Consider the following 71,688-nt stretch of genomic DNA (forward strand, 5'->3'; position numbering starts at 1 on the left):
CAAACATATGATTGTGTCCTTTTAGGAATGGTTACACACAAACATAAAACCGTTGGCCCTACTCCTAAGACATCCCAATCTTTTCTTCTTCGTCCCAATCTTTTCTTCTTCGTCTCTTTCTCTCTGTCCAAACATATGATTGTGTCCTTTTAGGAATGGTTACACACAAACATAAAACCGTTGGCCCTACTCCTAAGACATCCCAATCTTTTCTTCTTCGTCTCTTTCTCTCTGTCCAAACATATGATTGTGTCCTTTCTTTTCCATTAGGAAAAAAATACTAGAAGTGCTAAAACTTATATACAGCACTTATTTTAGCGCCAAAAATTTTTGCCGGCTCACTTAAGTGGCAAATTGGAAGAAAAACGATCACTTAAATGCCGACGGCGAGAAACTCCGGTCAAATTAATACGTGGCTTTTATAATTAAAATTTTAATTTGAGTTGGATTTTTTTATAAAAAAAATAAGTCTACGTGACATTTCCATGTGCATATTTCGATTTTTTAAATAGTTTTTGTAATTTTTTTTTCTTTTTTTCCTTCTTTTCTTTTCTTTCTTCCTCTTCTACCTTTGGCCGGTGACCGGCCGCCTGGCCTCACTTGGACGAGGCTGCCGTCGCTTGCCACAGGCGAGGCCCAGTCGACCCTCACTTGGGCGAGGGCAGGCGAGCCCCGGCGAGGGTTGGCCTTGCCTTGCCTCGCTAGATCCGGCGAGGCTGCTGTGGCTTGGGCAAGGGCTGGCCTCGCCGGATCTGGCGAGGGGAGCCCTCACCGGGGCTCGCCCTTGCCCAGGCAAGGCGAAGTTGACCCTCGTCGGGGCTCGCCCATCCTCACTCAGGCGAGGGTAAGCCGGGCCTCACTTGTGGCGGGCGACGGCGGCCTCATTCGAGCGAGGCCAGGTAGCCGGCCATGGCCGGTGGCCGGTCACCGGCCAAAGGTAGAAAAATAAGTTAAAAAAGAAAAGAAGGAAAAAAAGAAAAAAAATTAGAAAAATATTTAAAAAATTGAAAAAATATTAAAATATTATAAAAATTTGTCCCTGTCAGCCCCGACGTGTCACACCCCACGAAGCATGAGCATCCCGCTTATAGGTCGAAATGGTAGTGCGACGCTCCCAGAACATGTCGCCGACCCAAAACCCAACACAGAGATCAAGCCACAAGCGAAAGCACGATATATAAATAAATATATATCACCCAGACAAAATAAACACGAGCCAAGGATAACCGCACACGAGTGATCAGCAAATAAAAATAACTATATTCTTTTATAACCATATATAAGCTTATACAAAATCCATTTACAAAGAGCCAAAACCAAAAACGAGTAGCGGCCAAGACGAACAAAAAGGATCAGTGGCCGGGGTACTAAACTGAGCTAAGATGGGCTTCAGTCAAAAAGATATAGCCCATGCGAAAGTATAATACCTAATGTACATATTTCCGTCCCCCACTGGGTGTACAGACATCGTCTTCTCAATGAAGTGGGGAATCCCAAAACGCATGAGCGACTCCGCCATCTTTACTGCCGGGGGTCTGAAATATCGATTTTCCAACAACCGTGAGATAAAACTCAGCAAGTACAAAACCCATAATCCTAAACTAGGCTAACGTGCACCTCCGGATAGGTAAATCGACACAATGAACTCATGAACCAGTAAATCATTATAAATTTGCTCGGGCTCACAGCCCAATTCATTATCTCAGCCCTGCAAGTTAGGCATTTGAATTCAATGTGAATCATGCACAATTATAACGACCCGAAGGCCCACAATTGAATATAGCGACCCGTAGGCCCGACCCGAATGCCCACAATTTAATAAAACGACCCGTGGCCCGACCCGGCGCCAACAAGTTTGTTAAATCGACCCGCAGCCCGACCCGGGCCAACAGCTTGATAAATCGACCCGTGGCCCGACCCAGGCCACAGTTGATAAATCGACCCATAGGCCCGACCCGAAGGCCAATAGTCTGATAAATCGATAGGCATTTATAATGATGCATTCAATCCAGTTATTTAACAACACGATATGCATTTCACATGCCCGGGAATTCATGCCAATTACCAAAGCCAAATTATCAAATACTAATGTCCATCAATTCAACGAATTGGACACACTCTCGATAAATCCAATTAATTCCCATTCTAATTCAATCAATTCGGCACTCATTCCTCTCGATCATTCCAAGGCAATTTAATACGCCGAAGGTCCGCTTTGGACACAACGATTTCATTAGACAACCTCACCATCACGGGTTTCTCCAATAGGGTTTATACAAGCTCTCAATAGTCACCCAATTGTCTAACACCAAGTCATTAATCAATGGACTAAATAAGTCCCAACTTAGGCAAATTGCACAATCTCGGTTCTGTGTGAACAGTACCAGAACAGGGTACTATTTAGATACTAAACCACACTTAAACAATCTCATTAGGGCCTAATCACCTACCCTAACCATCCAACCACCAAATACATTTAATTAAGCCTTAACTAAGCCCAATTAAGCCCCTAAATTGCCTAATTTCCAACCTTTAATCCATGAATCCAATTGGTGCAACACTCGGGCAATTTAAGCATTTTTGATCGGTGAACAGGTTCCGGGCAGCGAGCTATTTAGGCCCTAATCCACCGTAAACCCACATCATTAAGCACTAATTAGGTCCCCTAATCACCCCACACAACATTAGACCTAATTAGGCCCTAATTAAGCTTAATTAACCTTCTAAATTACCCTCTAAAATGCACAATTAGACTAATTAAGGGTTTATGGGCTTATACTTGCCTAATATTAACTCGGGACGACGGGAACGAGCGGTCGATCACCGGCACGCAGTAAAAATCGACGGCGGCGTTCCGGGGGCAAGCCAGCGGTCACGGGGGCGACGGTGGTGACGAGTAGTGGCTGGTCTTCTCTGTTTGGGCTGAAACGGCTGCTGTGGGTGGCTGACCAGAGGAGAGGGAGGTTGACGGTGGCTGAGGCAGTGGCTGGCTCGGCGGTGGCGGCTCCGGCACGGCGGTCCGGCGGTGATAACGTCCAAGGAAGAAATGGCGAGAAAGAAGGGGAAATGGGGGGAAATGTCTCGGCTGATCAGAAATGGGAGAGAAAGAGAGGTCAAATATGGGTCAAATTGGTGTGAATGGGATCCAAGTGTTAACATCTAAGCCAATTGGACAACTTTGCCCCTAATCTAATGGCCCATATTTGATCTAATCCAATAATTTAGGGACCCATTGGTCATTTGTCCTTAACCATGGCTGACCAGACCTGGTTTAATTCCATTTAACCTTGGTTAACCCTCAAAATTGATTAAAATTCGGAATTAGCCAAAATGGCCCTAGGGGCATTTTCGTAATTTTTCGATCCCGAACCGAAATTCCAATTTTTGTCTATACCGGTCCTATATATGCATGGCCAGCATAATATGGTGTCGGATCCTTAAAAAAAATCATTCTTTAAGCCCTCGAAAATTAGTCCGGAAATTTTGAGGGGTAAAACCGTAAATTCTCATTTTTCTCCCACCAAACGGCGTCGGATTAATTCCGATCCTTCACGGAACTTTCTCGCCATAAAATACCGGTTCTAAAAACCCAACTTGCGCCCCGATCGGCCCATCACGACCCCATGAACAATAGATCACAGCCACTGTTATTTTCTAATTTCCAATAATTAATGCCCGAATTAAATCCTAAGGCCCGCCATAAAATTTTCACTACCAAATCATACAATTCCGCACCTAACTTTATACAAATTTCGCCCAAAATCGCCCGTCGATACCCGAAGTCCAAAATTGTATTTAGAGCGCAACTTACTAAAATCAAACGAGTATTAACATACACTTCATTAGTCCCGGTAACGGGTCAAAATTCAGGATGTTACACGACGTGCCACGATTGACTGGGAAATTAATAAAATATGGTCACGTTAGATTTCCGGCGATCCAAATAGGAGTTGACACTTAAGTAATCATTTCTTTAAAAAAGTAGTACTTAAGTGATTCGAAAAAAACTTTTGTCACTAAAATGAGCGCCGTACATAAGTTTTGGCACTTTGAGTGTTCTTTTCCCCTTTTCCCTCTCAATTATTCTAGCAAACCTAGTGTCAATGAGAGAAGGGGGGATAAAAAGAGAGGAGGGTGGAGGCTTTTAGGTGATCTTGGTTTGCTAGAAACTGTCTAGCGTCCAACTTCCCAAAATTACCTTGAAAAATCAAAGGGAAAAAGCTACACATTTTTTAAACGGGAAAATTATTTAAAAAATCCTAAATATATTTTGTGGCAATCAATTTAGTTTAAAACTTTTCACCTAAACTTTTTGATGACTAACCATTTGGGCCAGAAATAGATGATATGGACGGTTTTTACAAATTTTTTAAAACTTTTTAAATTTTTTATTTGTTTCCTTTTTTCTTTTTCTTTTTTCCCTATTTCCCTCCATCAATTAAAAAGACTTGCAAAAATCATTCATGTCAACACTGGCCATAGGCCATAGGTCTAGGACGGCAAGCATTCGCGTCAACGATTTTTAGCCAAAATTGGCCGAAGGATTAGATTGACAAATCGTCAAAATGTTTAACACTAAATTTGTCAAATTGAAAAGTTAAGGAGCAAATTGACCGCCATACAATATGTTTCTGATTTTTTGGACAATTATCCCTCTCTAAGACCTTAGGACAGTTATAGTTACTACTGCTATTTAGAATTTGTTTGTTTTGCGGAAAACATTTTCCAAGAAAACACTTTTATCATTTTCCAGCATTTGGATAGCTTTGGAAAATGAGTTAACGGAAAATGTTTTCCGAGTTAACGGAAAAGGTTTCCTTACCAAAGCTTAAATTTAGGAAAATGATTTCCCCTTTGAAAGAACCAGAAAACGTTTTACGAAGTATAACTAGCTATCGGCACCTGGACTCAAAATTCTACGCTTGGGCACGAAAACCTCAATGTTGGTTCTTGAGTCCCGACATTCAGGATCAGATCTCGGTGGCCGAGCTCGAGACCTTGGTGTCTAAGGCCCGGGCCCCCAGTGCCCACACCCGGGTCCATCGAGGTTGAGCCCGAACCCCTAGTGCTCGTACCCAATGCTCCGATACCCAACTCGGGTCTATAAAGGCCGTGCTTAGGTCCCTGATGCTTGAGCTTTAGTATCGATCCTCCGGCTCGAGTCCACAAAGGCCGTGCGTAGGTCCTCGGCGCTTAGGCTCAAGTCCTTAGTTAATGAAACGTTTGTTCTTATAAAAATATATATATATATTTTTAAAATTATTTTTTTATTTTTTTAAAAAATAGAATTATTTTTTCTTTTCTTTTCTTTTCTTTTTTCTTTCTCTTTCTCTTTCTTTCTTTTTCTTTTTCTTTCTTTTATTCCTTTTTCTTTTTCTTCTTTCATGGCCAATCGCCGGCCATGGCGACGGCTGGTGAGCTCGCCCTAGGCCGGCGAGGTTGCGGCCTCTAGCGACAAACCTCGAACTTGCTCGAGGCCATCGAGCCTCAAGCTCACCCTAGGCTAGCAGCCCAGAGACCGCCAAGATGCAGACCAGCGAGCTCAAGGCTTAGTCGATCCAGGTGAGCCCGAGCTCCACCGAGGTTGGTGAGCTCGCGGCTCGCTAGGGTTCGGCCGAGGCCGGCGAGCTCGCGACTCGCCAGATCCAGGCAAGGCTGGCGAGCTCGAGCTCGCCTGTGGCCATCGCAGAGTGAGCCTTGAGCTCACTGGTGGTCGTCACCGGCCGGTCGCGGTGGAGGGAGGAGGAAAAAGAAAAGGAAAAAAAAGAAAATAGAAAAAGAAAAGAGAAAAAAATAAAAAAAAAATTAATTCCAAATTTTTTCAAAAAAAGAAAATAAAAAATAAAAAGAGAAATAAAATAATTAAAAATTCGATTTTTTTAAAATAAAAATATTAAAAATGTTAATTTTTTTTTGCCTGAAATAAAATCATTAGATTGAAATCATTTTCCAATGAAATCCAAACATTAGAAAACGATTACATCGTGTATCACCAAACAAAAGAAAATAAAGCGTATTCCTGAAAAATGATTTTCGGGAAAATATTTTCCTTTATCATTAAGTTTTTCGCGAAACAAACGCACCCTATCTGGGCTTCCATTCAAAGCTTATAAAACTTCTCATTCCGACCTTAAATATGCCACTGAAGAAACTACTATGCATGTCCATGGCCAAGAAAAAGGCCACAACTCGGTTAAAATGTCATTTGAGTTCACGAGGAATAAATTAGTTTTTGATATAAATTAGCGATCCAAACTTCCACAGTTGTGCACAATAGTCTAGAACTTTAGCATAGAAGTTTGCCACGCTTGTTTGACATTCACTGATCAAGTCATCAACGTGCATAGATGTGAGACCACATTTTAGCATAAGTAATTCGACACGAAATGTTGATAAAAATGTTAAGTAAGAGTATTACCAATGTATTGAAGTAGCTAAAGAGAAGGTCCTATTTTTAAAAAATAAAAAAAAGGAAAAATAAAAAATCAATGAGCAACACCTTGACCATTGAAATTTTACGGGAAAAGTACCAAAGTAATAAATCTATTATCTTCGTACCAATTCAGTTATAAACCTTTCAATTGGACTAATTTAGTCATAAGCTTTTTCACATTAACACCAATCCAATCCATCCAGCTAATTTAAGCAGAAAATTGCTGACGTGGACGTCGACCTTTCAATATGGTACGGTTAGTAATGACGTGGATAATTTTTTAAATTTTTTTTAATTTCTTATGATTTTTTTTGCTTTTGTTTTTTCTTTCCTTTCCTTTCCTTTTTTTCGGCGAGGTCTAGGCAAGGGCGCAGGGGCCCTCGCCTATGGTCGGTTGGTAAACTCGTCGGCCCAAAGTGTAATAAAAAAGAAAAGAAAAATTAATAAATATTAAAAAATTTAAAAAATATTAAAAATTTGTCTACGTCAGCGCCGACTATGTTTGCATAGGATGCCTAGCATTTGCATATGCAATTTTCGGCCTAAATTAGCCGGATGGACTAAATTGGTATCAACATGAAAATGTTTATAACTAAGTTAGTCCAATTGAAAAGTTTATGACTGAATTGTACAAATACAATAGGTTTATGACCTTTTTGGTACTTTTCCCGAAATTTTACGGTTGACAAAACATTCACCAAAGTTCGAACTCTCCCCCTAAAGAGAAAATTGTCTAAAAAATCATAAAACTATTGCACTTTTGCCAATTCAGTTCTAAACCTTTCAATTTTGCCAATTAAGTCCTTAATCTTTTGACATTTTGCCAATTAAGTCCATCCGACCAATTTTTTAAATAATATTATAATAGTTTTTCAATTTTTATTATTTTTTCCTTTCTTCTTCCTTCTTTTGCTGGTGACCAGCCACTGGCCATGCCCGGGCGGGCTGGCCTCGCCTGGGCGAAGGTCAATGTCCCTTGCCATAGGTGAGGCCCGGCGAGGCGAGGGTGAGCCCTGGCGAAGGCTACGCACTCCCGATTTTGGCGAGGGTCGTTGGCGACCCCGCCAGCCATGCCGACACCCCCACCGAATAGGGGCGACGGCCACAGGTGGGAGGATTGGCTTGGTTTTTTTTAGCTCTTTTTTTTCTTTTAAAATTTTTTAAATCTAATTTAAATAAATTTAAAGTTAAAATTTGTCTTTGGAAGATATTGTCCTTCACCGGCTTAGATCATGCTCTTTTTTGAAATTGCCACGGTCATTTGAGGTTCTTTTTTGAAATAAGATCCGCTTTAGGCTCTTATTCATGAAAATGAGGGCGCTTCATATTCTTATTTGATATTTTCCCCGTACTTAAAGTTGGAAAAATGAATTTCTCAACTTAGAAAAGGAAAAATATTTTCTTGAAAGAAAGATTTCCCCTCTGTCAAAATCGAGCACGCCCCGCTACCCCGTCAAAGTTGGACCCCGCCTCCCCCCCGTGAACAGCCCACGTGTGTGTCGGCTCGCCCAAAATCACCGGAAATTTCGCGGAGTGGCGCACGTGGGAAGCGGGGACTCCACCCCCCCCCCCCCCCCTCGGGGGGCAACGGTCGCGTGGGCCGAGCTCACGCGAGACCAATTCATGCGGACCGTCGGATCATTCGCTATGTCAATTCAAATCCGCCCGATCCGATGTTCGCCGTTCCTCCCGGGTTGGGAAAAAAAAAAAACACCAGGAATTAATAGGAGAAGAAGAAGTAAATGTTGACTTGAAGTTCTCACAAAATATATAAAAAAAATAAAAAAAAAACAACATTTGCGACCGGCAAGAAACAAACAAGAAAGCGGGAAACTTCAAATTAAGGGGAGGGGACAATTGGTTCACACGTTCCTTGGTCGGCCTCGACCTTCGCGTACCTTTCGCCCTTCCGTTTTTGGTTCGTCTCGCGAGTTCCTAGGGTTTCTCCGCCACCGCCGATGGAGGAGGTTAGGGCAAGCTCCGCCTGGGTGGCCAGCCGCGCCTCCCACGTCGTCGTCGACTCCTCAGGTTCCCTCCCCCTCCCCTCCCTTTGACTCCGCCCCCTTCGTTTGTTCTTTCTTCCTTTTTTTTTCGGGTTTTTATTTTGGGGGCTACGTGTGTGTGTGTGTGCATGCATGCGACAACCTGGGCCGGTGGGCGCTTGCGCAGGGATCGAGAGGGTGGTGGAGACCATCGGGGACTCGATTCCGAAGGTGGAGTGGGATTTCGAAGGGATTCACTACTTCGACGGTGGCCCTCTCACCGTTCAGTACCTCTTCGTCGTGGATGCTCTCAACTTCTGCTTCTGGCCTGGTAAATACTGGTTTGTTTGTTTTTTCTATTTTTTTCCTATTGTTTTGTGCGGATGTTTCGTCTGGGTAGTGTTCTTGGTGTTTGCTACGATTTCCGGGAGATTTTTTTCCGGATGTCGTGCGGGTGGTCCTGAAGGAATGTGGGGGTGGATGTTGCGGTGTAGCCCTGTTCTTTTTTTTTTTTTGACTGGCTCTGTTTCGGCCTTCAGGGTCGTTCGGTTAGCGTTGTGGGCTCGTTTCGATAGCCCGACTGCCGGCATTGCCCGGTGAATTGCGTTTGCTAATCGGGGCTTTTTTTATTAGTAGGAATTGGTAACTGGTTAAGAGAAATGGAAAAAGAGATTGAAGGAAAAACGGCTTGAATATGTATTGGTGACTTAAAACAAGTTCACATATTGAAGAAAATAATGTCTTTTTTTTGCATACTACGAGAGCGACATTACAGTTGACTTATTTTTTAGTTATAATTCGTGAATAAGTTTTCCCTGAATGATTGACGTGGTCGTCACAGGTTTGAGCAATGGGAGCCTCTTTTAAAATTCAGGAGAATGCCTCCTTATTTCATTATTTTGGTCAAAACTCGTATGGCAGGAAGGGAAGCTCCTGGCTTGGATGTACTATGATGTGCTTCTTTTATAACAATTTCCAGAGTGTTCGATACACAATAGGCTTTTGCTTCTATTGGGGTTACATTAATGATTTTATGTTGCAAAGAAGTAGGTATGGAGAAATGTCGAAATTTGTGCGATATACTCAAAGATTTATAGCTCTCCGGTAACATTATTTCTTTTGAGCACCTAAACATCTGAGGAAGCTTGTTGCTGATTAATCAACAAGCTTCTTGAAAAAGCACCTGTAGGAGTCGCTGTTTTTGCCATTTTAGAGTTGCCTTGCGGACATATTCCGTAGCAGATTAACTTCTCCTTTCTTTTCTCTGTTATTTAGAGAAACTGTGTGTTGACCCTCTCTTGGCACTGTGAGGATTGATCTGAACTCTGAATGAAATGATGTTTTGCATCTTATTCTTTTAGTGCGTTAAGATCCAAAGACCAACGAATATATCGAAAGATGAAAGGATACATATATCTTGAACTGAAAATAGTGAAAATAGAATAATGGAACAAATATCTCCTTGAGAGCAAGGGAAATGGAAGCAGAGTATAGAGCACCTTGCAGAAATATGCATATTTGCTTAGTGGTTGCATGTGGACTGTAACATTTTATTTACACTCAGGAAGAGTGCTGATAGTTTTAATCATACATGGCATTTTGCACATTAAAAGGGCATGTATTTTGTTCTTAATAACTTGTAAATTGCCAAAACTTTTGCTAAATTTGCAGGAGAGGACAATTTAGTTACATTACTAGATCAAATAACTTGATGGTGGTGTGGATTATTGAATAGGAAATGGCATGATTTTTCAACCTTTATTAACATCTCGTCTCACTTGTTCATGTGTAATAGACAAGGATTTGAGTTATGATCATCTGGCTTTGGGGCTGAAGGAAGCTCTGGAAAAAGACAAATCTGCATTTGATGCTGATCGCCTACAAAAGTACACTGGTACTTTGATTTCCTCTTTTTCTAGTTCCAGTGCTTCCCATCATACCATGATCCATAACATTGCCATTTATATGTATTTGTATATTGTTCATGTGATTTTACAAGAAGATATTTGATCCTATTGGTGTTGATACGCTATGAATTGATTTATTTAGCCATTGTGCATTGATTTGCTGTATTTTGTAACGTCTCATTTCATGGGTGGTTCTCTCCACTATAGGTTTTACAATAGGTTGGTGAATCCAATCCAATTAGCAAAACAATAATTAGTAGATTCTGGTAGTAGCGGTTGCGAGCTGTTAGGTTTCCTCCTAATTATAACTGTTCGCTTGAAGGAAAGCAAAGGTTCATCTTTGAAGCAATCTATAAACACTTCAGCACGGGCAAAGTCAAATAACAAGATAAATTGTGGGCAAGATAATCCTCGAATTTTTATATATCTTTGATTTGTTGTTTTTTTCACATAACTTGTATTAATTGAACTGAACTTTGGGAATTTGTACTGAATTTTGTGATCAAAATTAAAATTATTGCTTTAAACTTCAACTCCTCAATAGGCTTTCTAGCTTTGCTCATTCCTCATGGTTAAACATTATGTGCTATGATAGGATGAGAATCCTAGGACTCATATTTACTCCAGTGTATATTTGTATATGCCTAGCAGCCGGGCAGATTTTCTCTGCTTAAGATAGTTTCGGCTGCATCTTCTCTAGAGGAGACTTATAATTGATTAATTATGCATGAGACGAGATTTTAGTACATATCATGGCAATTCCATTTATGCAGGCTTGTTCTAACTAATAATCAATTGATGAAATGGTTCACTGACTTAGGTCCCCAGTTACGTGAGTTGTTGAAGTGGCCCAGGCCCCTACCTTTGGAGGACGAGCGGCTTCGTTTACTGCGTGAGGTATACTTGATTTGAAATGATTGGAGTATTATATTCAGCTCGATTTGTGTCTTGTTCTTATTTGTTTGTTTATCAATTTGGATTTTATATCTACTTTTGATGGTAGAATTTCATGTATATGATATCTTGAAGTTTCATCTTGTAGGTTGGACATGAATTAGAAAGAAGCTTTAATGGTAAAGCGTCGAATCTTGTGAAGTCATGTGGGAAATCAGCAGGAAAGCTTGTAGCTCTTGTTGCCCGTCACTTTCCTGGTAAAAAGATTGTATTGTTCTATCAGTTGGCTATTCTTCTAGACTCTACTGAAACTATGAATGTGTACTTTTTAAATGATATTTTGCGAAAGGGAAACATTTGTTTTATAATATCATTCAATGCAAATGTCAAAGCTAACCATATTACTTTGCTAGGATTTCGAGACCATTCAGTGTATAAAGGCCACCAAGTTTTCTTGTATAAGAGAGCTCAGATATTTGCAGCGGATCTATGGGGTGCATTCAAGGGCCAGGGATATGGTGAATTTCATGATATTGGTTCGATTACTATCTTTGCAGACTACATTGTTCCAGCTGTGCTTCGACAGCTAGGAGTCCTAAAATATGATTCTGCCCTGACAAGCACCATTGAGGCTAACAATGAAATAGTTTCTGGCACTGAGGAGGAAGTCGAGTTGCGAGCTTGTTCTATATATGCTGTGGAGAAAATGAGAGAGCTAATCAGTAGAAAATTGGGAAAACAGGTAATCACTTCATTCAGCTTTATGTTTTTACCCTTTCAGCTTTTATTCAACTACGGCATTTTGTGAATGAAATTAATATTTTCTGAATCATTCTATGGTTAGATGATTGTCTAGTAAGTTTTACTATTTAACAATTTGGATTACTTCTATTAATTTAGATCAGATGATTATTAAGTGATGAGAAATGTATCTGGTGTATCAAGGCAATGTTGACCACTTTCATGCGTCGATATCAATTTACGAACATAATAGTTGTTGAACTTTCATTTAAAGAGACAGAGGTTGAGCGGCCAAATTTAAGAGCAATTGTTAACATCTACAATTGGACCACGAGATGATTGGCATTGTCTTCATGGCACAGGCTTGGCTGCTGCTGGTGTAGAAATTGATTCAACTGACAATTTTTTCCGTATATACTAGAATTTGTGAATATGTTGTCCAGCGGCTAAGTGAAGTTTTGCTAAGCTACCTGGAAGATAAAGAAGTGCACTAGCGTTAATTCAATTAATAGTCCACGTTCTTTATTTTTTTCTCTAGAAGATCAGGACTGTTTACATGCAACTAACAATAAAGAAAACATTCCTTTTCTAGAGCACCTTTTCAACTCATCTTTTATATTTCCTTAGCGGAAGGTGTCTTCTCTCAGGTTCTAAGCGTGGAGTTAGATCTTTGGCTTTGGTCTTGCGGTGTCCAGAGCCCATCACTCCGGCACCATCGAACACTTTCGATATACTATTGATCGGATCTCAACAGCCTTCCTGCTCTTGCATATTTAGCTACGGCTCCTTAGATATTTTGTTTGATACCTGCCAAGGTTGCTTAGTGTTTGCTTTTTCCTCTCCTTAATCTATTGGAGGAAAGGTCTCTCGTTTAAATTTTGCATAGCTTATAGGTTTTAACCTGTTCTAACTGATGTAAGATATGGCTTACAGGTTTTTGTGCATACCCTGTGTGATACTTTTGGCGTTGTTTAGAGGAATCCAAGCTATAGTATCATCTTTGGGCTTTCGTTGCATTGTTATACGAAGGAAAAAACATTAATTGATCTCTCTTTTGACCCAAAAAGAACAAAAACACGAAAACAAAAATCAATTGATTTCTCCTCCGACTATCTATTAGAGTGGAATTTTTCTTTCTTGCGAGCTATGTGCATTATCATTAGGAAGAAATATGAGTGAACCAATGAGGCATGCTTGGTCCTAGGAGAGGGTTTTTGGGTTATTATTGCTGATGATATGATGGAGCAGCAGATGTATCTATATCGGATTGTGTATTTGATTGGCCTTTCTCAGTAAGCAGCTCACCCATTATTCAACCAAGGTACAGAGGTTGTCCAGAAGTAGCATATTCTTTGCTGTCACAGTTCTACTTATACTTAGTAAATATGGAATAGGAAGAGGTGCAAGCACATATGGTTTGCCCAAGCATTGTAATTTTGGCCACCTAAGCAACGACTACATAGTGGCACTAAGGTTCTTTGTAATAGGTAGATTCCCATCATAAGTGCACTTCAGGACATCTGGCTTCCTGACTAGCCGAGGCCCAACTGGAATTTTGTTCTTTGGACGAATATCCTGCAATAAATACACTTTCTTAGGCGGTATACCATCTGGACTTTCTGAAAGCGATCCGAATCTGTATATGGAATGATAGGCAAGAAAAAACTAATGGAAGATAGACTTTATGCAATGTTTCGCGATATTAGTTGCGGTGGACTAAAGCGAAGCAAAGAACCAGGAAATCGAGTGTACTTTGATGGATGAAACGGTGGTGGAAGATGGAAAGGAATATACATCCAGCCATCAAAGTTATTTGGTAGTTTACACGATCTAATATGTACCAGTGGAGTAGCATGTTTCATCTACTTTCTATTTGTTGCCTCATTCGCCATCTTATGAGTGAACTATCCGTAGATTCTAGTTGAATGCGGTCTTTATCAGAATGCATTGAGTTCATCATTGAGGATGAGGGGGAGCTTAGTTTGTGATAGAAGTACCTGATCAAAGATGGATGTGGGGATTGCAAGTGTTGCTAAAGCATTAGGGGAATCCACAATTCCAGATATCCTTCCTTCACATGGGCAGCAGGATAGTAGAAGATACATCTGTGAGGGATATGTGATTCTGTCAGTCACGCTGGAGAGACAGTAAAAGATTACTGTAATTTGAGGGGTTGGGAGTCTTTGTTTTCTGTTCTTTTTGGTATTGATCTGATTCACCATGGATTACTTGATCATAGCCGTTGAATGATGTGGACCCGAAGTGGGACCCATCGCAAGATTCAACCGGTCCCCGGTGGATCGGACCCACGCGAGAATTTTCAGCATCCGTGTTTGATAGCGATTTTAGGTTTTTGTAAGAAATGTGCAAACCTGCTCCTTGGAGTAGCCGAATTTGGAGAGGTAGTCAATCGCGTTGAGCACGGCCCGCTTGTATGCGACGCTGGCATCGAGGTAATGCTGCCTCCCGCTCTCATCGACACTGATCCCCTCAAACACCAGCCATTCCGAAAATCTTGGCTCCACCGGTCCTATCTCGAAGATTGGGTTTACATGGAGAAGGGTCGGTCCCATTGGTGTCAGGTACTCTTTCATCCCTCCCCTGATGATTTCGCATCTAATTGACAGTAAAGCCAAGGATACCGTTTAGCACCCAAAAGTAAGGAAGACTTAACTTTAATGTGTTGCGTGATGAATGAGAGTACATTTGGATCGAAAAAAGGTTAGTCTAAGTCTGAAAAAAGAGTCACAGGTGATGCTCTGTAAATCATGAGCCTGCAGACATCAGTCCTTGCCATGAGCATTATGATTGGATCTTGAGCATTTACTACCGAAGCTATACAAGTTTCTACTTGCCAATGTCTCAAATTCCATGTGATTAACACAAATTTCTTTAGAAGTAAATAAAGTTTCAACTGTTTCAAGTTAAAAGAGTACTTTGTTACTTCTCAGATTTTTCTTCTTGACCATTGCTAGGGGTGCTATTTTACGCTATTAAATCAATAGTCATTGCTTCTGTTGAACTGTAATGTTGTGTAATGCAAAGAGATGAGAAATGATCCGTACTTGAGCTCTAAAAAGCCACTCATCTCGATAGCTCCGCAGAAGGAGACCTCACCATCACCCTGAGAGAAGTGCATATCGCCAGTGCTGAGGTTTGCTCCTTCCACAAAAACTGGGAGATATACCTTTGAACCACTACTTAAATTTTTGATGTCGCAGTTTCCCCCATTTTCTCTTCCCGGAATTGTTCTTGCCGCTTCCCTCGCGATCCTTTCCCATTCAGGAGTGCCTCCTTGAATCTATAGGATGGTTGATATCGGGACTGATATTAAGTTTTTTTTTTTGGACGGAGGGACTGATATTCAGTTTAAGCAGTTGGTAAATGACTATTTTGCGGATTACATTACCCTATGCATGCTTTAATAAGAACGGCTTTCTATTGATTGCATCGATTGCTACGAGTTAGTTAATTGTATCGTACCTTGCCGAGGACGCAGCCTTTGGTTGATGGCAAGTTTGCTAGTGGCCTTGAATGCAAAACCTCACATAGCTTGAGTGTCTGCAGTCCATTTTCTTCAACCTCTCTTTCCCTGTCGTTCCATATGTTCAGGAGTTCCTTAGATGGTGCAGTTCCAATAATTCCAGGGTGAGTCAACCCTGGAAACCTCACACCTAATATCCATGTAGGAAATTGTCATTCCCCAGGCAAATTGACAACGATACATTCAACATGTTACTTTGCACTAGGCATTAGGTTTGAAAGAGTTAAATCATGTAGAATTAGGATATATACCCGGTATTTGGGGTGAGTATGCATAGATTCCTTCGAAATACCATATAGCTTTGGTTGCACATGGGAAATGATCTGTCAGAAACCCGCCTCCATTTTCTCTGTCGAATGTTGCTGTGAAACCCCATTCATCGCCCGGTAGAGGACCCAGGTTGCATATCTCGACAGCGAGAAGATCACCCGGCTTCGCCGGAACTCCATCTGTATCCAGAACTCTGATCGGTCCACTCAGGTAATGAACCTGGATTGAAGTAAATGACCAGAATCAACAACTCTACTGAGGTATTCACAAGACTTAAAAGTTCCCCCCAGAAAGTCTCTCATAGCACACAGTCTCGACTCTTTTTTAATTTTCAGGTGTCTTTTTATTGCTTCACCTGATTTTGAAAGCAAAGAGTTGGCAATTGTTCTTTAGCTTTCTTAGGATTGGCCGGCACTTACTGTAGTCAGATCTATGGATTTCACGTCGAGTGCGGAGTCATCGTCTTTTATAGCCCCTCCAGTCCAGTCTACCATCTCTATCCTAAAGAGCTCGCCGCTCGTAACCTCCGCGGCAGCAGGTATTTTGGGGTGCCAGCGGTTGTGGAGAGGCAGTTTTTGGTCCCATGGCTTCTTTGTCAAGTCTATTGGCACTACTAGTCTTGGTGTTCGAGGAGCCATTCATGGGGGTGTGGATGAAAAGTTGCAGAGAGTGAAGTATTTGAGAAGCGATGATTGGGGACTTTGTGTACCAAATGAAGTTTGTGATTCATTGCGACAGAGGAGCTTTGACTTCTCCCTCTAAGATTGGCAGATGACAAAATTGGAGTGACCCCGTTTCAGATGGTCCACAGGGAAAAGTCACCACAGGGTGAAATGGACCCCCTTCATTTTGTCATCATACAAAAAAATAATGCAAAGAATCTCAATTGGGTCAAAGTAGTATATTAGCAAACGGGTCCGACCCGTGCTTAAAAAAAAACAGAGTATGCGTGGCAGTAATTTCCTCAATACAGTAGTAACTATATTGGTGTATGTAGTAAACTACTCTGTGATTTTCGTTAATAACATGGTAACTTTGTGAGCAGATACAGTAAACCACACTGGAGATTCTACTGCAAGAATGGCCATGGTATTGCTTTTTTTAAGAAATTTTATGAGCAGACGGCAAAGAATGTCCGATACACTGAGTGCATTGATACTCACAAAGGAAGCATCATAATGCTTGATGCCCTCGGCGGAGTATTCCTGCGTAATACCGCCGCCGCAGGCATCCACCATCTCGACCCTGAAGAATTCGCCGGCCCGTACTTCGGCGACCGGTGGGATCTCGGGGTGCCACCGGTTGTGTAAGGGAAACATCTGGTCATGTGGCGTCTTCTTCAGGTCTATTGGGATAACCAGCCTTGGACCATGTTGGCCCATTTTTCCTTATTGTCCGCTGGGGAAGCTAGATAAGCTTTATGGAAGTATCTAACCATCAATTTATAGACGTGATTAAGGTAATGAACTAATGATGATTGCTGGTTAATTTGTAGCCATCAGGATGATTAAACAAGCTAACATCCGGAGTCGGCAGCTTAATTATATTTACGGATTCTTAAGCTTTCATCTCGATGGAGCTTTCGGCCGTCCGGCCAATAATTGTGAGGAGTTTTAGTCACAGACAATTGATTTGGTTAGGCTAACTACGTCGTCTTCTATTCACAACGGGTTGAAAATGCTTCTAATCTTTTCTTAATTGAGTTTTCTCTATTGGCTATCCTTCTCTTTCAATGTTTGTCGTTGGTTCTCCTTCTATTGAATATACATTCAATCGTGATCTTCTTCTTTTATCTCCATGTGAGAATTGGATGTAGCATATGGAGTTTCTTGTGCTAATTGTCACCCAATTAGCTAAGCCTTGTTTCTTCAGGGATGTTAAGGAAATGTTCTTATTACACTCAGTTTAATCTACTTAATAAATAATGTTTCGATCTCGAGAATATCGATAATACGAGAAAAATAATAATGCAGACCTTGACCTTTCAGCTGTTGATCAATTGAGTCATTGTCGTTTAATTTTGGTCTCAGTTAAGTCCTTAACGTTTTTATAAAGATTTAATTGGCTTCCCTCTAAGATAATAGTGACCATAATAGATCGATTACGTCACGTCAACATAGCTATATACTACACCTTCTTCGGCTCCGATGGTCCCGAGGAAAAGTCACCACAGGACTGAAATGGACCCATCACTTTGTCATTATCCAGCAGAACTAACATTCCAAGCTTCTCAATCGTGTCAAATTAGTAATATTCACCAAGTACTCCAAGCTCTCTCCTGAAAACCCCAACAAGAAGAAGAGTTTTCTGAGCTTGGGATGCCTCTAACGAATGATCCACTCGGAATCAGATTGAAAAAGGAAGAAGAAAGAGTTTCCTAACTCCAGAATGAATTAATATTGATCTTATGAAAGCCTCGTTTTAATGATAGGCTGGAAATCAAAAATTCAATCGGACAAGAAAATAAGCAAGAGACGCGATGGGAAAACTAATAGCGAATTCCGAGAACTCACGATGGACATGTCGGCATGCTTGATGTCGTCGATGGTATATTCGTGCGTGATCCCGCCGCCGCTGAAGTCCACCATCTCCACCCTGAAGACCTTGCCGGTCCGCACTTCTGCGACCGGCGGGATGTCCGGGTGCCACCGGTTGTGAAGGGGAAGCGCCTGCTCGTGGGGCTTCTTCTTCACGTCTACGGGGATGACCAGCCTCGGACCATGTTGAGCCATTCCCGTCTTCTCTCCCAATTCAAGAATTGAATGAGTCCACTTGGGGAGCGAAAACCTTATGGAAATGTGGGTATTTCTTGGTACTCAGGAAATGGCACAAGGACTCAAAAAGAGTTGCTTTTAGATATGTAGACTTCGGTGGAAGATATTGAGGGACATTATCGACACCTCCAATGGTTTGATTTTTCTTTCTCTACTAGTGGAAGGACCACTCTATACCGATGGAGATTGGGATGTTGGGAGATCAATTTTGGGGTCACTCTTCACGGGCGAACATCCATGACCTTCTATTCGAATGATACCTACTATGACTTGATATGATTAGACAACAACGACGCCAACAACAACAACCATAACAATGAGCTAGGGCTTTTCATTTCTTCTACACTCATCTTTATATATTGGTATTGGGTGGCCCAGCACTATGTGCTATAAAGGATTGTGATGTTAAAATGGTCTTAGCTCCGATGCCAATTGATGAAAAAGGGAAGCGCGAGGCGAAGATAGGTTTAGAAATCACACAGAAAGGGAAGAGAATCGGATAGCAAGAAAGGGGGAAAGGAAGTAGCGAAAGTTGGAGGAGAAATAGAGAAACGCCAATTCATGTGGTAAAGAAGAAAGGCCAAATACAAAATATTCATTAATCAAATCATCAAGTATAAGTTGTCTCGGCTTTTTCTTAAAAGCAAACCCTAATAAAACACTAGGAAAATAACTCTAAATAAAGAACTTTAGTAGAAACATATATCCTTAATCATAGACAATGTCAAAACAACTAAATTAAACAAAGAAACAAATTGATAAATTGACGGTTGGAGAAACCCGTCCTACGTTAGATCGTTCGCTTTATTCTCTTCTATCGCCTTGAACTTGAGTGATATTCGATCGTCCCACAAAACGTCGGGTTCTCAATTCGTCTGCAACATAGACCCAAAAACATAAGAAGCATTCAAGTCCTTAGGATAGTTTGATCTCAAAACTCGTGGGCTTTTCCATTTTGAACAGAAAAATTTAATTGATAATATGCTCGGTGATATGTAATCAAATGTCTTTTCAGTATTACTTTTTGCATCGTGGCTCTCCATGATTCTCTCCAGAGAAAAGGATAGCCAAAGCCAAGATGCTCGGCGACATGTACTCGATAAGACTTTCATCATCTCTCCGTCGCTAATGTCGATTTCACTTGGTTGTCTGTATTCGATTCAACATCGTACACATATGCTGCTGATGGGAACCACCATCCTGAATAATTGCAAGTTCATCTTGAGATGACAAGAGCTTTAGTGCTTTTGAAAACTGAATGACAGCCTTTTTGCTTGACCAATCGGATGAAACTCGCCACGATCACATTCGTTCCCAAACCTCAGCCTTTTTGCGACAGAAAGATGCTGCTATCTAATCTCTGATGTACTCCCACTGGTGGGACATGCATGTCGGAGTCTTAGGATTATGCCGACAATTGTGCTTACAATGTGCTAGCTCGGAAGTTTTTGTGATACAAACATTACTTTGTTATACCAATTTGAGATTTTTGATAATATTAGCCTTTAATTATATCATATTAGGTGATGTTGCTCTTGATTGTACTTGTTTAGTGAATTGTTTTTTGTTGGCAATTTGTCACTGTGGTTGCAGTTTACCTACCAACTTTAGTAATAATGGAAAATGATGTCTGTTTCACCCTTTCCTCATAGCCATAGTAATGATTCTAACCTTTTCTATAGAGAATTTGAAAAACTGTCCTAACTTTTATGCACAAATCAAATACCCTCCATAGTTTTGGAAAGCCTACAAAAACCATCCTCGCTTTTGCAATTTCATTTCTTGCATCTTACATCAGTTGTGATTTTAATCTACTCTCTAAATTATGTCATTTTTTCCAACTTTACCCCCCGGCTCGCCACTTGAAAAACTATCTACCATGAAAATCCATCTATCCAAAACACTAATCCTACCCAACGACTACAACTTCGCCCCTATCCTTCCTACGCCGCACACGATTGTCGCGTTGCCAAACCCCCACCACGCCGCCTCAACTATCTCCTTCTATCCCGCCTTGAGCTCAAGTGTCCATTGCCGCCCAAATTGCATTGTCCAGAAGTAATATATTTCTTGCTTTCACATGTCTACTTATACTTCGAAATGTAGAACAGGAAGAGGTGCAAGCACATATGTTTTCCTCAACTATTGTGATTTTGGCCACCTGAACGAGGACTACATAGTGGCACTAAGGTTCTTTGTTATAGGTAGATTCCCATCATAAGTGCACTTTAGGACATCTGGCTTCCTGACTAGCCGAGGCCCCACTGGGATCTTGTTCTTTGGACGAATATCCTGCAATAGATACACTTCTTTAGACGGTATGCTATCCGGACTTTTTGAAAGTGATCTGGATCTGCTTACAGGTCGATAGGCAAGAAAAAACTCATGGAAGATAGACTTCGTGCAATGTTTGGCGGTATTAGTTATGGTGGACTAAAGCGTAAAAAAGAACAAGGAAATCGAATATAGTTTGATGGATGAAAAGGTGGTGGAAGATGGAAAAGAATATACATCTACCCATCAAAATTATTTAGCATGTTCCATCTAGTTTCTATTTGTTGCGTCATTCGCCGCTTTATGAGCGAACTATCCGTAGATTCTAGTTGAATGCGGTCTTTTATCAGAACACGTTGAGTTCATCATCGAGGATGAGGAGGAGCTTAGTTTGTGACAGAAGTACCTGATCAAAGATGGACGTGGGGATTGCAAGTGTTGCTACAGCATTAGGGGAATCCACAATTCCAGATATCCTGCCTTCACATGGGCAGCAGGATAGTAGAAGGTACATCTGTCAGGACATGTGATTCTGTTAGTCACACTAGAGAGACTACATAAGATTACTTAAATTTGAGGAATGAGTTTCTGCTGGGAGCCTTTCTTTTTGTTCTTTTCTGTATCGATCCGATTCACCATGGATCACATGGTCACAGCCGTGGAATGATGTGGAACCCACCGCAAGATTTAACCGGCCCCTGATCGGACCCCAAGCAAGAATTTTCTGCATCTGTGTTGAGTAGTGATTTAGGTTTCTATGAGAGATGTGCAAACCTGCTCCTTGGAGTAGCCGAATTTAGAGAGGTAGTCAATGGCGTTTAGTACTGCCCGCTTGTATGCGACGGTGGCGTCAAGGTAATGCTGCCTCCCGCTCTCATCAACGCTGATCCCCTCAAACACCAGCCATTCCGAAAATCTCGGCTCCACCGGTCCTATCTCGAAGATTGGGTTCACATGGAGGGGAGTCGGTCCCATTGGTGTCAGGTACTCTTTCATCCCTCCCCTGATGATTTCACATCTAATTGACAAAGAAGCCCAGAATACCGTTTAGCAACCAAAAGTAAGGAAGACTTAACATTAATGCGTCGCATGATGAATGAGAGTAAATTTGGAAAGAAAAAGGTTAGTCGAAGTCGAGAAATAAAATCTCATAGGTTATAGATGCTCTATAAATCATGAGCCTGCAGATATCAGTCCTTGCCATGAGCATTGTGGTCGGATCTTGAGCATATATTACTGAAGCTCTGCGGTTTCTGGTTGCCAATGTCTCAAATTCCATGTGACTAACACATATTTCTTTAGAAGTAAGCGGAATTTCAACTGTTCAAGAGTACTTTGTTACTTCTCGGTTAGTTTATGAATTTTGCTTCTTGACAATTGGTAGGGGTGCTATTTTAAGCTTTTAAATCAATAGTCACTGCTTCTATTGAACTATAATGTTATGCAATGCGAAGAGATGAGAAATGGAACGTACTTGAGCTCTAAGAAGCCACTCATCTCGATTGCCCCGCAGAAGGAGACCTCACCATCACCCTGAGAGAAGTGCATATCGCCAGTGCTGAGGTTTGCTCCTTCCACAAAAACTGGGAGATATATCTTTGAACCCCTGCTTAGATTTTTGATGTCGCAGTTTCCCCCATTTTCTCTTCCCGGAGTCGTTCTTGCAGCTTCCCTCGCGATCCTTTCCCATTCAGGAGTGCCTCGTTGTATCTAAAGGATGGTTGATATCGGGACTGATATTCAGTTTAAGCAGTCGGTAAATGACCATTTTGCGGATTACATTACCTTGTGCATGCTTTAATATGAACGGCTTTCTATTGCTTGCTTCGATTGCTACAAGCTAGTTAATTGTATCGTACCTTGCCGAGGACGCAGCCTTTGGTTGATGGTAAGCTTGCTAGTGGCCTCATATGCAAAACCTCACATAGCTTTAGTGTCTGCAGTCCATTTTCTTCAACCTCTCTTTCCCTGTCGTTCCATATGTTCAGGAGTTCCTTAGATGGTGCAGTTCCAATTAATCCAGGGTGAGTCAAACCTGGAAACCTCACACCTAAGATTCATGTAGAAAATTGTCATTCCCCAGGCAAACCAATACAGTAATTTCAACATGTTACTATGCTTCAGGCATTAGGTTTGGAAGAGATAAAGCATGTAGAATTAGGACATATACCTGGTATTTGGGGTGAGTATGCATAGATTCCTTCGAAATACCAGATAGCTTTGGTTGCACATGGGAAATGATCTGTCAGAAACCCGCCTCCATGTTCTCTGTCGAATGTTGCTGTGAAACCCCATTCATCACCTGGCAGAGGACCCAGGTTGCATATCTCGACAGCGAGAAGATCGCCTGGCTTCGCCGGAACTCCATCTGTATCCAGAACCCTGATCGGTCCACTCAGGTAGTGACCCTGGATCAGAAGTAAACAACCAGAATCAACAACTCTACTGAGGTATTCACTTACAACAGGCTTAGAAGCTCCCTACAGAGAGTCTCTCATAGCTGGTAGTCTTTAGCCTTGCTTAATTTTTGAGTTGACTTTTGATTGCTTCACCTGATGTGTAAGCAAGAGTTGGCAACTCTTATTTTAGCTCGCTTCGCATTGGATGGCACTTACTGAGGTCAGATCAATGGATTTCACAGTCCAGTTGACCATCCCTATCCTAAAGAGCTCACCGCCCGTAACCACCATGGCCGGCGGGTCTTTCGGGGTGCCAGCAGTTGTGGAGAGGCAGTTTTCGGTCCCATGGCTTCTTTGTTCAAGTGTATTGGCACTACTGATCTCGGTGTTGGAGGAGCCATTCATGGGTGTGAATGAAAAATTGCAGAGAGCTTACAAATGAAATTTGTGGTTCATCAGGACAAAGGAGGTTTGACTTCTCCAAGATTGGTGGAAATCGTGAATTCAATTAGACCAGAAGACAAGTGAGAGACGTGACGGGGGAGAATCAATAGCAAACTGGAGAACTCACGATGGACAGGTTGGCATGCTTGATGTCCTCGGCGGTGTACTCTTGTGTGATCCCGCCGCCGCTCCAGTCCACCATCTCCACCCGGAAGACCTCGCCGGTCCGTACCTCGGTGACCGGCGGGATCTCCGGGTGCCACCGGCTGTGGAGGGGAAGCGCCTGCTCGTGGGGCTTCTTCTTCACATCTATGGGGATGACCAGCCTCGGACCATGTTGAGCCATTCCTGTCTTCTCTCCCAATTCAAGAATTGAATGAGTCCACTCGGGGAGCCAAAACCTTATGGAAGTGTGGGTATTTCTTGGTACTCAGGAGATGGCACAGGGGCTCAAAAAGAGTTGCTTTTAGATATGCAGACTTAGGTGGATGATTTTGAGGGACATTATTGACACCTCCAATGGTTTGATTTTTCTTTCTCTACTAGTGGAAGGACCACTCTATACCGATGGAGATTGTGATGGGAAAATAGTTGTTGGGAGATCAATTTTGTTGTTATTCTTCATCGAGCGAACATCCATGACCTTCCATTCGAATGATTACCTTGCTCTATTGAGCCAGGACCTACTATCACTTGATATCATTAGACAATGACGGCGCCAACAACAACATCCATAACAATGAGCTAAGGCTTTTCATTTCTACTACACTCATCTTTATGTATTGGTATTTGGTGGCCAATCACCAAGTGCTACAGAGGATTGTGATGATAAATTGGTCTAGCTCCAATGCCAAATGACGAAGAACGGAAGTGCGTGGCGAAGATAGGTTTAGAAATCACACAGAAAGGGAAGAGAATCGGATAGCAAGAAAGGGGGAAAGGAAGTGGTGAAAGTTGGAGGAGAAATAAAGAAACGCCAATTCATGTGGGAATGAAGACAGGCCAAATACAAAATATTCATTAATCAAATCATCAAGTGCAAGTTATCTCGGCTATTTCTTAAAAGCAAACCCTAATAAAACACTAGGAAAATAACTCTAAATAAGGAACTTTAGTAGAAATATATATTCTTAATCATAGACAATGTCAAAATAACTACATTAAACGAAGAAACAAATCGATAAATTGGTGGTCGGAGAAACCTGTCTTATGTCAGATCATTCGCTTTGTTCTCATCTTATAGAATATCGCCTTAAACTCAGGTGATATTAGATCGTCCCACAAAACGTCGGGTTCTCAATTCGTCTGCAACATAGACCCAAAAACATCAGAAGCATTCAAGTCTTTAGGATAATTTGATCTCAAAACTCGTGGGCTTTTCCATTTCAGATTGAACAGAAAAATTTAATTGATAAGATGCTCGGTGATATGTAATCAAATATCTTTTCAATGATACTTTTTGCATTGTGACTCTGGATGATTGCTTCAAAGAAAAGGATAGCCAAAGCGAAGATGCTCGGCGATACGTACACGATAAGACTTTCATCATCTCTCTGTCGCTAATGTCGATTCACTTGGTTGTCTGTATTCGATTCAACATCGGACACATGTGCTGCTGATGGCAACCACCATCCTGAATAATTGCAAGTTCATCTTGAGATGCCAAAAGCTTTTAGTGCTTTTGGAATCTAAGTGACGGCTGTTTTGCTTGACCAATCGGATGAAACTCGCCATGATCACATTCGTTCACAAACCTTAGCCTTTTTGCGATGGAAAGATGCTGCTGTCTAATCCCTAATTTGTGTTGAGCATCAGATACGCGGCAACAACTTGATTTGATGGAAGAAATTTTTGAAGGTGAAACAATTGCAACTCACGCAAAGAAAAGAAGACGATAGATAGAATTTTCTAACTCAATATATTTCACTCAGATTTCACTCTTATAAAAAATTACAAGACTCCCCTATTTAAAGAAAAGTTACGTGACCCTTATCTTTCCTAAAATATAACTAGAAAGAATATCTCACAATATCTTATCTTATCTCTTAATATCTAACCATATCTCTTAATCTCTCATCATATATCTGAAAAAACAATTATTTCACCTAAAAACACGAAAAATCAAAATATGGAAATACGAACAGACTCAAAAAAAGAAACAAGTACCAACAAATTTGGTTTAATTTCTAACACTCTCCCTTAAACCAAATTCTCTTCCATCGATCATTCCAAGCAGGCTCTTGAACTTTTGAAAAGCATCGATCTTGAGAGGTTTAGTAAAAAAATCTGCTACTTAATCTCTGGTCTTCACATGCGATACTTCAACTTCATTCTCTTTAACCTGTTCTCGGATGAAGTGGTATCGAACATCAATATGTTTACTTCGTTCATGAAAAATTGGATTTTCGCCAAAGCAATAGCCGAAACATTATCAACAAAAATCTCCATTGCTTTCTTCTGCTCCATAAAAATATTTTTGAGTAGTCTTCTCAACCATATTGCATGACAAACACATGAAGATGCAGCTACATATTCAGCTTCACATGTCGACAGAGTAACACTTGATTGCTTCTTTGATGACCACGTGAAAGCAGTGTCGCACAAGAAAAATACAAATCCCGTGGTGCTTTTTCGATCGTCGATATCTCCACCATAATCACTATTCGAATAAGCTCTAAGTTTGAAAGATTTAGAGCAATAATAGTGTAAGCCATGAGAAATAGTACCTTTGATGTACCGAAGTATTCTCTTTGCAGCTTTAAGATGAGATGATTTCGGCTTCTCCATGTATCGACTCACAATTCCAACACTATACATAATATCCGGTCTCGTGCATGTCAAGTATCTCAAACTCCCAATCAAGCTTCTATAATATGTCGAATCAACATCGGCACCATCATCAAACTTCGAAAGCTTGGTTCCGCACTCCATTGGTGTATTGACAGGCATACAGTTGTTCATGTTGAATTTTTCAAGGATATTTTCTGCATATCCTTTTTGAGAAATAAAAATCCCATCGGTACTTTGCTCCACTTCGATACCAAGGAAATGATTCATGAGACCATTATCGGTCATCTCAAATTCTTTCACCATCGATGCCTTAAAAGCATCAATCATTGCCGAATTATTTCCTGTAAAAACAAAATCATCAACATATAAACAGGCGAGTAGAATATCACCTTTTTCTTACTTCAAATAGAGTGCATGCTCGTATGGACATTGAGAGAATTCATTCGCCTTGAAATATGCATCAATTCTGGAATTCCATGCTCTCGATGCTTCTTTAAGCCCATATAGAGCTTTCTTCAACCTCAGCACTTTGTCTTCATGACCTTTCACAACAAACCCCTTGGGTTGTTCGACATAAATTTCTTCTTCAAGGATGCCATTCAAGAATGCTGATTTGACATCCATTTGATAAATCCGCCAATTATTTTGAGCAGCAATGGCAAAAACTTCATCATAGTTGATTTCGGCTTTTTGCTTGTACCCCTTCTTGACTAATCTAGCTTTGTATCTTGTCACTTCACCTTTCTCATTCTTCTTGGCCTTGTACACCCATTTAACACCAATCGATTTCTTGTCCTTCGGAAGATCAACAAGCTCCCATATTTGATTTTTCTCGATGGCTTCAATTTCTTCGTTCATGGCTTTTTTCCACTTTTCTTCTTTGACCGCATCATCATAAGCAAGTGGTTCATAATCTGCAAGAAGACATATAAGATGAAGCTCTTCGGTAGCTTTGTAAATTTCAGACAATCTTCTCGATCTTGGCACTAGCGGTTCATCGACACTATTTGAAGAGGATGGTATTGATGAACTTGAAGAAGATGTTGGAGAAGAAGGTGAAGGTTGATCCTTCAACTCCGTTTGATCGGAATCACCACGAACATTCGCTTCTTCTTTTAGATTTTCTTCCCACATTCCATCTTCATCGAACTTGACATCTCTACTTACATACACTTTCAAAGTGTTAGGGTCAAATAATCGATAGGCTTTGGATGATGAGTCATACTCAATAAAGATGAGCTTTTTGCTCTTGTCTTCAAGTTTCGATCTTTTTTGGTCCGGGACATGAGCATAGGCAATGCTCCCGAAAATTCTCAAGTGCGAAACACTTGGTGTTCTCCTGGTCCATGCCTCTTGTGGAGTTACGCCTTCAAGTCCATATGTGGGACATCTATTTTGAAGATAGACGGCACACGAAACAGCTTCAGCCCAAAGTTCCTTTGACAAATTTTTGCTCTTCAACATGCTTCGAACCATATCAAGAATGGTTCTATTTTTTCGTTCAGCCGCACCGTTTTGTTGAGGAGAATACGGGGCTGTCAAGAAACGCCGAATACCATGATTTTCACAGAATTTGTTGAATATAGCTGAGGTGAATTCTCCACCATGATCAGTCCTCAAAGCCTTGATAAAATAGCCGCTTTCCTTTTTAGCCAGGTTCTTGAATTATTTGAAAGTATCAAACACTTCTATCTTTTCTTTCAAAAAATACACCCAAGTTTTCCGAGTAAAATCATCATTAAAAGTAACAAAATATCGATGATTACCATATGAGTGAGGATTGATCGGGCCACACAAATCAGAATGAATCAACTCAAGCGGCTTCTTCGCTCGATAAGTCGCCTCCTTCGGAAAGCTAGTTTTAGAATGCTTGCCGATAACACACCCTTCACATAATTGATCGGGATGATCAATATGTGGTAAGCCATAAACCATCTTCTTGCGAGAAAGCAAATTGAGTCCGCCAAAATTGAGATGGCCGAACCTCAAATGCCACAACCATGAAGGATCATCTACGCACGCCTTTAGACATCGAGACATCTCACTCTTTATATTAAGAATAAACATCATGTTCTTTGACATCTTCACATTTGCAATCAGTTTATTATTTCGATCTCTCAACATAAGATTAAGATATCTCATATGAACAGTATAACCTTTCTCCAGAAGTTGTCCCAAACTCAAGATATTGCTTGACATTTTTGGAACATAATAAACATTGGTAATAAACTGACGTGCACCATTCTTTAAGCGAATCAAAATTGTACCTTTCCCTTCAACAAGAATTTTAGAGTTATCACCGAATGAGATAGTCCCTTTAATTGTCTCATCTAACTCGGCAAACATCTCCTTTCTCCCGCACATGTGATTGCTTGCGCCGGTATCCAAATACCACGTATCGCTTTGACCTTCTTCATATTCTTTGAATGCCAATAAGAGAACTTGATCAGCATCATTCACCAAGTTCGCCTTTTCGTCTGCTCTGCTACTTTCTTTATTCCAGCAGTTAGAAGCATAATGGTCAAGTTTATTGCAATGATAACATCGGATTTTAGATTTATCATACCATTGGCTTGCCGAGTTTTTCCCTCTTCCACGAACACCTCTTTGGTACTGGTATCCTCCATCACTTCGAGCAGGATCTCCTCTGCTTCGTCCACGACCTCTTCCTCGAAAGTGACCTCGGCCACGACCTCGATCACGATCTTGATTTGTCCCGCGATTTTGTACGTGATCTCTTCTTTGCTCCTTATCATCTCGAATGGTCAATTGCGTTTGGAGAACTTCCTCCACCGGTTCAATCTTTTTCTTTTTAAACCTTTCTTCATGGGCTTGTAATGAACCCATAAGTTCATCGACCGTCATGGCATCCAAGTCTTTGGATTCTTCAATTGCAACCGCAATATGATCATACTTCTTGTCTAAGGACCGAAGTATTTTCTCAACAACACGAACATCGGAAACGTCTTCTCCGTTTCTTTTCATTTGATTAACAATTGCCAAAATTCCCGTTAAATAATCAGCAATCGATTCAGATTCTTTCCTATGAATTACCTCGAATTCGCCTCTCAAGGTTTGAAGGCGAATCTTCTCAACTTTCTGAACTCCTTGATGTGTGTTTTGAAGAATCTCCTATGCCTCTTTAGCGGTAGTGGCATTCGAAACTTTTTCGAACATGGAATCATCTAACGCTTAATAGATGATCGACAAGGCATATTGATCTTTCGTTCGAACCTTCTCCAAGGCATTCCTCTGATTTTGGTTCAACGTGGCTTCATCCTCTGGCTCATCATAGCTAGTGTTAACAAGTTCCCACACACCGTAGGCGCCGAGTAGAGCTTTCATTCTAACAGCTCAGTTACCATAATTTTCTTTGGTAAGACAAGGGTATTGAAGAGGAAGCTGATTGTTCGTTGAGGCCATGATCACAAACCGTAAGCTCTGATACCAATTTGTTGAGCGTCAGAGACGCGGCAACAACTTGATTTGATGGAAGAAATTTTTGAAGGTGAAACAATCACAACTCGCGCAAAGAAAAGAAGAGGATAGATAGAATTTTCTGACTCAATATATTTCACTCAGATTTCACTCTTATAAAAAAATTACAAGACTTCCCTATTTAAAGAAAAGTTACTTGACCCTTATCTTTCCTAAAATATAACTAGAAAGAATATCTCACAATATCTTATCTTATCTCTTAATATCTAACCATATCTCTTAATATCTCACCATATATCTGAAAAAACAATTATTTCACCTAAAAACACGAAAAATCAAAATATGGAAATACGAACAGACTCAAAAAAAGAAACAAGTACCAATAAATTTGGTTTAATTTCTAACAATTTGCTCCCACAGGTGGGACCTGCAGATCGGAGTCTTAGGATTATGCTGGCAATTGTGCTTACAATCTACCGGTTTGAAACTTTTTGTGATACAGACATTAATTTGTTATACCAATTTGAGATTTTTGATGATATTAGTCTTTAATTATATCATATTAAGTGAGGTTGCTCCCGATTGTACTTGTTCAGTGGAACTGTTTTTTGTTGGCAATTTGTCACTGTGGATGCAATTTACCTACCAACTCTTGTAATAACGGAAAATGATGTCTATTTCACCCTTTCCTCATAGCCATAGTAATGATTCATTCCTTTTCTTCAGAGAATTTGAAAAACCATCCTAACTTTTATGCGCAAATCAAATACCTCCATAGTTTTGAAAGCCTACAAAAACCATCCTCAGCTTTTGCAATTTCACTTCTCGCATCCTACATCAGTTGTGATTTTTATCTACTCTCTAGATTATGTCATTTTTTCCAACTTTACCCTCCCGGCTCACCACTTGAAAAACAATCTACCATGAAAATCCACCTATCCAAAACACTGATCCAACCCAACGTCTACAACTTAGCCCCCCTCCTCCCTGCGCCGCCCACGACTGTCGCGTAGCCGAATCACCGCCCGACTACCTCGACTGTCTCCCTCTCTCCAACCTTGAGCTCGAGTGTCCATTGCCGCCCAAATTGCATTGTCCAGAAGTAACATGTTTCTTGTTTTCACAGGTCTACTTATACTTTGTAAAAGTGGAATAGAAAGAGGTGCAAGCACATATGTTTTCCTTAACTATTGTGATTTTGGCCACCTGAGCAAGGACTACATAGTGGCACTAAGGTTCTTTGTTATAGGTAGATTCCCATCATAAGTGCACTTGAGGACATCTGGCCTCCTGACTAGCCAAGGCCCCACTGGGACCGTGTTCTTCGGACGAATATCCTGCAATAAATACACTTCTTTAGACGGTATGCTATCTGGACTTGCTGAAAGTGATCCGGATCTTCTTACGGATTGATAGGCAAGAAAAAACTCATGGAAGATAGACTTCATGCAATGTTTAGCGGTATTAGTTATGGTGGACTTAAGCGAAAAGAAGAACAAGGAAATCGAGTATAGTTTGATGGATGAAAAGGTGGTGGAAGACGGAAAAGAATATACATCCACCCATCGAAAAAATTCGCTAGTTTAATGATCTAATATGTACCAGTGGAGTAGCATGTTTCATCTACTTTCTATTTGTTGCGTCATTCGCCACTTTATGAGCAAACTATCTGTAGATTCTAGTTGAAGTCGTTTATCAGGATGCTTTGAGTTCATCATCGAGGATGAGGAGGAGCTTAGTTTGTGACAGAGGTACCAGATCAAAGATGGACGTTGGGATTGCAAGTGTTGCTACAGCATTAGGGGAATCCACAATTCCAGATATCCTGCCTTCACATGGGAAGCAGGATAGTAGAAGGTACATCTGTCAGGACATGTGATTCTGTCAGTCACACTAAAGATACTATATAAGATTAGTCAAATTTGAGGAATGGGTTTTTGTTGGGAGTCTTTTTTTTTTCTTTTCAGAATTGATCCGATTCACCCAGATCACAGGATCGCAGCCGTTGCATGATGTGGAACCAGGTGGAACCCACCGCAAGATTTAACCGGTCCCTGATCAGACCCAGGCGAGAATTTTCTGCATCAGTGTTGAGTAGTGATTTAGGTTTCTATAAGAGATGTGCAAACGTGCTCCTTGGAGTAGCCGAATTTGGAGAGGTAGTCAATGGCGTTTAGTACTGCCCGCTTGTATGCGACGGTGGCATCAAGGTAATGCTGCCTCCCGCTCTCATCAACGCTGATCCCCTCAAACACCAGCCATTCTGAAAATCTCGGTTCCACCGGTCCTATCTCAAAGATTGGGTTCACATGGGGAGGAGTCGGTCCCAATGGTGTAAGGTACTCTTTCATCCCTCCCCCGATGATTTCGCATCTAATTGACGAAGAAGCCTAGAATACCGTTTAGCAACCAAAAGTAAGGAAGACTTAACATTCATGTGTTGCATGATGAACGAGAGTAAATTTGGAAAGAAAAAGATTAGTCGAAGTCGGGAAATAAAATCTCAGAGGTTATAGATGCTCTATAAATCATGAGCAGTGTGGTCGAATCTTGAGCATATACTACCGAAGCTATGTGAGTTTCTGGTTGCCAATGTCTCAAATTCTATGTGACTAACACGTATTTCTTTAGAAGTAAGTGGAGTTTCAACTGTTTTAACTGTTAAAGAGTACTTGTTACTTCTCATTTAGTTATGAATTTTGCTTCTTGACCATTGGTAGGGGTGCTATTTTACGCTTTTAAATCAATAGTCACTGCTTCTATTGAACTATAATGTTATGTAATGCGAAGAGATGAGAAATGGACCGTACTTGAGCTCTAAGAAGCCACTCATCTCGATTGCCCCGCGCGAAGGAGACCTCACCATCACCCCGAGAGAAGTGCATATCGCCAAGTCTTGAGGTTTGCTCCTTCCACAAAAACTCGGGAGATATATCTTTGAACCACTGCTTAGATTTTTGATGTCGCAGTTTCCCCCATTTTCTCTTCCTGGAGTTGTTCTTGCAGCTTCCCTCGCGATCCTTTCCCATTCAGGAGTGCCTCCTTGAATCTAAGGATGGTTGATATCATGACTGATATTCAGTTTAAGCAGTCGGTAAATGACCATTTTGCGGATTACATTACCCTATGAGTGGCTTTCTATTGCTTGCTTCGATTGCTACGAGTTAGTTAATTGTATCATACCTTGCTGAGGACGAGGCCTTTGGTTGATGGTAAGCTTGCTAGTGGCCTCATATGCAAAACCTCACATAGCTTGAGTGTTTGCAGTCCATTTTCTTCAACCTCTCTTTCCCTGTCGTTCCATATGTTTAGGAGTTCCTTAGATGGTGCAGTTCCAATTAATCCAGGGTGAGTCATGATGTAGCTAGCAAGGATCACCTAGAGGGGGGTGAATAGCTGATTTTAAACAATTTTGATCAATTTATAGCGGAAATGATTGATCATAGTCGAGTCTGAATAAAATTCAGATTCAAAACAGTTTATATAGACAGTGTTCTTGGTGTGCAGTATGTAAAGCAAGAAATAAGGGATAGAAAAACTACACATGAGTTTATAGTGGTTCGGCTTATAGTAAGTCTATGTCCACTCTCCCACGCTGACAGCCTACTGGCTGGATTTCACTATGTAATCAAGAGGAATTACAGATTCTGAGTGACAGCACTCTTGTGTATGATAGGACTCTTTATCTCACACAATCACTCTTACAAAGTATCCCTCAAGATCTTAGTGTTTAGCTCAAGAAAGACAAGAGAAAGGATCAGAGTATGCTCAGACTTTGGACTTGTTGATTCTTGATTTCGTTCTCTTCATTCTGCTCCTCGCTGATCTCCTTTTATACTCCTCCACTTCCAAACTAGCCGTTGGACAGTCTTCAGAGGATCATCTTCCAATCTTCATCTTAGACAGATTTGTATAAAATGGATTGAGTAGCCGTTTGCTGACAAAATCTGAATCCCGCTGATTCTGGTCGCCATACAATCAGAATCTTGATTTCTATAAGTAGAGCTTTATCCGTTGTAATGCATACTTGTCATAATGTTTGATTGTCAATCAATTATAGCTTTAGATTGAGACAATCAAAACTTTCCTTTTGTGAAATCCATGCCAGATTACTAGCTATTGTGTTTCGTTCCGAAAGAGTTTTGCTTCTGCGTCTGAAAAACTTCTGCATCTGCATCTGCATAACTTCTGCGTCTGCGTCTGCATAACTTCTGCGTCTGCGTTTCTTTTAAAACTTAGATTAGTAGGGTTCTTTTAATAAGATATGAACCTATTTCTCAAAGGGTCTAAAGTTCTTTGAAGACTTAAAATAGAGTCTGAATGACTTTTATGGTAAAGTTTGAACTTCTCATTCTGAGTCTGAACTTTTAGTTTTGAGAACTTGTAAAGTTTGATATTTCCTTATGAACTTCCAAAATATATTAACCTGGAATGAAATGCATGTCAGATTCACAAGATAAACATAGAAAGTTTTGTCAGCTTTAAAATTCATTAAGAGTTTTCCTCAACAAGTCAAACCTGGAAACGTCACACCTAAGGTTCATGTAGAAAATTGTCATTCCCCAGGCAAACCAATACAGTAATTTCAACATGTTACTATGCTTCAGGCATTAGGTTTGGAAGAAATAAAGCATGCAGAATTAGGACATATACCCGATATTTGTGGTGAGTATGCATAGATTCCTTCAATATGGGAAATGATCTGTCAGAAACTCGCCTCCATTTTCTCTGTCGAATGTTGCTGTGTAACCGCATTCATCACCTGGCAGAGGACCCAGGTCACATATCTCAACAGTGAGAAGATTGCCCGTGTTGTAGAAGCCAAGCGATCGAACAATAAAATTGACAAAACAAGAAAATAAATCGAACACCAGATTTACTTGGTTCGGTCGTAGTGACCTACGTCCACGGGGAGAGCAGCACGGAATTTCACTATAGATCAAACGATACAATAGAGATTACAACCGCACTCGAGTCACTCAAATACTCTCGGTGTTTCCCAAGCTCTAATTACACTCAATAACACACGCAGTGTTTAGCCCCACAATTTCTTGCGAAATAATCTTTCAATCTCACGAAGGAATTATACGCAAATCTTATCATAAGATTTACGCTTGAACACTAATTCTTCTTGGATGTAATTCATGAACGAGAATCCACGGAAATACCCACCGCCAAGCACTCACGAACGCGGCGCTTCCTTCTTCATGCACAATAACAGTGCTTCTTGTTCACTTGCACGGCACACCAAGCACTCACATTAGGGCGCTTCAAGACTCACGATCAACTTCTGGCCTGGAACCAACGTGAAAGCCATATATATATCTGCTCGTATGTCCACCGCCTAAAGGAGTGCAAGATTTGGTCAACAAAGTCCACGTCAGACTTTCCTTTTTCTTTCTTGACCGAATCATATTGGAAATCAATTTCTCTGGTTTCCTCTTTTGATCAACTTCAATTAGGTTTCCTTTTCTTGGAGTCTTGTTTTCACGGTCAACACAAGTCTAACTAGACTTTCTACTTTTGACTTCCTTGGCCAACTGCACGAACCGAACAGGAAATATAGATTTCCATGGTGGACATCCATAAATATTCAACTTTCAGATTTTCCTTTTATTTATTTTGGATCGAGTTTCGTTTACGGGCTCAAACTCGAGACATATTTTAACAGCCCGGTTTCGCGGGAACTCCATCTGGATCCAGAACTCTGATCGGTCCACTCAGGTAATGACCCTAGATAAGAAGTAAATGACCGGAATCAACAACTCTACTGAGGTATTCACATACAACAGGCTTAAAAGCTCCCTATAGAGAGTCTCTCATAGCTCATAGTCTTTAGCCTTGCTTAATTTTTGAGTTGACTTTCTATTGCTTCACCCGATGTGTAAGCAAGAGTTGGAAACTCCTATTTGAGCTTGCTTCGCATTGGCTGGCACTTACCGTGGTCATATCAATGGATTTCACAGTATAGTCTACCATCTCTATCCTAAAGAGCTCACCGCCCGTAACCACCACGGCTGGCGGGTCTTTCAGGGTGACGACGGTTGTGGAGAGGCAGTTTTCGGTCCCATGGCTTCTTTGTTCAAGTGTATTGGCACTACTGATCTCGGTGTTGGAGGAGCCATTCATGGGTGTGGATGAAAAATTGCAGAGAGCTCACAAATGAAATTTATGGTTCATTAGGACAAAGGAGGTTTGACTTCTCCAAGATTGGGGGAAATCGTGAATACAATTAGATCGGAAGATAAGCGAGAGACGTGACGGGGGAAAATCAATAGCAAACTGGAGAACTCACGATGGACAGGTCGGCATGCTTGATGTCCTTAGCGGAATACTCTTGCGTGATCCTGTCGCCGCTCCAATCCACCATCTCCACCCAGAAGACCTCGCCCGTCCGTACCTCCGCAACTGGCGGGATCTCCGGGTGCCACTGGCTGTGAAGGGGAAGCACTTGCTCGCGGGGCTTCTTCTTCACATCTATTGGGATGACCATTGAGCCATTTCAAGTTTTCTTGCAACCTAGGAATTGATGAGTCCACTTGGGAAGCCAAGATGTATGGAATCATAGGTGTATCTTAGTAACCTAGGAGATGGCACAAAGAGTTAAAAAAGATGTTTTGTCGGAATTCGACTCGGCAACGAAATACCTTTTAGTTATTTTATTAGAAGAGACAAGTTTTGTGGCAATTCTGGACAGAAAATATCACAGGCGGACAAGGGAATTAATAACTTCACTTCAAACGAAACTGAACGTACATAAATTGTGCTGGAACTTAATCGATAACAAAGCCTGAGAATGTAAAGATAAAATGCTGAAATTTAATCAACGACGAGGAACCGGGGAACTATAGCAAAGATACACATCGAAATTTAATCGATGATGTGGATTTGGAAATTACAGCTACGAAATACGTTGGAATTTAATTGACAACGTGAATATGAAAATTATAACTACTGTGCAAAAATTAAAAGATATCGTGTTTGTTTGTTTGTGTGCGAAAGTTTCTACAATACACAAACACTAGTATTTATAGTTTTTCTGCAATATAGTGTTTGCCTTCGTATCTCCAGAGCTTTCGATTACATATCTTCACGTCGTCATGACTTCTCATCTTAAGGTGAATAACTTCCTCATCCTATCTGCGATTACAAGAAGTTACAATAATACTTATCCGAAAGAAACTCAAATGACTGAAAATATCACTATTAGGCAGTTACACATCAATGATGTTGATGACTTCATCCTAAATAAGTGTCATTTGCTATCGATAACTTCCTTGGATGTCGATGCTCTTCAAGTTGTTGGACATTTATGTAAAAGAGCTTAAATATCCAAAATGATCGATATACTCTTCAAGTTGTCGACATTTAACTAAAAGAGCTTAAATATCCGAAAATATCGCTAACTATCAAGTTGTCGACTGTTGTTTTTATCGATGACTTCTTGTAACATTCCTAATTTGAACTGAGACGACCAAAGGAAGATGGCCATAGAATTAGTGTGCGGACTGATTCGAGGGTCGGTCATGGATTGGCTAATATGATTGAAACTAGTATCTAGAGGGTTGGTGATGATCTGATCAAAAGATCGTTCATGGATAGGCCAAGAGGTCGACAATGAAAAGACTTTCTTGTCATGCAAGTCGATTAGAGCGATTCGACCATAGATTGACCTTTCGACCAAAAGGGTCGCTAGTGGGACAATTCGGATGACCATGGATCATATCGTGTAGGCATGTATCGGTCGCGGGTGATTCCACACGATCATGCACCGATCATGGGCGACCATGGACTGATTCCGTTGTTCGATTCCATGCGACTATATGACAACCGAGGGTCGACCATGGATCGTTGATGCTCGAACATGGATTGATCACGAATCGGCCATGGATTGTTGTGTTGAATTGGGTAGACCATGGACAGGCTATGTGCCAGGCCTCGCGCCAGGCCATGGACCAGCTGTGTGCCCGTCAAATAGGCCACGGGCCGGCCATGTGCCCATTTGTATGTCGACCATTGTGCCCATTAGTTCGGGCCCAGACCTAGCCCCGAGCCAATTAGACTTGGTCATGGGCCGTGCATTGTGCCGCCCATGAGCCAATGTATGTGTCCGATCCATGAATCGATCCCTCGACCGTGTGTCCTATCCATGCGCACGGCACATTGCTCGTGTGGCCTAGCTGTGCGCCCGGCACACCGTTCGTGCGGCCCGGTCCCATGCCCATGTACTCGGCCCTATGCCCGTGCGGCAGGCTCGGTGCCCGTATGGCCCGGCCATGAGCCCAGCCTTGTGCCTGAGTGGCCCAGCTGTGTGCCAGGCCCTGTGCCGGTCAAGTTTGTCCAAACAAGTTCACTACTTGGTCATTCTAGATTTTGGTTCAATACCACTTAGACATTATTTGGCCCCGAACCTCGGATTTCTAAAGGGGAGGGTCGATCGTTTAAGGCACCTAAAACCTTGATTACCTTAGTTCTTTGCCAAACCAAATTTAGTGAAATTTGGTGTCCAAAGAAGGAAGTGCCAATAGAACTAAGCAAGGACCCAATTATTGAGTGTTTCTTAATATAGTCATGTGATTCACGCCTAGCATGCTTCTTGGACAAGAAGACAAGATGACTTGACTATTTGTGTATTATTGCTAACTTCTTGGACAAGTTGGTAAATAATGAAGACCAACCCCCTAATAATAGGGTTTTGAACCAATAATGAAGTTGTCTTGCATGAGCCAATAATTGTGGCCTCTAGAAAGTGATTTTACGCCCAAAGGAGAAGCTATGGACTAGAGGACAAATTAGCAATTTCTTTTGGAAGTTGTCTCATAATTGAAATATAGTACCAATAATTGACAATTTCCTTAGAAATTTGTCAATGATAAAGCTTGACCAAGAAGACCCCAATAATAGAGATAAGAATCTTGTGGAAGACTTCTATAATTGAGTCTTGAGGACCAAGACTATCATTCACGCCTAACAAGAAGGCTCTCTGCCAAAGGGAGAGAGAGAGAGAGAGAGAGAGAGAGAGAGAGAGAGAGAGAGATCATTATGATTTATTTAGGCCTTAAATAAGTTAGTAGAGCCTAATGACCCTAAGGTACAAACTTGAAAACTAAGTTGAGAGTTGTGTGGCCTCAATTCAAGGCTTGCATTAGAAGCTTAATTATGGCCATAGACTTTCAAGGCCTTATCATAATGAAGCGTAGACTTTAGGGGCCCCCTTCATTAATGGATTTCGGCCTTAACTCATTAGGACTATGAGTAGATCATATTATAAATAGACTTGGGTCCCCCTTAGTCTCCTTTTTCTTCACACCATCACCATCCATGCCTACCCCACCAACCGGTTCTCTCTTGCTCACGCCACCATCTCCTTCTCACGCCAATCATCAGTTCATTCTCACGTCACCATTTGGTCCCCACAAAATCTCGCTTTGCCTGGTAGAGTAAGTAGATTCCCTAATCTCACGATAGAACGATCCAATACGTTGTTGGCTAAATGTTTGATCCTGAACCATGCTTGGACTTGATTTAATGCGGGTTTTATTTGTATGGTTGCCTATATAAGCAAAGCATGAGTCGAGACATAGCTTGGACGAGAAAAAGGGGAAATATGCCTTGTGTGCACGCCATGGTGCATGAACCGAACGAATTATGTGCATTTGTTGAGGCGTGCATCATGAAAACACCATGTTTCATGTTTGTTTGGCAATTGCATTACATCATGAGTGATGTTTGGATGGTAAATACATCTTTGCTATTGATCTGTCGTCGATACTGGGGTGGTAAGGTTGAACGTATGTCTAATGACAATTGATTCCTCCTAATTTGAAATTAGTGAATTTTACTTACTGAGTCCTCAACTCACCCCCGTTGTTTTTCCCTCAGAACCATAGGATGGCTGCTCATCCAGTCCGTTTTGGAACCCCTGTGGAGTTGCTAGTAGATGTGATTGACGTGATTGATGCGGCCGGAGGGAGAGCCTATCGCAAAGTCATTTCCCAAGTCATGGTCAATGAAGGCCTTGAGCAAAACGTCCCATATGTGTTCGAGGCTTGGTATGGGTGGACTGAGGACAGCGGACTAATTGGACCCCTTCGTGGGTTTAATGGCCCGTTCGATGGGACTGTCGCGGACGGGTCCTAGTCGGTTGACCAGGAGTGACTAAGCGTTTTTGGGGAATGGAATTTTTTGGAAGATGAATTAGTAGCGGGTTAAGTGTAACCCAACCTTTGTTATAGCGGGTATGCATAAGTGTATCGACCCGTAAGACAAAAAAAAGGGGCATGTAAATAGGCTTCACATGTAAAATGTCTAAGTATCATGTAAATATATGGTGTGCTCTTGTTGTCTGCTTAAACCCTGTTGTTTGAATGTTGTTGTGACTGTCTCAATTATATGCTTTCGCTTGTCTGTAATCGAGAGATAAAAATTTAACGGGACGTCACAAGTATATCACGGGTCACGGTCTTGGCTGGGATGTGACACTTCTAATTTTCACCGAATTGTGTTCTCATCGACTAAGTCTATTACTTGCCTATAATAACCAAAATTGGCCATTTTTTTGTGCAAACAAGTGCCCTCTTTAGAAGAATTGAATGATTCATCGATCATTTGATTATTTTGAATTAAATAATCAAGAGTCATCATGTGCCCCATTATTATCGGCAAATTTGATTTTTTCTTGCCGAATTTTATGTTAGTCAGATTCATCATATGGCTCGTATTTTTCCACAAAAGACACGTTTTGTGTAGAGTTTTCATGTGGCCCTCTATATTTGTCCTTAAATAATTGCTCATCTTAGACACTCTTATTGCCAATTTAAATAAATTGGCAAAATTTTGGCCTTCAAATTTTTTTCTAAGATTGAATTTGAAATCCACCGAAAGCCAAGTTTGTGAATTATTTCTCTAAGAGTGAAGTAAGGCATCTATTCCTCACCCTCTTGAATCGAGCAATAAACTGATCGATTGATTCATTATCGTATTGATAAATTCTAGTCAAATAAGCAATTCACACTTTAGATGTCGTTCTATAAAATTGAGAATGAAATTGTCTTTCAATCTCAGCTCAAGTATGGATTGAATTAGGAGATAAATTTGTATACCAAGTAAAAGCAACATTTTTATAAAGACAAAGAGAATAACTTAAGTTCAGGAATTCATTTGTTCCTGCTTCTCTACATTGGGCAATAAATCAACCAATGTGTTCGACGTTCGACTAGTCATCTTCGCCAATGAAAACAGTGAAGTCAGGAGTTATGAATTTTCTTGGGTAAGGTATACTGTCGATCCAATCAAGATATGGCTTCCTCTATATAGGCCTAACCATTCATCTGTCGACACCTAATAGTTGTAATGCGAGTTCAGCCACTTAATCAGTATTCACAAGTTGACATCATTCCTGCCCCCTAGGTTCAAGGTAGATAGGTTGATAGACTTGACCTTCCTGGCCCCTAGGTTCAGGGTAGATAGGATTCTCATGCCTTTGTAAAATCCTCATTGGTGGTAGGATCACTTGGTCTAAATTATTTATGTCGTTTAGTTGATTAAGAGTTGGAGAAACATACCTAGAAGCCATTGTATTCGGTTGGATCGGTAGAGATTGATTGAATGTCCCGAGCCTGGAGATGACATCGATGACGACCATCGACTTGATCACATCAGCAATGTGTCTTGCTATGGGATTTGTCATCTTATTATGTTGTTCCTTAAACGACTTTTTAATGGTAGCCGCCAAAGTAAAGTTTGGTGCTTATTCCCTCATCTGCTCTTTCGTAAAGTGCCACAGGATTTCGACATTTCCCCCTTGGCTTGGCTTTTTTGCTGGAGTGATTGAGGTCTTGGATTGGATAGCCGTATCATTAGGGTTGTTGCCCGCATCATGATTAGCCTCTAGATGATTCCTTATTCTTGGCATTGTAATTTCTCAAATCGACCACACTGGTCCCATTAGGTGTGCCAAAAAGACGTTTCGTCAGAATTCGATTCCGTGACGAAATACCTTCCACCGAAAGTTGGTCTTAAGCTTTTTTTATTAGAGAAGATAGGTTTTGTGACAATTCCAGACAGGAAATAGTACAAGTAGACAAGGAAATCGATAACTTCACTTCAAACGGAACTAAACATGCACAAACTATATCGGGAATTTAATCGACGACAAAACCTGAGAATGCGAAGTTAAAAAGCTGGAATTTAATCAACCATGAGACACCTAGAAACTACAGTAAAGATACACGCCAGAATTTAATCGATGATATGAATCTGGAAACTACAGTGCAAAAAATTGAAAGATTTTATGTTATTTGTTTGTGCGTGGGGGGTTTTTACAGTACATGAACACTAGTATTTAGAACACTAGTATTTAGAGTGTTTACAACATAATTGCCTATAAGTAGTTCTTCATTAGTATTAGCCATGCCTTTACATCTCCGGAGCTTTCGGTTCTATATCTTCATGTCACCACGACTTCTCATCTTAAGATGAATGCAGTTGCAAGAAGTTACAGTAACATTTATCCACAAGAAGGTCAAATATCCGAAAATATCGCTACTAAGCAATTATACGTCAATGTCAATGTTGATGACTTCATCCCAGATAATTGTCATTTGCTATCAATAACTTCCTTGGTTCTCTTCAAGTTGTCGACATTTATCTAAAAGAGCTTAGATTTCCGAAAATATTGCTAATCATCAAGTTGTCGACTGTTGTTTTTTATCGATGACCTTTATTTTTCATCAACTGTACTCTCATCAATTAAGTCTATTACTTGTCCATATAATCAAAATTGGTCATTTTTTGGTGCGAATAAAGATATGCACTCTCTGGTGGAAGATTTTGAGGGCCATTATTTACACCTCCAATGGTTTGATTTTTCATTCTCTACCAGTGGATGGACCGCTTTATACTGATGGACCTCTTTCTACAGTGCTTTTCACATTGTCATGGGAAAATAATGTCAAGAGGTCAATTGTAGTCACTCTTCTTCGAGTGAACATCCACTATCTTCTATTCTGATAATTACCCTCTTCTGATCGGACAGGACCTACTATGGCTTGATGAGATCAAATGGGTGCTTAGGCCTCTAATACCTGGAAGACGACGATGACGATGAGACAACGACGACCATAGCTACAACAACGAGCTAACCCTTTGTTATCTCTACTACGCTCATTTTGTGCATATATTGGTACTTGATCGCCCAACATTATGTGCTACAAAGGATCACGACAAAGAACGGGCCTTAGCTCTAACACCAATTGATGCAAAATGGAAGCGCGTGGCAAAGATAGGTTTAGAACCGTGGAAAGCGGAGGAAAATCAGATGGCAAGAAAGGGGGACAGAGAATAGTGAAAATTGGAGGAGCAGGAGAGACATTCAGGCGGGACAGAAGAAAGACCGAATACACAATAATACAAAATCAAATCACCGAGTATAAGAAGAATCAATCGTCTCGGCCTATAATCAAAAGCATAACATACCCTAACAAGACGACTCTTACCAGGAAAATACCCCGAAATAGGAAACTTTAGTAAAAATAGATCAATCTTTTTCTCTTTTTTTATATAATCCAAAAAAATGGATGCCTAAGCCCGTTTATCAGGAAAAATAAATTTATCTGGATTTACTATTTGTGAGATTGCCAATTTTTCTTTTTGTACACATCAAAACAAAGATAAAAAACTTATGCAGACACTCGTGGACTTTCCCTTTTATGATGGAACAGAGAAGTTTAGGGAAAAGTGTCAAAAAGTTCTAAGTTTATTGCATTTGTGCCAATTTAGTCCTAGACCTTTTGACCTTGAGCTAATTCAATCATTTCCGCTAATTTTGATCGGATACTGCTGACGTGGACACCGGCAGGCCTACGTGGCATGACCGGTGCTGACGTGGACTAAATTGGCTCTAGGTCAAAATGTTTAATATTAAATTGGCACCATAAAAAGGTTTATGACTAAATTGATATCAATGCACTAGGTTTAAGACTTTTCTGACACTTTTCCCTAGAAATTTAGGGTTATAGAGACATTATCTCCAGCGAATCAATATCTTTTGAGCGATACTTTTTGCAACGTGGCTCTTGATGATTGTCACGCCCCGAACCCCGCGAGCGCGCAACATCCTGCAATGGTCATTATGATGCGACTTCCCAGGATGCGTCGCCGACCCAACATTTTATCTTTTGATTACGCATGCGGAAGTTAAACAAAGATTCACCCAGACAATAACAATAAACAAGGATAGATAGGAAAACGGTTTACAACATTGAAATCAAAACACCATTTTAACATTTACTTGATTAATCCCTGGGAACATTTTGACAAGCCCACTTCGGGCATTTCCATAAAAGTCTACAAAGAGATGTCAGGCTGGGGTCAATCTACTTCACCAAAAGTTAGCTTCCAGGCACCCCGAATCATACTGGGTACATCAACATGCTAAGGGCCTGAAAAAAAATGTTTAACAACCACAAATAAGATAAAAATCTCAATAAGTTGAGGCCTAAGCCCCGTTTAGAAGGCCAACTCACCTCGGGGGTCCCTAATCACGCGACCATGCACTGGACACAAATCATTAACCAACCACAGGCATCCTTACCTTACTTTGGCACATATATTATGCATAACATATATAGTCATATGTCACAACGATGCATCAAACATATCGCATACCCAGAATGTATAATGAGATTTCCCATGCATCAATGCATCACAGTCGCACGTGTCTCGATTATAAGGCAAAATCCACTTGGGCACGTCCCCTACCATGCCTAGCAGTTTCTACCCCCATAATCAAGCACTATGCATCACACGTATTCCATTTATTACGCCCCCTTGGGGCCACTACACATCAAGCGATCTGCAGCAAGATGGCAGTCTTATGGACCTACCCGGGCATCGTCCCACCCCGTTGGGCACGGCATCGTCAAACGATCTACAATAAGACGGCGTTCCAATACGGCAACATCAAACGATCTACAATAAGATGGTATCCCGTAAGGAGCATCGAGTCCGGCCTCGGGCCGCGATAAGGCATCCGGAGTATCGGCAATCCAGATAATCTCCAGGCATTCGATAAATCGAGTATTGTCAAGCGATCTACAGCAAGACCCCGATAAATCAGGCATCGTCAAGCGATCTACAGCAAGACGGCTCCAACGTGTGACCACACGAGCACACAAGCATTCAGGCCAATTCTTATCTTTTCATTTAGCCAATGCATCCATGAATCGTGCTCACATCAATGCCACACAACAATAATAAGTGGTCACACATGCAAACGGTCAATCGACTTTGTGAACCTCATTTTAAAACATGAATTTACAAAAGCATTCAACATCGGATCATAGCCAAATAAACATTATTGAAAAGCTAGGTAATTGTGGTTACTGTCTCTATTAGGCCGGAAATCGAAAGCCAAAAATTTCAAGTAAAGACCGGCAGATTATGGAATTCTAGTAAAACTGGACAGATTTGCATGATTTGGGAAATCAACTTCAAAAGCATAGCAAATGGTTTCCAAAAAAATTATAAAATTCGAATATATTATAAACAAGACCTTCACAAATATTTTCCATGAAGAATGCAATCCCAAAATCCTTATACAAAGATCACTTTTGAGGCTCGGAAACAACCCAGAATTGGTCCGCCGGAACAGGGGAACTGAACCACAAGAAATACTCATTTTACAAACCAAATCCTTTCAAAACACTTTGAAATTTTTATACGTTGTAGACATGGATTTCTTTTACAAATCTTGTGAAGGAAGTATGGTCGAAATCGAACTGGAAATGTTTATAAAAATCTGAGAAGGCACGAAGGTCACGGAATCCACCGTATAAAACAGTTCTGATTCGGTAAGAAATTGGACCTTCGTGTAACCCATTTGAGCTCAGAAAAATCTGAAATTTAAGTATGTTATAGATCAAGATCTTGTGAACAACTTTTATGAAGAACACTTTTCAAGATTCTAACCACAAAATGCTCTATAAAAATGGAAAACCAGGGACGTACAGTAAAATCAGTTCTGAAATCAAGATAAAAACTCCAAGAAACGCCTTCAACTTTGAGATCCACCGCTTCTCAGCCATGAAAATACCACACCAAGAGTTCAAATCAACATCCAACATCTATTTCAACTTAGTCTAGCAATCAAGACTCGCCAACGCTCATTCTAGAAGTTCAAACACACTAAAACAATAACTAGCTAAACTACCCTATGCAAGTTAAACATCCTAAACAAGGGATTAGATGTTAACTTACTCGTCTAACAACGATGACGACGCGAGGACGACGGCGACGACACGGGCTGTCCGTGGCGGCCTCGGCTTGACAAGGCAAGCGGCAAACGGCGGTGAACGGCACACGGCGATCTACGAGGCTCAAGGATGGTGGCGTGAGGGGCTGGTGGATGAACGGCGGTGGTGGGGTATTCGGCCGAGAGAGAGGGAGAGAGAAAATGAAGAGAGAGAGAAAGAGGGTTTAAATTTAAATCAAGATCAATGGTTGAGATATGTTCTTGATGCCCAAGCAAAAATCAAGGGTTAGGATGTGTTCTTGATGCCCAAGCAAAGATCAAGGGCTAAGATCAAGTCTTGCTTTTCAAGTTCAATCCAAAGACCAAGATTTAATCTAACAAAAAAGTTTCTAGAAGGGTAATTTAGCAAATAATTTTCGATGGCCAATTCGTAAAAATTATGAGGTGACGTCCTATAGTACGAGTGTGATATCCTTGAGCACTTGAAACACAAAATCGGATAATAATTCGTGGCTGAAATCGATCAATCGCAACTATAGTTTATCTCGAACTAACGGCGGCTGCTAGAAATAAATTCTTCGATAGCCTTTCCCCTTTAGTTAGTATTCCCTGGGTGATCAGGCCAGAGCGAGAATTTACTAATAGAGCGTCGATGAAATCACCATTTCATAAATCATCAAATTTGATCGAATTTTCAGGATATCACAATGATTCTCTCCAAAGAAAAGGATAGCCAAAGCCAAGATGCTCGGCAATACGTACTCGATGAGACCTCATCATCTCTCCGTCACTAAAGTCAATTCGCTTGGTTGTCTAAATTTGATTCAACATCGTACACATTGGCTGATGCAAGTGCAACCATCCTCAATAATTGCAAGTTTATACTGAATTGCCAAAAGCTTTAGTGCTTTTTGAAAAACTAAAATGACACCTTTTTGCTTGACCAATGGGATGAAACTCGTCACGATCAACATTCATTCGCAAACCATAGCCTTTTGCGACAGAAAGAAGCTTCTGTCTAATCCCCTGATTTGCTCCCGCTAGATGGTCCCGCAGATCGGAATCTTAGGATTGTGCTGGCCATTGTGCTGACGTTGTTAAGATTGTACTTGTTTGGAGACTTTGGTCCTGGTGAGTTTTTCATTATGATTTGCTGTGATTGGAACTAGGAGTGATCATGGCTTGAGCCCTGTGATGCTTCTAGGCCCAAATGGTTGGGCCGGTTTGGTCCAAAGTAGGTCCTAGAGATCATGCTCCACGGCATAAAAAAGGATCGACTATCTCTTGACCCTTATCTTATTCTACCAAAAAGTGCACATGTTCATCATTTATTTTATCCGGACCCACATTAACAACATCTCTATATTGTCGTATGCCTGATCATGGGTTTGATTGCCCACTGATTTGCTTGCCCGTGCCCACTAGAACTGAAGAACAAGATGGATGGATCTAGTAGCGATTTTCTTCTTAGACTCGGACCACCCACTGAGTCCCGCTTAGACTAGGTCATTTTGGACAGACAATTAAATATTTATCTAAAACGATGGGCGACCTAGAGAATGATTTTAAGCCCAGTAACTGTCTCGGCCACACAACTTGAAAGCATTTCATATCACATTTTTTAAAAGATTAGTTTAAATTACAATTTAGGGGATCCAATTCAAAGAAAAAGTTCCTCACACCAGCTATAATAGACTAATCTACTTTCCAATTGAGAAACTGAAGTTGAACGCTCATATCCCTCGTCATCCACTCCAATGCCGTACAAGAGCATAAAATTAGGGTTGCATGAGAATCATTTTTCTTCACTTCACTATTGAGCTTTAAGGGTCGATCTCCTTGGCTTTCATCTTTTAAAAGAAATCTCATTATACAAATTTTATTGTGTAATCCCGGTCAGTCTATTTTAGCCCACTCTACATAAACTGTTAGGTTCTGTAAAATCCCTTAGCATCCCTAACATTGCACCCCACATCACTCTGGGATCTTAACCTGATTTAGAGGAAGTCTTTACATTCCTATCGTTTTAATTTATCTGTTTCTCTTCGAGAACTAAGATTTGAACCCCTAACCTCTCCTTACTTTTAAAGAAAGGCTAAGTTAACAATCTACTCAACTTTAATTTCATGTTCAATCCAATGCTCTAAATGAAGCATTGCTTTCTAGTATAGTCACATTAAAAAAAACTTAAATCTTTATTATGATCAGCTCCCCGCCGAAAGAACCCATTCTTCCTTATCCATGGGGAGAGCGACACCCAATAGTTGAGGAAGTCAATTCAGATGGGTCATCTTTTGATTCCAACCCGTGATGCAACCTCCGAAGATGACAGTTATCAAATTTTCCATTTATTTTATTTTGTGTATCTACTCTCATATATTAAGTTTTGATCTATATCGCCAGTTACAAGATAGAACATCCCTAATTTATGACATGCTCCACCTTTCTAAAGCTCTCTCATAGCCCTATCCAAATGCGGTTCGAGAAATTATTTTCAGAATCAGTGTGTGATGAGTTGAAGTCCAAGACCATAGGGTTCATTGTTTATAAAGTTTCGATGTCATCGTAAAGTAAGAAGATATCTTGTATAATAATCGTACTTGACGGCGAAAAACATGCGGTAACGTAATTAATCCGTCATTTTTTGCGATCCGTGCGATCGACGCATAAAATATATGGGTATATATCTTGCTTTTAAAAGTGTCGGTACGATCATGACCATTTTCGAGTGAAAATTGAAGAAACATGTGGGGTAGTGAGATCTGAGGAGAGGGATGAATCTTTCTCTTCTATTATTTTCCCCTCGAAGCTTGTTGAGAAACTGCAAGAGCCGTTGTCAGGAGGTGAGGATAAGGACGCCACGTCCGCCATGACTTCGACGTCTCACTTCGTCTCCTTCCTCTCGTCACGCGCCGCTCCGTTTCACCTCACCACGACGAGTCGCACAGACGCGGGGATTAATCGAATTTCAAGATCCGAAATCATGATCCACTCGACTGCTTGCAAAGACATTTTTGGATCGGGTAGCTCAAGACTCTGCACGATGTAGGTGTATCTGGTGGCGGTCGACAATTCGTGTCAAAACATGCCGTGTTGAATTCAGATCTCTAACTTGAACACAACATGTCTATTGATCATGTTGGAGGCATTAATCAAATGAATTACACTCCCCGACTCACTTAATACCTTTTAAATATGAACTTTTATATGTAAATTTGTAAACATTAGACGTGTAAAAACGTGTCTAAACATATTACATTGAAAATGATAACATGTTAATCTATATAGTTCAACGTATCTAAACGTGTTATAAACAATTAAAAAAGGGTGTCTCCCGACAGGATACATTTATTATTCATGTATACAACCAGGCCGACTCCTTTCTTAGTCATATATAAAAAGAGAGTTAACCCATTTAATCTTGACACGAAAATGCTTAATTATGTCTAACATATGTGTCGTATAAAAGGCCTTTGATCTGTCGTAAACATGGACTTATCGGGATGCATCGATGTATTCTTTATGTAAGATTAGGTTTTACAGGGCAGTTACACATTTACTCAGCATACATAGTCAGGTACAAAGCCAAATTTCACAGACGTTTCCCGTGATATAAAGTTTACAACACGTTATTAATGGAGCCACTTATAGATTTGCGCTGGCATGTATATCCTATGCTTCTTGAAGCCCCTATTTGTTGGTCGTACGGTGACAGAAAAATTCAAATGCTTCTGATCACAAAAATGGAGATCGATCCTCGTGTAAAATGTGTGTGCGGATAAGCTTTGCTTTCCTTCGTGGTCCTTCGTTGCCAGAGCAGTTTATGGGAGATTGCGTTACAAGTGGACTGTGTACGTAGATTAGGGTTTCTCATTATTCATGCATGCATGCATATAGATGTAGTAGCAACCTTGGTGGTCCTTCTACAAGGCTTTGTGTAGGCTATTCTAGTTTGTACCTTGAACCAAACGAAGAACAAATCGTGAAGGTTTATTTCTCGACGGCTTTGAGGTGGTGAACAGAGAAGAAGAAATTTGCACTGCTATGATTCTTAGACCTTCTCCAGATTTCACCAGTCATTTTATTAATGTTCAGATAATTGCGACCGCGAAAAGGAGCAAGAATTTGGCTTATGGGTTCTATACAAAGCGGGACTAATGTTGGGTTGCAAGACAAAATCTCCAAGCACAAAAGCATAGCGGAGATACTTGGAAAAAAAAAGTAAATTCATTGCTAGGAACGTATATAAAATGCGAATAACGTCCCAATGTTTGGTATATTCTGGTAACTGTTTACTATGTCTAATATATTCTAGTAGAATTGTTTCTCTATGTCTCACCAACCGCTATGACTACCTGTTAGGAGTATGCAACAGAGAACTTTACTTGGGAGATCCTCAAGGGAGAGCCTAAGTCCAAGTTCGTTAACTTATCTAGTTGGACCCATCTTCAACAACAACAAAAAAAAAACTTAGGTCAATGAGTTATGTGCCAATTAGAGTATATTAATTAATCTACACCACACCAATTTTTTGATGTAAGATTTTTCTAACATAACTTACATGTGCATTTCAACAATCTCATATTTACCGATACCATTTGTTCCATTTGTTGGGAGCGTATAGTACAAATTTGATACTTTTCGTTGGGGAGATTGCCAAGAGGGAGCCAACTCATCAACAAATCCTATTGAACCCACCATCATTTTAAAAACTTACGTTAATGAGTTATAGGTCCACTAAGATATAGTAACTATTCTACACCACACAAATTCTCCGATGCGAAATTTTTCTAACACGAATAATTCAAGTTTTTGCGTTTGCCATCTGCCTTTTAACGTTCACCAACCAACTTTCCTGCATATCTAGCCATGATCCCACCATCTTGTGATTCTAGGCCCATGGCCGAACTTCGTATTGTTTTTCTCTTCTTGTTGGCACCGCCGGAATTGACATTGTCAATCTCGCATATGCCAAACCCCTTGCTGGCCAAGCTCGTGCCGGTTACAACCCAATTCTATGCAACGTGTGGTGATTATGAAGCCGATATTCCTTTCATGGCTGATGCCTCACAAAGCCAATGTCGCTCTCCATATGGCCGACGCCTATTTTGGTCATGACAGCGAATACACCCCCGCAAGATAAGAGTATCCATGGGAGATTCCAACCTTCCATCGTGATAAAAAGGTGTCATCATTGAGATAACGATTATGGTGTTCAGTAGTTGAAATATGAGAAACTCGAAGTGATCCTTTCGATAGATGATCTTGAACGAAGTGGAAGTCAATTTTTCAGGCGAGAATGGAACACTAGATTCGCACTTAGTCATGTGGCTCCGCCATTCTCGCATATTGGATTGAACCTACTCTTAATTCTTGCAATAGGGATTGAACTCAAGCAACGTCGCATACTGGGTAGGTACGGCAGGATATTCAACCTTCATAGAGGACCGAGCAACGATTTCTGTTTCTTGGAATTACCTGAGATGAAGTTCGAGCCCAGATGCACAAGATAGGCAGAAGAGTCAAGCTGCGATCATCGCGATTTCCTCCCCGATCTGTGTCGAGGAAAGCATTTAGTGTTCTATTGGGCCTGCGAGAAAGGAGAAGACCATGATCTTAAAATGGTCTTTCTCCTTAAACGTACAGCTTTCTAAGGATGTGATTCACACATGCGTGCACATGAATGTAACAGATCTGCAAATTCCAAGCCAATTTTAGAATACCTTTGAGAATTTTTTCGCCTTCAAGCCTTTTGGCCAAGAGTGAACTCAACTCTACTTGCCATCCATGAACGGTCCTCGATAGCATACCTTCTTTGTTAGGAAGCATTCAAATAAAGAGCAAAATCAATGTAGTTTGAATCACTTAGGAAACAAGTAGTTTAAATTCTCTTGCATTCACCATTGATTCGTCGGGGCTTTGAGCGAAAAGTCAAATTTTGCTGCAATAAGAATGGATTTTAGGGTTCTCTTTTAGCATCCGACTGATCCTCATTCAGTGTAATAGTCATCTTAATATGCAACAAGTGATTACTATAGAGCAAATAATCCTTACTCTAGTTGGGGCAGGGGGGGAAGAGTTAAGATAAAGATTAAGAACAGTTGGTCAAACTCGGGTTACCAAAAGCCCCTTTTGGCATTTTAGACCTGAATTTCTCCTCTACTTAATTGGGAGCCTTGATCTTATTTTTGCAATTGAAGCAGACATCCCCATTTTAAGATTTCTGTGTCTACGGTTCGAGAACTCATTTCTTTTCAAACTCAAATGTGTGATACACACCTTGAGTTCAAGGGGATATTAGAGATATTATTTGATGTGTTGGGGATATCATTTGATACTTTGCTAACTTTTAGGATTCACATAAATCTCGTGTGATCTCATGAATCTTTTTAAGATCATTCATCATGCATTTAGCCATTTAGACTCTAGGTTCACTTAGAGCGCGAATAATAACCATTCTGTTTCTATCCAGAACTAGTTTTCTGTTACCGGGAACAGGTTTGGAACAGAAACTCATTTGGTAATGCAATTCCATTTTTCTATTTCTGGAACAACTTTTTGTTCCAGAACTGGTTTTGGACCAAAAATCAGAACAAAAAAAAAGTAGGTTTTCTATTTCTAGACGAGAAATGAAAACCATTTCTAAAAGAACCTATCTTCTCTCTTCAAAACACATCTCTTTCTAAATTTGGCTCTGGTCTGACCTAATCAGACCGGTCCGAATCGGTTCGGTCCGGTTTATTCCTGGCGGGAAAATAAAAAACATTCTAAAAAAAATTAGAAAAATCATTAAAAAAATAGTAAAATCAGAATAAATAAATAAATAAATAAATAAAGAAAAATCATAAAAAAAAATTAGAAAATACGGAAAATTCCTAAAACTCTCAAAAAAATTTCAGAAAATCCATAAAAATTGAAAAATTCCGGAAAATAAAAAAAGTCATATTTCAGGAAAATAGGAAATTTGGTGAATTTTTTCAAAAAAAATCAAAAATAAAAAATTTCAAAACTTCACAGAATGGCTTAAAATACCTGTGGCTACCCACTTTGAGTGAAATTTAAATTTTTTGAGGTGCTCAAATGATATTTTTGAAGACTCCTTAGTTTAGGGATTTAAAAAGGGTTTTAACCCCTAAAAAACCCTAAAAGGGGTTTAACCCCCAAAAGGGGTCTTTACCCCTAAAAAACCCTAAAGCCCTAAAAAATAATACAATCCTTAGAATGAATAAGCCTTTAGGGCTTTATTAGGGCTTGGGTAGTTTGATTGATTTTCATTTTAGAGACCATTTCTAAAAAAATGGATTTATGTTCTGGGAAATAGAAATTTGTATTGTTATCAAACGGGTTTATGTTCCATGAAATAGAAATTTTATGCCGTTATCAAACGGGTTTCCGTTCCAGAAATAGAAATTTTTTGTTGTTATCAAACGGGTTTCTTTCCTTAGAGAAATAGAAAAATCTATTTCTCTTTCAGGAATTGTTTCTGGAACATAATGGTTATCATTCACGCCCTTAGTGCTCACATCTGTATATTTTCACAGCTTAATGAATCTAATGGTGTTCCTCCATTTCAATGTATCTACAATTTGTTGGAAATATTACCAAAAAAATCATAAACTTATTACACTTGTGCCATCTATCCTCAACCTTTCAATTTGACAAATTTAATCCTAAAATTTTTTAAAATTTTCAAATTTAGTCATTCAAGAATGTATCACATTGGGAATTCCAACAATTTGTTTAATTGATACAAATTGTGATCTGGATGGACATTTTTTGCCGGAAATTACTGACTTGGACGCTAACAATCCTAAGTGGCACAACTAACGCTGGAGTAGATAATTTTTGTAATGTTTTATTATATTTTCTAAATATTTTTATAATTTTGTTTTCCTTTTTCTTTTCTTTTTCTCTTCTTTTCTTGCTTTTTTTTTCTTCTTCCTCTGCTGGTCACCAAGCTTCGGTGATGGCCGGTAATTAGCCACAGTCAACCAGGAATGAGAGTTGATCTCGCTGAAATATGGGGCCTCGAGCGAGGCTCGCCCTAGCCAGAGCTTGGCAAGGGTCGGCCTCACCGGCTTTGGGAGAGGTTGCCCCTCCCCTGAGGCCGGCGAGGGTGACCCTCACCGGTTGTTGCCTGTGGTTGATCGCGACCATCGTCGAGTTCCAACGATCGGCGGAGGAAGAAGCAAAAAAAGAAAAGAAAAGAAAAGAAAAGAAAAATATCAAAAGTTACAAAAATTGTCCACATTAGCGCCGGCCGTACCACATAAGACAGTCATCGTTCATGTCAGCAATTTCTAGCCAATTTTGGCTATACTAAATTGACCGAATTGAAAGGTTTAGGATTGAATTGACACAAGTTCAATTTGTTTTGAACTTCTTTTGGTAATTCCCCTGCTATTTATTAGATTAGACAATTTGGTCGCACCTAGTCGGTTGAACATTTTCCCTTGATCCTCTCCTTGATGTGGTGATATCTAGAATCCTGTATTGGCGTGGTTACATCCTTGTCTAGTTGTTCCATGCAAGGCTCGGTGTCACGGTCCTAGCCGGTGGCCTCGGTCCACAAGGATTGTGCAGCATGTGTTATCATCGTCTTGTTATAGATTTAGGAGTGTAAACCGACAATGTTTACTCCAAAGATGTCTTGCCTCAGGCTCTAGCTCCATCTTTGGCTCCATGAGCTTCCAAACGGTGTTATCGTCTTGTTATAGATTTGGTCGTGTTTTCTCAACAATGAAAGCAGACGTGTCATTTCAAGATTCTATGCCTACTATCGAGTTTTTTTCTTTCCTTTCGAACTCTAGTATGAGATACATATTGAGTTTTAGGGGACGTTAGATATACTATTTAAACATGGTGCGGCCTTTTTTGTGGTTTCGTTTAAAAAAAATTATTTCTCCAGTTAGTAATAAGAATTCAAAGATTTTGGTAATATTTAGTCCTTGATTTTCACTTGTCAATCCACTTAGGAGTTAAAATTTCACTTTGTTTGAAAAACATCTTGCAGCCTTGTAATCTACTTTAATCAATAGATTTTTGTTCAACAAATCTTTTTCACTTTCAATAAGACATAAAGCTATTGAAAAGATTTCCGGACAAAGATCCTTTATCCTGTATAGTGCTCCCATCGTCGTCTCAATAAATCTCAATCAAGGAAGAAAATCTCATTCTCATAAATCAATTGTTGAGATGTTTTGAGACATCGAGGAGAGTGTCGTACGTGATAGGTGATTTACATGTACGAAATTTTCCTTTTTCCATAGTATAAGAGTAATTCACCAATAAATGCAAGCTGGGTCTAGAGATTGCCATAAGAAAATTTTGTTAGAATGGATAGAAACCCAATGAAGTGAAAAGGCATTAATATGGTTGATTGATTTCTCATTTGTGTTCAATTTGGTTCATATGTCTTTCATGGTACAAACGTGGCTACACCATAATTGTGTTTTGAAATATCGTAAAATCACATTTGGTACTCATTTTGAAACTACAATACCTTTAAATTCGGCAAGACAAATTTCAAATTATTGGAAGCCGTTGTAACTGTGAGGATACTATAACCATGAGAAATCTGTCAAACATCTTGTGAAAACTGCAACGCCTCTTTCCACCACCGTAACTAGCACCAAAACACTTTTGAAACAACGCAATCAGAGAGGACATAAGGAAATGTCACCTAAATGAGCAACGCATAGAGTCAAGCCAGTCCCCAATACTCTCGTCTTAATTTGGCACTAATCTTTCATGATTACAAGCCCAATGGTCTTGACTTCCTTTTTAAGCTTAAATCAACCAAATCATATATTTCATTCATTTAAAACTCTTCTTTGAACAATGGACTAGACCCTCAACGATTAGTCAGTTGCGATATATCGAATTGATTTCTTTTTTTTTTCTCCTCCCCACTTGGAATTCTCCATGCCCCACCACGGGGGATGCGAATATAAGCCATTGATGTCCATGCCCCTCTTGGGACACCACCATAACCCACCACACAAAAAACCTAACCTTTTTTTTATAATTTTCGTTCAAAAAAATACAAATATCCCATCAAAGTATCTTATGACACCAAGAAAAAAAAAAGAGAAGGCAAATTTGAATAGAAGAAAGGCACAACGAAAAATAAAAAAAATGAAAAAACAAGAAATAAAAAAAACAAAGAAATAATAATAGAAAAATCGAATGAAAGGGAAAGCCAATCAACATGGACTCAACTTTAAAAAAGGAAGAATCCGACGGTGGAGGGACGACCAATTGCGGAAACACGGAGCCGCTTACGCCCAAGACTTTGGAATCTAAAACCCCCAACACCAGGAAAAAAGGAGAAGCCCACAGTGCCGCCCACACTCATCACCCACCCAGCATCTCCTCCTCCACTAACCCTGATTTCATGTTTGATTTTTTTTTTCTTTGAAATTTCGACTTGGAAAAGAAAAAAAAAGTGACTTTGGGGTCAAGCAATTCCGTAATTATGGATTTCCACACCCTTTTAATTATACAAAAAAAAATTCGCTAATTAGAGTTGTGCTCGGTAGTTGTTTAAAAGAGAACGACAGAGGTCGGAGTGGATTTATCAGAGGAGAAAATTTATTCGATAAAAGAGAGTTGATAAACTGTTCATGGAGTCCGGCATGCCCGGCAAAAGGGATTCGACCCTTAAGTCACCAAACTAGGTTAGAAATCACTCTATCATTTCACCTCACTTTAATGTGGGACTCGTCTTCTTTGACTTGTGTACGATCTCAAGAAAGCACGATCATCAGGAAAGGCCTGAATATATATATATTTGCTTGGTATACAGAGTTCCATAAATCTTCTAGCAAACTCTCCTCCATTGATTGAAATTCTCCCTCGAATTAACATATTTTCACCTTCATCCTTCTCTTTGTAAATTGCCACTTATTAAAAAAATTTTCGGAGTTGTGCTTTTACACGTTATCAGTTGACATTATGTAAAATAGTGAATCATTTTATGTGTAGATCACGTGGGATGCACTAATACAAGCAAGCGCTGCTTCGAAAAAACACAGATTATTTCGGTGAAAAGAAAAGCACATAGTAAGCATTTTCTCTTGAATATTTACTATCTTATTCCAAAACATATATACTCTCAGCTTCATAATAAATGAAGAGAGTTGACTAATAATTTCTTGGTTTCACGTTGACCCGTCAAATGAGTGGATCGAGTCGAATCGAAAATGATTTGACCTAAACCGACCATTTAACTTGTTTTAATCAATTTCTATGCAATTCAAATTCAATGACCTATATCCGACCTGACCGCACCAAACTCATATCTAATCCGACTCATATTGATAAAACACTTTCATATTTAACAAAATCTAGAAAAACTCATCACAAACTGAGGTAAGAACACGGGATGAGTGAACATGAGATTATGTGAGAGCGAGAGAAAGTCATAAAGGTGGATTGAGTTTAAGTAAATTGTGAATCTATTTAATATCCATATTATTTTGGGTTTTACCATCTAAATTCATTTATGATCCATTTACTGAATACAACAAACTCATATAGTAACTCAACCAATTAAATATGTGTTGAAAAATGTGTTTATGACCTTTTTTGACAGGTTTAGTTTCACGAATGATCGAAACACAAATAATTGAGGTTGACGTAAGTTACTGATAATGTAAAATTTATTAATTTACTCATGAATTGAGAGACTCCAAATCCAAATTACATCTTACACAATGTTCTTATGAGTCCCGAGCGTCAAGGACCTATGAGTGAACAATGATACGGATTAGACAGAGTTTCTAAATAAAATATCTTAAAAATAGGATCGATCTTATCTTTCAAGACCAATGCTCCATCTTTGAATAATTTAAGCCAAACATTTCCAAGATTCCTTCGATTTTAACCCAACCCTAGTTAAGCCAGGACCCCTTAGCACCTCCACCACCACCACCCCAATCATCCCTGCATCTATATATCCCCTCTCTTGCACCCTGCAACCCAATTTCTCTCTCTCTCTCTCTCTCTCTCTCTCTACATCCGTTTCCTAGGGTCAAAGCTATCCAAGACTGCTTCAAAGCCTCAAAACTTTCGTGTGAAGTGAAGAATCATCTGAGGGGCCTATCAAAGTAAAAAGAAAAGAAAGGAAAAGCTTCGAGATCATCGGTGGTCTCCTCTTTCTTGTTTCTTGAATCAAGAGAGATCGATAAGGTATGAGCTGCAACGGTTGCCGAGTTCTTAGGAAGGGCTGCAGCGAGTCCTGCATCTTGCGGCCTTGCCTGCAGTGGATCGAGAGCCCCGAGGCCCAGGGCCACGCCACCGTCTTCGTCGCCAAGTTCTTCGGCCGCGCCGGCCTCATGTCCTTCATCTCCGCCGTCCCCGAAGCGCAGAGGCCCGGTACGTGCGTTGTCGGTGATTGAGACATTAAATCACGTCCTCTGATCTTTCTTAACACGAATGATCGTGTCAATAGTCACGCTGGTCTTTTATTCGAGACATGAGTGCATCCCCAGTTCTCTGACAGCTTTAAGCTTTTTTTTTACTGTGCAGCGCTGTTCCAGTCGCTGCTGTTCGAAGCGTGTGGAAGGACGGTGAACCCAGTGAACGGGGCGGTGGGGCTGCTGTGGACCGGCAGCTGGCACGTCTGCCAGGCGGCGGTGGAGACCGTCCTGCGCGGCGGCTCGCTTCGGGCCATGCCGGAGCTCCTCGACGGAGGCGGTGGCGGCGCCTCCCTCCCTGCGTCCGACGAGGCCTCGGAGGCAGGCGACACGTGTGCCGACGCATGGAAGCTCCACGATCCGAATCCGGGATCCCGATTCTCGACTTCGAGGTCGAGGGTCTCCCCAAAGCGCAATAGGCTTGATGCTGCCGCCGATAACGCCAAGCGCCTCCTCCTCCAGCCGATCGATCTTGATCTCCGCCTCACGCCGACGAACTTTCAGGCCAAGACGAAGTCGGCCCTCAAGGCCGTCCATCAGACGCGGCGGCCGGGGACCCCGTCGATGAATTCGGAGGAGTCCGGCACGACGACGTGCTTCGAGAGCAATAATAATGTGGGAGAACCGGAGACGAAGCTCCTCAATTTGTTCACCTGACCGGAGAGAAAGCTTCGACGTCGTCCTCTTCCTTCCTTTTCCTTTTCTTGGGTGTTTCTTACGATCGCATACGCGAGTTAGCTCTCGGGGTATTATTCTGCTAATTGATTCTCTTTGTTAAATTTTTTCTTTTTCTTTTCTTTAATTTTCCTTTCTTTAAGTGGGAAAATCGTAGCCGGAGTAGTTTTCCGGCGAAGTTTTGTAAGTCAGCCGGCGAAACCCGATTTCTCTCTCTCTGAGTCTTGAAAAGAAAGAGAGAAAAATGATAGTTTGTCGGTGCTCTCTTTCTTCTTCTTCTTCTTCTTCTTCTTCTTCATCTTCTGCTCCTCGTCCTCCTTTTGTTTTTCTTGATCACGACTATGATTGTGCGACTCCAATAAAGCAGTTGATTTATATGTCGATTCGTGTTTTCTTGGATCTTTTCTTCCTTCCTTTGCGGTTGATGAAGATGATCATGAAGCTTTGGAAATGGCGGAAAATGGTAAAAGTTGGTGAGGAGGATAAGGGATGTGAGGCTTGTGGAATTATCCATCATTATCATTAATTCAATTGGAAGCTAAAACTTGTACTCTAGGATCATCGCCGAACGGTGGTTGAATAGTATGAAAATCAAGTTCAAGCAATTGGTCATGAAGACCCAAAGATTAGATCCTCCCTATTATAATGACTCGATAGTCACCCATTTCAAGAAACTGAGCTTTGTAGATAGTATTATGATCTTGTGCTCAAATCTCTTAGAATTTTCCTTGGTAATTAGGGTTCAATAGACAGCTAGGGCTGCATCGGTTGCTCTCATCTTGAGCGCATGTCTAAAAAGTTTAAAAGAATGCCTGGTAACAACAACCACGTACCAAAACCATGACCCAACTAAAAAAGTTACCTACCATTTCGTTTTAGTTAGATCGATTGCAATTCATGAAGCCAGGTAGATATAGCCCACGAAAAATCAAAACATAAATCGGTAAAAAATTCATCCGATGATCGAACACTTTTGGCTGAAACGAAGGGAGGAACTCATGAATCGGGACTCAATCTAGCTTTCGGACTCGAAGTTTCCAATTAACCATTGAAGAAAAAACCCCCTATTATAAACAAAAGCGTGTTTTTCTTTCGTTATTTTCGCTCATCTCTTATCAGGGGAGACCCATCGGAGAATCTAATAATCAGAAGACGACCAGATCAAAATGTTCGGGAGAAAAAGAAAAATCCAAGGGATACTAATTAATCAAAACACTTATTATATTAAGATCGATCGAATATATCCTATTAGCTATGGAGAGCCCACCGAAACTTCTACGAAATTTCTTGAACACCGACTGATGGGCAATCTTCATTCTTTCTACTTTTTTTGTTTGTGGAATCCTCACAAGTTTTCGCATTCCACCTCTCTTATTCTATGCAAACAAAAGAGATTTTGCCAATTCTTCTCATCCACCACGTAAAATAATCTTCGGGTTTGGCCGCTGAAATCGAAGCCCGCATTGATTGATCGAAAACCCTATCCACTTATCCACTCGAAAGGGTTAGGTATTTGATGAATCTCTTTGAAACCCGTCGGGTGTCTACTTTGACCTTGTATGACATACGTGGCGAAGAGTCATACAACACCCATTTGATTGGAGGAACGTGGGAGAATGCTTCCAAACAATTCGGGGGGCCAAAAACATAAAAATTTGGCAAAATTGTGGGTCCAAATTGGGGCACGCCTTCCTCATTGGATGGACGTTGCCCTTGGCAAAGTATCCATGTCTATCCGAAAGCCAAATTGCCCTTCAATATATATATATAGTTTGGTGATAAATGGAGATGAAGACTAAAGAGAGAGCAAAAGTTGGGCCACTACTTGTCCTTTTGTACTCTCTGTCTTGCAATGTGAGTAGAGGCGGCTTTTGGAGGATGTAAAGAGGCGTAGGGAAGAGAAAGAGAGAAGGTATTTTCTTTTCATATCTTTTCCTATTTTCTAAATCTTTTTTAGGGGAATTTTTCTTTACCGTAAAAAAAATAAATCTGGGGCCCACTAAAGTTGATGGGGGTTTTCTCTTTGACGTCTCCATCGACCAATGGATCGACGAAACGCCACCTCCCCCTTCCCATCCCCCGCCCCCGCACTTATCACTTATCAGCGTCGGTTTTGTCAATTTGTGGTGCGTTTGGATTAGCTTCCGAGATTTGATGTTGAGCCGCTTGTTTTTTTCCGCACTCCGATAGTTGATTTTGGGTTATGTACGTGAAAAAGGGTGAAGGAGGAATTTGCTAAAGATCAGGGGCGGATATAGGAAAATCCTCGTTCTTATTGCTTTTACTAGGCAACGATTTAATGATCCTTGGGACCGATCATTGCTTTTCGACTTTCATTCTTACTAACTTCTGTCTTGCAATTCTCTTTAAATTCGACCGTTCATTCGACCTCAGAAGTTTGGGGGGGGCATTTCGAAAGATTTGAATGTCGATGTGTAGGATCATCTAAGAATTTCCCATATAAGCTCATGTCGGGTTTCGCTTCTAAAAATTTAGAAAGGAAATGCGAAAAAAGCGAAAACCGTGCCTCTCGAAGCTAAAACAGAACGTACCCTCGAACTCACTAAGGAAAAACCGCGCGACAAAATAACAGTTGCACGGTCAGTTTCATCCTTTTTTTCACTTTGAATAACACGGCAACACGATTTATAGTCTAATCCGCGAAAATTTTAGATCAAAACTGGGCATTTAGATTGAACTCGCTTATATATATATATACACACGCGCGTATATTAGATATACAGGCACACTTTTACACAGATTAACCAAGTAATATAAATAAGAAAACTGAGCTCAATGTGTCGATGATCCTCAGAAAATTCAGTGGAGCCAAGCAACGAGGAAGAAGCGAGACCCTGCGGGTTTTTGCCTCCAATTGGAGGGAAAGACCCCCCCGGTCTAAAAACAGAACGCCATCACATCGCCAATTACAAATGCAACTTGCATCCCCTCCTCTTTTATTATTATTATTATTATTATTCATTTTTCCGGGAGAACCCCCACCCAAAAAAAATATATAATTTTTTTAAAAAAGGAAATTATAAGAAAAATCGGCTTTTTCCCACAAGTTGCGCGAAGGAAGGAAGGAAGGAAGGAAGGGGGAAAAAGTATAAAAAATTATTAGCGATGCGCCGCGCCTCGCCGCATTTGCGGCCGGGGGGTGGGGGGCCCCACGCGCGAGGGGGAGGGGGGGCGCGTGTGTTGGTGCGTTCGGGCACTGTCAGCGCCACCTCAGCCTGCGCCCCACTTGCCTCTGCCCGTGGTCTCCTGCGGTCACTCGTCTTGTCGGGCCCCCACCCCCCCCCCCAAAAAAAAAAAAAACCAAGTGGCTGTTTTTCTTTTTTTTTTCCTCCTTCCTTTTTTTTTATATAATAATTAGGGTGGGGCCCCCCCACCTAAATTATTTTACGTGGTAATTGAGTCACGTTGTGCGTGATCTAGGGGGCCAAGAATCTTGCTTTGTCCAGTCGCTTTCCCATTTCCTTAGATTTCATAGGGTTCTGAATTTTGGGGGGGGGGGGGGGGACTGACTATTGCTTGTGCGAAAATTTTGGTCGAGAGATGGATGGAGTACCGCAATTTTTTGTCCCCTTTCTTGTATCGCTGTCTTTTGGCCACGGCTCGGACGGTTGGTCGCCGGAGAGCGCCATCCGTTTCTACCCCGGCGACGACACGGGGTACCGCTGAGTAGTGGCGGGCCTTTTATATGGAATCCGAGGAGCGAGATTTGTCGTCGAGAAACGAGCAGATTAAGCTTTGGGTTTTTAACACCGCCTCCTGCATTTAAGGGAACTCCAACTCGAGATCTTTTGGCTTCGATGTCGTACTCAAATTGAGTTGCGACGATTCGCCGTGATCGATGGAAAAAGAAAATCACTTCTTTTTTATATGCTGAAAATGTCAGGTTGGAAAGGACAACGCGGCTATTCTTCTACAAAATATCTCGAGGGTCTTATGTCCGCTACATAATATGATTGGTTCGAATCATAACTAATCATCCTATACCGATCGGTGTGCAAGCCCGTCGTCGCAGCTCCGTCGATGAGCCGGAAATCTTGAAAACCTCTTCTCATGAGATAATAAATTGCTCGAGGTTCGATTGGAATCGAGTTCCGCTCACCACACGGCTCGAACCCATGACTTTTTTTTTTTATCATCGGGCACAGCGGGGCTCGGTTATTAAAAGCACAAATTACTAACCAAAAGGAGTGTAGGGAAGTGGGATGCATAATTGAGAGTTCCTAGAGATTGTTCTTTATGTTTTATGGAGACAGAGACACTGAGGAGGGAAGGCATGTGTGTGACGCGGAATTCACCACCGCTCGCTTTCATTGAACTTGGCCAGCCAGCCACGACAACTCCCCAAACTTCTTGGTGCAGTTGCATCCCCTATTTTTAATGCACCCACCATCCATATTATAATGTCATTCCTACCTTATGATATACGCTACTTCCCCAAGAGAAAAATAAACAACGATTTGCAAATTTTTCTTTTTCTCATGATTGACGAGATCAAAGAAGGGGCGAGAGCAAAAGCTGGGTCGTCGTCTACTTTGCGAGGCTTTTTATTGGCTGTTCTTATTAGGGTTTTCTTGTTTGGTGCTAGGGATTAGAATACGCAGATTGGCCTGCTCACATTGGTGGAGATTAAACATTGATTTGTCTTGGATAAGCATAGATGCGTAGATTCCTTCGGCTAGTTGCTTTGGATTAGATGAATATTCCCACTTAGTCTTTTATTGGCTGTCACACAAGACGGTTTCAGCTGTATATTTTTGTTTCTTTCCAAGGCCAATTTTGGGAATCTAGGAAGCCATGAAATTCTAAGTTATATAATTATCACTGCGTCCGAGATACGACATATGGATGTAATGTAGCGATACGAGTCGATAATGTCTTTGAGCTAAACTCCATCGTAGAAAACTAGGAGCTAGAAGAAACATCATAATAGGAGTAAAGACGTCGAGATTTATGTTGTCGTTTGAATTTTACAGCGACAAATATTAACTCGCAATGCATTAATCTCGTGTCAATCTCGGGTTCTTTTTCTCCTTTCCTTTCTTGAAAATGCCAAATCTCGAGGTCAAATATAAGCGACGTAGAAATACTTGCGCTCTCTCTTTCTCACTTTTAGGGTGCGTTTGTTTTGATGAAATTATTTTCCGGACTTTCATCCGTTTGGTTGTCCGAAAATGACTTGGTCAACCGAAAACACTTTCCGGTCAAGGAAACCATTTATGTATAAATTTAGGAAAGTGAATTCCCTACTACTTAAGAAAGTGAAAACACTTTCCGGAATTAATTATCTTAAATTTGTTTAATATTTTATTTTATTTTATCTTTTTTTTTCCTTTGCTTTTCCTTTCTTTTCTTTTTCTCTTTTTTCTTTTTCTTTTTTTTCCTTCTTCCCCCTTCCGCCGGTCGTCGGCCTTGGCGGTGGCCGGCGACGGCCGAGCTCGCCAGATCCCAACAAGACTCAAGCTCACCCGAGATCTGGCGAGTTGGAGTTCGCCGGCGTCTCGCGAGGCCTTACCTCGCCTGGACCTCGCCCAAGGCCGGCGAGCTTGAGGTTCGGACGATCCGGGCGAGCTAGGGCTCTACCAAGGTCGGCGAGCTCGTGGCTTGCCAGATTCAGGCGAGCCCGAGCTTAGCTGATCCTGGCAAGCTCGCGTCTCACCAGATCTAGGCGAGCTTGGGCTTGGTCGAGGCCGGCGGGCTCGTGGCTCGCTAGATCTAGGTGAGCTCGAGCTCGGCCGAGGCCAACGGGCTAGTGGCTCACCCAAGGCCGGCGAACTCGAGCTCGCTTGGGGCCGTTGTCGGGGTGTCGCCCGTTGGTCCCGGCGGAGGAAGGAGGAGAAAGAAAAGGAAAGAAAAGAAAAGAAAAGAAAAGAAAAATTCGAATTTTTTAAAAGAAAAGAAAAGAAAAATAATTAATATTTTGATTTTTTAAAAAATAAAATAATTAAAAATTCGATTTTTTTTTCGTCTGAGATAAAGTCATGAGATTGAAATCATTTTTCAATAAAATCCAAACGTTAGAAAACGATTTCGATTACATATTATCAAATGAAGGAAAACGGGTTAGTTTTCCTTGAAAATGCTTTCCGAAAAATCATTTTCCTTTATCATTGAGTTTTCCGCGAAACAAACACATCTTTAGTTGGACTCTACTTTTTCAGTACTAGCATGGATTAGACATAAGGCACATATGCCATGAAACTTCACATCGCAAAAATGTGACATGACTCATGTACCGAATATCATCACTTCAATTAAATAGGGAACGAGAACTTATCAATGTGGTTTGAAAATTGAAATCTCTAACATATGCTCTATAATTGAGACATGCGCATCCACAAGCAATTATTCCACGGTGGAGATCTAGCTACATTATATTCCTTTCATCTCCCTCTTCCGACCAATATGGTCACTGATCGTCAAGACAAATTTAGACAGGAAGCTTTTACCTACTATTTGAGATTTCCCCAACATCTATGGTGGTTTGTCAAGAGAGAGATTGGTTAATTTATGAGTAGGGCTTGAGATCATTCACAGTTGATTTTGTGGTTTTTGATGTGGTACCCCACAAAATGATCCATGTCCTTTGAATTGATCTTAATCCGATTCACTAGCACGAGCAGTACTAAGCAACCAGTCCGGAAAATTTTGCAGTTATTAATGCAATGACTGTTTTCATGTAATTTGTAATCGCTATTTTGTGAAGTGAATTATAATAAATTAAGTACGATAAACAATTGTCTTGAGGTTGCTCGTTAACGTGACCTTAATCTCTAATGTTCCCTACCATGTTTCATTGCACTGGGGAAGTTTAAGTGTCCGGAAACTTTAGTTAACCATAGGAAAAACTAGGTACCATTTCCAACAACCGGGTCCATTTCCAATGTGACAAAGCTTACCAAACTGTACAACCCCGGGTCATGTAGTCAAAATCACTTGAAAAGCCCTTGAAAACCCCAACGTAAGTGCAAGTACCCCTCTTGAATTCCTTCATCCAAAAGTGGATGGACTCGCACATCGATTTCCGTTTTTCTTTCCCCCCCGTAAACGTACGAAACTTTCATTATATATAATTTGTGACGCGTCGATTCGCAATTAACCCTATTTCATAGTTCTCGAACACTAAAGCGACACGCGAAACTCCGACGGGAAAGTAGATCGAATCTTTTCGCTTTCAAAGCGGAGATCGGATCTCCAGGGAGCCGACGAGTGGAGGGCGAGACTCGAAAGGGCCAAGGGCTAATAAATACGACTTTCATGGACAAGTTGCAGGAGCAAGTGGGCGACTCTCGGGTCTGCCTGGAAGTGGATTCAGCTGACGTTCTGGTGAATTCATTTTCTTATTTTGCGGATCTTTTTCATGCCCCGTGCTGGCTTTAGAGATTCGAGATTGCTGGAAAACTGTGGATCGGTTTATATATTCAAATGGCGACTCTTTTGCTCTTTGCTTCTCATGAACGGGTGGGTGTCTCTCTAATGTCCAGCCTCGTTTCTTTAGTTAATACAAAACCCTCGTTCCAAGGGGGTACGACTTGGCTTTACAAAGGGGCATCTGGCCTTCGCAGGATTTTAAAGCTGCTCCTCTTTCTAATGTATGGTATGAAATTCCCAATTTTCGAGATTGGAGATGCTTTCCTCAGGTCCAGGATTCCCAACATTCTAGATCATCAATGCTTGCCCAAGAGTATGGCTTCATCTGATAGGGATATTTCAACCCAATCAATTAATGCTGGGTCGACCTTACAGCTAGGGTACATGTCTACAGTATAATACAAATATTTAACGGTTTGGACACATAGTACGAGATTATATTAAGGGTCCCTTTGTTCCGCGGATGACATTTTCCTCATTTTTCGGCGTTTGATTTGCTTAGGATAATATTTTCCTAGTCAACATAATATGTTTTCCTACCAAAATTTAAATTTAGGAAAATGATTTCCTTTTTGAAAGGACCGGAAAACGTTTTCCAAAAAATGACTAGGTATCGGTGCTTGAATTTGAAACTCTATATTTGGGTACGGAATCCTCAACGTTGGTTCCCTAGTCCTGGCGTTCAGGACCAGGTCTCCAACGGCCGGGCCCGAACCCCCAGTGGCTGTATATGATGTTCTGGCACCCGGGCCGGATTCGTTTCGCTTTCAAGGGCCCAGGATCAATAATTCGATTTTCATGGAGTTGTAGAGCAAGTGGGCAACTCTTGGGTGTGCCTAAAAGTGGATTTAGCTGACGTTTGGTGAATCCGGCCTAGGGCAAGGCTCAAGCTCGCTGGCCTAGGGCGAGGCTTGAGCTTGCCTGTGGCCCGTCGCCGACCGGCCAAGGAAGAAGCAAAAAAAATAAAAAAAAAAGAAAAAGAAAGAAAGAAAATTTATATAAATAAAAACATAATTAAAAAATAAGAATTTTTTGATAATTTTCCCATCAAAATTTTCTTGCCAAACGATGGAAAATTCTTTCCGGGTTCTTTTCAAGTTTCAGTCAAACAATGAAAAATAAACGGAGCCTGAGGATGCGTTCGTTTGATGAAAAACATTCTCTCTCTCAACTTGTCCGTCTTGTTTTGAGTATTGATCGATCTACGCTCCTATGAGTATAAATTTTTATGGACTCTTTTGCTTTCTGTAGATTCTTCATGAATTTTTCAAACGCCGGAAAACTACTTCCCTCTCATTTTCATGTTCCCAACCAAACAAGGGAATAAATAACTTTTCATGAAAATGAATTTTGGGTGAAACTATTTCCATCAATATAAATTTATTTATAAAACAAACGGATGATAAAAGACAATGCTTTCCAAGAAATTATTTTTCAAGAAAATGTTTTCTCCTTGTCAAGTTAGGAAATTTATTTTCCTAACTATAAGCATGCACATTTCTTTGACCGTATCGATTGATCATTTTCAGCTAACCAAATATGGAAAAGTCCAAAAAACTAATTCGTGGAAATTTTTTTAACTCAAACAAACACACCCTAAGTTTGTGTGGAAGATAATATATACTTTCGTGTCATTTTTACGGATTTGCACGATATGGTTTTAAGTGTCCGACAATTTTCAAAACATGGCATGGGAACGAGATGAGCCCCATAAAAACATCTAATGTTTCACTCTCTAATAAAATAACCAGTTTCTCGATTAACTTTTTACGGTCATACCAATTTCCACACCACTTACTAAACTTGACAAATTATAATTACTATGTAAACATGATTTTCTTGATCCAGTTTTGGCGACTAGACTAAATTCAACTCTTCAATCTAATCAAAGGCAAGTCATCCACGGGAAATTTAAGGGTTTCATATAGAACTACTTCCTTGTCGGCCTAGCCCCTACTCCTCGTGCCGAGCGAGATCAAATGCAAAGCCACACGTTTATTTAGATGTGGCGCAAGATCTTACTCGTCTTACCACTTCGATTATCGAGCGAGCTTGTTTGAACGCACCTTGTATTCCCGAGTTCGAAGGCCGTGTTTTGCCCCAGTTCAGTGCATATTTCAAACATCCACATGTCTGTTTCTTTGCTTATTCTCGCCCAGAATCGCTTCCAATTTAGTCTTCAACGATCGAGATCTACCTCCTCATGGCCTGGATCTGCAGGGACCACTCAATAAATGGGGGAAGAAAGCAAAGTTACGCAACTCATGAGCCTCCATTTTCGGATGCATGTGCTCATGGACCACGTCGATATTCCTGTTTTGAGGATCAATAATGCTCGCATTGACGCCCCCACGATCAATGCATTGTTGGGTCGAGAGCGGAATGCTTGATGGCGATCCATTCTTTTGTCGAGGACGAGAGGAGCCTGCGATCTCGAGAGATCTGATGCAAGCCTCATGACATCCAATCCAAGGGTTTTGTGGTTTGGGTACGACGTTTGCCGGGTCAGGAACAGAATAATTGCTGACTTTGTAGATAAAAGATTGTCTGAACCGCAGCTTTATATTCCCGAATGCGCGGTAGACGTCGGATGCCTCAGCTTGAGGAGATCGGGCGAAGAGATTCGAATTACAAGCTGATGACATGTTTTTGAATTGCATTCAAAATTTTGGGTTAATGTAATATAGGGAAATTTCAAGGGTATGATATCGGTTTCATACGGATTTGGTGCATAACGATAGTTCGACTTTAATTATCGCTTTGGACACATGATAGCTCAAAGTTTTGCCCTGAAGCGAACGTAATATAGAAAAAAGAAAAATGCAACAAATGGTCCCTGAACTCTGGGCCAATGTTTAATGTAGTTCCTGGATTTTTAATTTATTCAATATGGTTATTGAATTTTAGCTCAATGTGTAATGTTGTCCCTCAACTTTTAAATTGTTTAATGTGGTCTCTAGACTTCTGGCACATATTCAATTTTGTCTCCGGACTATATGAAAATGTTTAATGTTGTCCCTGAACTTAAATTAATTGAAGAACAACATTGAACGTTTTCTTTTAGTTCATAGATCAAATTGAATATGTACAAAAAGTTCAGGGATCATATTGAATAAATTAAAAGTTTAGGGACCGCATTGTATATTAGAGTAAAGTTCATAGACCACATTGAATAAATTAAAAGTTGATGGATCATATTACGCATTGATCAAAGTTCATGGATCATTTGTATCATTTCCCTATAGAAAATCATGTCAATGGAAGAATAAAAGGATTTATAGTCTGTTCAAGCCCAAAAGCAACTAAGGCCCAATGCGACATCGTATATAGATGATATCCACGAAACCCGAGAACCGAGTTCATGCATGCTGCAGTGGACCAGAAAGAGGAAGAACCAAAAAAGTAAAATGCAACGGCAGCTTTACGCTTAGCAATGTGGTAAACCTACTTGTCTTTTCGCTAGAATTTTGGGTTTGAAGCTTCACACTAGCGTATTTTTTTATGCCAATACTAATAAGACAGACATGTGTGCTCTCATAATCTTTCAAATGTGCACGCATCGGAACCATCACGTCCGATGGAGTTTACCCGATCACGAAATATATTCAGAAAGACGGTTGGACTGTTAAATGACATGATAGATGCGCAGATTGATTCATCAATGAAGTAAGTTAACTATTTGGCTTGTTTGTCATAAGTCACGGTGTGATGCTGATATCAATCCGCAGAAATCACGAGTACGAGTATCGCACGCTCATGCACACCGCCAATGCCGTCCGTGGCCTTCGTTAGTTTACAATTTGAAACTCCCGTCAAATGCTGATATGGAGCGCCGATTTATCGGGTTTTGATTTGAAAAATAATAGATGGGATTTGCAACATAAGTTGAAAATGAAAAGGAGGGTGTTTTACAATTGAGGAAAATAAACGTAGAGAGAGAGAGAGAGAGATAGAGGATGTGTTCAACAGTGCCACAAAGGCAAGATCAGATCGATCCTTCAGACGAGTTGCTCCGAGCTAACCTCGCTCGTTCATGTCTATCTTCAAACTGAGGTAGGCCGACACGGTGTGGGGGGAGGGTACGGCGGGTTCACGTGGAGCGGCGCCCCCCGAATCGGCGGAGCAGCTGCGGAATCCACGCGCCTGACATGGTTGACTTCGACCCCCACCACCGCCCCATCTTCCATCTTCTCGCCCACAGAATGTTCTCGCCTAGCCACGTGACTATGTCCCACCCACGATGCCGAACGCATCGTTCCCTGTAACTCACGCCTTTGGTTCCATGACACCAGCAACAGCAGCATCATCCCCCCATGGCGGCCACCGCTCTGCGATCCGACCGAGCACTAGAAATCTGTGTCTAGGCAGCAGCGGAGCTCGTTTCCCTATCTTTTGCGCCTCGTTTTCGGGCATTTCGATGATACGGAGTTTCGAAAGTAGTGGGTACGGAATGGAGACTTAGCGCGTGGATTAGGCATACGGCAAAAGTTTGATTTTCCATATCGCAAAAGCGCCGGCGATTCCTTCATCTAGGTTTGGGATGATTTTAAAATCTTTTTTGTTAGGTAATCCAGTATTTTTATGCGTGAAGACAATAAATTCGGTCCTTATGGTCGGACTCTAATATGGATTTCTGATTACATTCTCCATAGGGCCCTCTTATCTCTTCCTTCACTGAGCTCGGGTTATGGAGGGAGAAGAAAGAATCGAGAAGAAGCAATCAATAATAATGGACTGCCTATTCGGAACTATGACTAGCGTCTTACCTAATTCACGAGATTAGTAAGGTGTTTCACAAACCGGAGATTTACCTACTTAAAATGAGCTCTCTTTTCGGGAGAAATCTTGCCTTCTGTGAACTTGTACGAGGCCCATTAAATACTACCGTAAAACATCAACCAAAACCCTAGCAGGTGGACAAAAATCGAAATTGTTTGCACTTAAAAATAAAAAAATTATCGAGCCTGTGTCGTGCACCTAAACCACACCCTCGATTATCTTGGTTAAGCGCACCGGATTTGACTACTCGAATCATCTCCTTTTCCACTAGGTTTGGTCTGTTT

General features: G+C 40.8%; 4 protein-coding genes and 1 pseudogene across 5 annotated transcripts; 2 read left to right on the forward strand and 3 right to left on the reverse strand.

Moving 5' to 3' along the window:
• Positions 1–8,276: 8,276 nt before the first annotated feature.
• LOC115691562 (uncharacterized) lies at positions 8,277–12,966 on the forward strand. Its single transcript, XM_030618238.2, has 7 exons — positions 8,277–8,461; positions 8,603–8,746; positions 10,211–10,309; positions 11,143–11,219; positions 11,365–11,473; positions 11,630–11,958; positions 12,605–12,966. The coding sequence occupies exons 1-7, from the start codon at positions 8,392–8,394 to the stop codon at positions 12,695–12,697; spliced, it is 921 nt and encodes a 306-aa protein (XP_030474098.1). The 5' UTR covers positions 8,277–8,391; the 3' UTR covers positions 12,698–12,966.
• A 276-nt stretch (positions 12,967–13,242) lies between these two features.
• LOC115691560 (uncharacterized) lies at positions 13,243–18,793 on the reverse strand. 2 transcript variants are annotated; one of them, XM_030618231.2, is made up of 7 exons: positions 18,285–18,793; positions 15,753–15,990; positions 15,441–15,631; positions 15,023–15,258; positions 14,330–14,573; positions 13,955–14,062; positions 13,243–13,532 (listed from the first exon to the last, which is right to left on the reverse strand). In XM_030618231.2, the coding sequence occupies exons 1-7, from the start codon at positions 18,501–18,503 to the stop codon at positions 13,413–13,415; spliced, it is 1,356 nt and encodes a 451-aa protein (XP_030474091.1). In that variant the 5' UTR covers positions 18,504–18,793; the 3' UTR covers positions 13,243–13,412. The 2 variants fall into 2 exon arrangements, with proteins under 2 accessions (XP_030474091.1, XP_030474092.1); XM_030618232.2 differs by lacking the exon at positions 18,285–18,793 and adding an exon at positions 16,191–16,618.
• Positions 18,794–20,593: 1,800 nt separating this feature from the next.
• Positions 20,594–24,252, reverse strand: LOC115691561 (uncharacterized). The gene is made up of 7 exons (XM_030618236.2): positions 23,790–24,252; positions 22,990–23,227; positions 22,679–22,869; positions 22,294–22,529; positions 21,594–21,837; positions 21,226–21,333; positions 20,594–20,837 (listed from the first exon to the last, which is right to left on the reverse strand). Exons 1-7 carry the CDS (start codon positions 24,006–24,008, stop codon positions 20,718–20,720), a joined length of 1,356 nt encoding a protein of 451 aa, XP_030474096.1. The 5' UTR covers positions 24,009–24,252; the 3' UTR covers positions 20,594–20,717.
• Positions 24,253–30,965: 6,713 nt separating this feature from the next.
• Positions 30,966–36,383, reverse strand: LOC115691563 (uncharacterized; annotated as a pseudogene).
• Positions 36,384–58,124: 21,741 nt separating this feature from the next.
• On the forward strand, positions 58,125–59,517 carry LOC115691574 (LOB domain-containing protein 37-like). The gene is made up of 2 exons (XM_030618256.2): positions 58,125–58,520; positions 58,674–59,517. Exons 1-2 carry the CDS (start codon positions 58,337–58,339, stop codon positions 59,216–59,218), a joined length of 729 nt encoding a protein of 242 aa, XP_030474116.1. The 5' UTR covers positions 58,125–58,336; the 3' UTR covers positions 59,219–59,517.
• Positions 59,518–71,688: the final 12,171 nt, after the last annotated feature.

The sequence above is a fragment of the Syzygium oleosum genome, unplaced genomic scaffold (assembly GCF_021117445.2).
Source record: "Syzygium oleosum isolate NSW1041296 unplaced genomic scaffold, Sole_v2.1 Sole_v2.01, whole genome shotgun sequence".
Classification (NCBI taxonomy): domain Eukaryota; kingdom Viridiplantae; phylum Streptophyta; class Magnoliopsida; order Myrtales; family Myrtaceae; genus Syzygium; species Syzygium oleosum.

Coding starts and splice junctions, on each gene's coding strand:
- LOC115691560 (XM_030618231.2), bottom strand. CDS start 18,503: ATGGCTCAACATGGTCCGAGGCTGGTCATCCCCGTAGACGTGAAGAAG. Junction 14,574..15,022: donor AGTGGCTTTTTAGAGCTCAA/GTACGGATCATT, acceptor ACTGTCAATTAG/ATGCGAAATCATCAGGGGAG. Junction 13,533..13,954: donor CCACATCCATCTTTGATCAG/GTACTTCTATCA, acceptor TATTTATTGCAG/GATATTCGTCCAAAGAACAA.
- LOC115691561 (XM_030618236.2), bottom strand. CDS start 24,008: ATGGCTCAACATGGTCCGAGGCTGGTCATCCCCATAGATGTGAAGAAG. Junction 22,870..22,989: donor ATACTCACCCCAAATACCAG/GTATATGTCCTA, acceptor CATGAATCTTAG/GTGTGAGGTTTCCAGGTTTG. Junction 22,530..22,678: donor AAGGCTGCGTCCTCGGCAAG/GTACGATACAAT, acceptor ACCATCCTTTAG/ATACAACGAGGCACTCCTGA.
- LOC115691574 (XM_030618256.2), top strand. CDS start 58,337: ATGAGCTGCAACGGTTGCCGAGTTCTTAGGAAGGGCTGCAGCGAGTCC. Junction 58,521..58,673: donor CCCCGAAGCGCAGAGGCCCG/GTACGTGCGTTG, acceptor TTTACTGTGCAG/CGCTGTTCCAGTCGCTGCTG.
- LOC115691562 (XM_030618238.2), top strand. CDS start 8,392: ATGGAGGAGGTTAGGGCAAGCTCCGCCTGGGTGGCCAGCCGCGCCTCC. Junction 10,310..11,142: donor TCGCCTACAAAAGTACACTG/GTACTTTGATTT, acceptor TCACTGACTTAG/GTCCCCAGTTACGTGAGTTG. Junction 11,959..12,604: donor GTAGAAAATTGGGAAAACAG/GTAATCACTTCA, acceptor GTCTTCTCTCAG/GTTCTAAGCGTGGAGTTAGA.